Source organism: Populus alba, chromosome 10, assembly GCF_005239225.2.
Source record: "Populus alba chromosome 10, ASM523922v2, whole genome shotgun sequence".
Classification (NCBI taxonomy): Eukaryota; Viridiplantae; Streptophyta; class Magnoliopsida; order Malpighiales; family Salicaceae; genus Populus; species Populus alba.
The window spans coordinates 20,807,249-20,875,974 of NC_133293.1; the positions used below are offsets into that span (position 1 = coordinate 20,807,249).

General features: G+C 34.3%; 9 protein-coding genes across 16 annotated transcripts; 5 read left to right on the plus strand and 4 right to left on the minus strand.

The window, feature by feature from the left end:
- Positions 1–6,167: 6,167 nt before the first annotated feature.
- On the plus strand, positions 6,168–12,115 carry LOC118059861 (3-phosphoinositide-dependent protein kinase 2). 2 transcript variants are annotated; one of them, XM_035072852.2, is made up of 11 exons: positions 6,168–6,898; positions 7,725–7,905; positions 8,046–8,098; positions 8,530–8,631; positions 8,700–8,808; positions 8,895–8,973; positions 9,171–9,336; positions 10,013–10,147; positions 10,265–10,431; positions 11,139–11,361; positions 11,587–11,713. In XM_035072852.2, the coding sequence occupies exons 1-11, from the start codon at positions 6,707–6,709 to the stop codon at positions 11,659–11,661; spliced, it is 1,482 nt and encodes a 493-aa protein (XP_034928743.1). In that variant the 5' UTR covers positions 6,168–6,706; the 3' UTR covers positions 11,662–11,713. The 2 variants fall into 2 exon arrangements, with proteins under 2 accessions (XP_034928743.1, XP_034928742.1); XM_035072851.2 differs by having other exon boundaries at positions 6,171–6,898; positions 11,683–12,115.
- Positions 12,116–13,329: 1,214 nt separating this feature from the next.
- On the minus strand, positions 13,330–15,542 carry LOC118059863 (uncharacterized). Its single transcript, XM_035072854.2, has 4 exons — positions 15,241–15,542; positions 15,033–15,152; positions 14,733–14,963; positions 13,330–14,082 (listed from the first exon to the last, which is right to left on the minus strand). Exons 1-4 carry the CDS (start codon positions 15,436–15,438, stop codon positions 13,684–13,686), a joined length of 948 nt encoding a protein of 315 aa, XP_034928745.1. The 5' UTR covers positions 15,439–15,542; the 3' UTR covers positions 13,330–13,683.
- A 1,518-nt stretch (positions 15,543–17,060) lies between these two features.
- On the plus strand, positions 17,061–21,221 carry LOC118059862 (mRNA cap guanine-N(7) methyltransferase 2). Of its 2 annotated transcripts, none has more exons than XM_035072853.2 (11): positions 17,061–17,213; positions 17,318–17,396; positions 17,489–17,583; positions 17,672–17,743; positions 17,830–17,939; positions 18,575–18,697; positions 18,791–18,883; positions 19,891–19,959; positions 20,057–20,145; positions 20,245–20,342; positions 20,594–21,221. In XM_035072853.2, exons 1-11 carry the CDS (start codon positions 17,112–17,114, stop codon positions 20,771–20,773), a joined length of 1,110 nt encoding a protein of 369 aa, XP_034928744.1. In that variant the 5' UTR covers positions 17,061–17,111; the 3' UTR covers positions 20,774–21,221. The 2 variants fall into 2 exon arrangements, with proteins under 2 accessions (XP_034928744.1, XP_073268179.1); XM_073412078.1 differs by having other exon boundaries at positions 17,495–17,583.
- A 299-nt stretch (positions 21,222–21,520) lies between these two features.
- Positions 21,521–27,666, minus strand: LOC118059864 (pyruvate kinase 1, cytosolic). Its single transcript, XM_035072855.2, has 16 exons — positions 27,413–27,666; positions 26,960–27,056; positions 26,571–26,668; positions 25,928–26,083; positions 25,563–25,640; positions 25,187–25,318; positions 24,786–24,866; positions 24,524–24,595; positions 24,330–24,419; positions 23,677–23,821; positions 23,369–23,457; positions 23,173–23,268; positions 22,958–23,025; positions 22,661–22,760; positions 22,469–22,528; positions 21,521–21,951 (listed from the first exon to the last, which is right to left on the minus strand). Exons 1-16 carry the CDS (start codon positions 27,476–27,478, stop codon positions 21,799–21,801), a joined length of 1,581 nt encoding a protein of 526 aa, XP_034928746.1. The 5' UTR covers positions 27,479–27,666; the 3' UTR covers positions 21,521–21,798.
- Positions 27,667–28,338: 672 nt separating this feature from the next.
- LOC118059865 (uncharacterized) lies at positions 28,339–32,792 on the plus strand. Of its 2 annotated transcripts, none has more exons than XM_073412094.1 (2): positions 28,339–28,789; positions 32,324–32,792. In XM_073412094.1, the coding sequence occupies exons 1-2, from the start codon at positions 28,508–28,510 to the stop codon at positions 32,459–32,461; spliced, it is 420 nt and encodes a 139-aa protein (XP_073268195.1). In that variant the 5' UTR covers positions 28,339–28,507; the 3' UTR covers positions 32,462–32,792. The 2 variants fall into 2 exon arrangements, with proteins under 2 accessions (XP_073268195.1, XP_034928747.1); XM_035072856.2 differs by lacking the exon at positions 28,339–28,789 and adding an exon at positions 30,422–30,820.
- A 778-nt stretch (positions 32,793–33,570) lies between these two features.
- LOC118059868 (uncharacterized) lies at positions 33,571–36,262 on the plus strand. Its single transcript, XM_035072859.2, has 7 exons — positions 33,571–34,327; positions 34,551–34,683; positions 34,774–34,827; positions 34,913–35,004; positions 35,184–35,419; positions 35,518–35,688; positions 35,802–36,262. The coding sequence occupies exons 1-7, from the start codon at positions 33,699–33,701 to the stop codon at positions 35,897–35,899; spliced, it is 1,413 nt and encodes a 470-aa protein (XP_034928750.1). The 5' UTR covers positions 33,571–33,698; the 3' UTR covers positions 35,900–36,262.
- A 73-nt stretch (positions 36,263–36,335) lies between these two features.
- Positions 36,336–47,796, minus strand: LOC118059866 (phosphatidylinositol-3-phosphatase myotubularin-1). 3 transcript variants are annotated; one of them, XM_073412093.1, is made up of 20 exons: positions 47,569–47,796; positions 47,396–47,470; positions 46,941–47,015; positions 46,659–46,733; positions 45,240–45,309; positions 44,647–44,696; positions 44,115–44,404; positions 43,884–43,957; positions 43,742–43,805; positions 43,043–43,108; positions 41,997–42,096; positions 41,783–41,896; positions 40,801–40,970; positions 40,042–40,126; positions 39,612–39,833; positions 39,077–39,136; positions 38,881–38,945; positions 37,577–37,856; positions 36,819–37,334; positions 36,336–36,737 (listed from the first exon to the last, which is right to left on the minus strand). In XM_073412093.1, exons 1-20 carry the CDS (start codon positions 47,674–47,676, stop codon positions 36,720–36,722), a joined length of 2,577 nt encoding a protein of 858 aa, XP_073268194.1. In that variant the 5' UTR covers positions 47,677–47,796; the 3' UTR covers positions 36,336–36,719. The 3 variants fall into 3 exon arrangements, with proteins under 3 accessions (XP_073268194.1, XP_034928748.1, XP_073268193.1); XM_035072857.2 differs by having other exon boundaries at positions 46,659–46,730; positions 47,396–47,476; XM_073412092.1 differs by having other exon boundaries at positions 47,396–47,476.
- Positions 47,797–48,988: 1,192 nt separating this feature from the next.
- On the minus strand, positions 48,989–52,279 carry LOC118059869 (uncharacterized). 3 transcript variants are annotated; one of them, XM_073412030.1, is made up of 3 exons: positions 52,079–52,279; positions 51,449–51,542; positions 48,989–51,226 (listed from the first exon to the last, which is right to left on the minus strand). In XM_073412030.1, the coding sequence occupies exon 3, from the start codon at positions 51,206–51,208 to the stop codon at positions 49,406–49,408; it is 1,803 nt and encodes a 600-aa protein (XP_073268131.1). In that variant the 5' UTR covers positions 51,209–51,226; positions 51,449–51,542; positions 52,079–52,279; the 3' UTR covers positions 48,989–49,405. The 3 variants fall into 3 exon arrangements, with proteins under 3 accessions (XP_073268131.1, XP_034928751.1, XP_034928752.1); XM_035072860.2 differs by having other exon boundaries at positions 51,445–51,542; XM_035072861.2 differs by lacking the exon at positions 51,449–51,542 and having other exon boundaries at positions 52,079–52,278.
- A 10,922-nt stretch (positions 52,280–63,201) lies between these two features.
- Positions 63,202–67,484, plus strand: LOC118059870 (DEAD-box ATP-dependent RNA helicase 20). The gene is made up of 7 exons (XM_035072863.2): positions 63,202–63,486; positions 63,950–64,546; positions 64,790–64,878; positions 64,987–65,086; positions 65,667–65,921; positions 66,227–66,399; positions 66,846–67,484. The coding sequence occupies exons 1-7, from the start codon at positions 63,337–63,339 to the stop codon at positions 67,147–67,149; spliced, it is 1,668 nt and encodes a 555-aa protein (XP_034928754.1). The 5' UTR covers positions 63,202–63,336; the 3' UTR covers positions 67,150–67,484.
- Positions 67,485–68,726: the final 1,242 nt, after the last annotated feature.

Consider the following 68,726-nt stretch of genomic DNA (forward strand, 5'->3'; position numbering starts at 1 on the left):
ATTCATGCTGGTGTCTCGTGTCCACGTGCATGCATGGGCAATATGATTATAATTGACTTGGGAGTCTATCCTGTCCACATTTGGACAAGAAAATGTTATGCATGGTTTGATCAAGGGAATATGTTTCTCATGAAGTGTGGACCACCGGGACAACCATGGGCTCAAGTCTCTATCTGATTTGATTGGTGATTCCACGGGACCAAATTGATTTGCCCCTGCAACCACTCGTTCATTAAACCCATGCCTCCACTCACACGAAAATTGGGCTCTTTGTAGGATAAATTACGCAATTAAGACAATAAATTTAAAAAATTGATGAATTAACATCAATTTTAAAAATTTGATGAAATATTACAGTCTAAGTAGTATTTAACAAGCACGAATTTTTAATAAATATCACTATCCTAAAAAATTAACAAGATAGTTTTTTAAGACATGATCAAACTGTATTATTTTTTACTTGATTAATTTAAAAAATAACAAGAAAAATATTAAAACTATCAAAATTATAGGTTTTAGTGAGATTTTTTTTATATTTAAATATCTTATAGTTCTTATAGTGATGTAGTGGTTATTATAGGAAAAATAATTTTTAAAAATTTTTATAAAAATTTAAGCACAATTTAACAATCGAATAAAAAATTATAGTTATTTTGAGTAGTTTTTTTATATGGTGCAACCAAACATTTTCTTGGACCGAGACTCATCCCACTAATCTATAAATATATCTAATAGATTATTTATATAATTTGTTTACAACATATTTTTATTTAATTATGGCAAACTCATATTATAATCACCAACTATTGTAAGAATAATAATTTTTTTTAAAAAATTAATTAGAATTCATCTTTGAGTTAACAAAATAAATAAAAATATATATTTTAAACTCATAAAATTATTATTTTTGTTTGAAATGTTTGTTTAATTAATATGACTGAATCTAGTACTAGTTTAAATAAAAGACAGCATAGTATAATACTTTGATAATGTTATGTTTTAAAAGCATAATATTTACTAAATATTACTATTTTAAAACACAATAACTATCTTCTCACAGTTAAAATTAATCACATTTAATAAAAGTAATACTTTTAAAATACAATACGATCAAGCTATATATATAATTTACTGTGATAATTTTTCAAAAAAACCCTCTAGGCATGTGTTTTGGGATCTACCATCTTTGTACAGTCTGGCCTTTCTATTTTACAAGCACATCTTTTCCTGTCCTGGTCAAATCATGATGTAAAGGTATGTATCCAGTCAAATGGCTAGCTGGGTGTTCCAGAAGTAGACCAGCTTTATACCAAGTTATCATTGCCTCTAGATTGACTAGTCCCAGATTATCTATCCTCAATGGAACATGACAGCATCTTCTCCCTCTCTCTCCTTTAATCAAAGATTTCCCTGGCCTTTGATTAAAAAAAAAAAAAAACAAAAAAAGAAGATTTCTCAGGGCCAAGCTCGTTGGCAAGTGAAAAGTATATTAATTAATATATCTCTGAAATTTTACTAATTTGAATTTGAATCGATGAAGTTCAGATTTTAATATTAATTGCTCTGCGCACGAACTCGAATAAAGAAATGAAAGAATTTAGCCATGTCCATGCATTATTAGGAATTTGGGGTTTAAGTAAAGATTCAGAAAAAAAAATTGAACATTCGTTTAGAGTAAATCTGCTATTATTATTCCAGTGATGTAGAGTGTCTTTGGTATTGCGGTAGCTATTGTGGTCGTGGTTTAAAAAAAGTTGTTTTATAAAAAGTACTTTTAACTGAGGTTGGTTTGAAAAAATAGGTGTCTTGTTAAAACTGTGGTTGAAATTGAGGTTGAATAAAAAGTAGTTTAATGTGTTTGGTTAAGAATGTTTTTAAAATTGAGGTTATAAATTTTTTTTTAAGAAATATATATTAAAAATTGATGGTTTTAAATTTAAATATTGTAGATTTAATTACTCATATTACATCATGAAATAAATAATACTTTATATAAAATATTTTTTATTATTCCATTAAACTATATATAATTTCATTACGTACAAAATTCATCCGATAAGAGGTACAGTTTTCATAATTTTTTAAGTGTGTAATAAAATTAGATAAAATATTATCAGATATAATATTGATATTATAATGTGAGTGAATTTAATTCACTCTATACTATTCGAGAAAAAAAATATTGTTCACATCACAGTGCGAATGAATTTAATTCACTTTAAACTAATTTTTTTTAAAAAAAAAATTTTAATAAAATTAACTCATCACTTGCACTGGCATATTGTTTAGTGAAAAACGCTAAACTGGAACAGTGCAAGTAATTCTGCACAGTGCATAAAAAACATGAATTTTTTGCTTTTTATTTACTGTGTTTTTAACGCAAAATTTACGTGGGATCCATGTACAGTAAATCAATTTTTTTACATTACCAAACGACTATAAACTGCATTTTAATTAAAACGCAGCGCCGCAGAGCCAAACGGGCTCGTAGATATGTACCTGTAACAGGGAGCCTAACACTAGTCATGTTCTTCATGAATTTTCAAAAATAACGCTCATTTCATGTGTGTGTGTGTGTTAATGGGTTCTATATGCTCGGTGCCTGAGATTTAAAAAAAAAATGATTTCAAGGAAGATTTTAGATGATATTAGAAATAATCAGTTGTAAATCTAGGACGCTTTCATGTCTTAACCAGTGTTTTATAGCTGCAACCTTCTTCTAGGCCTGGTTCTTAAAAAAAATCAACCCGGCAGGTCTACATGATATTTTAGCTACTTGAAATCTGAAATAAAAATTAGGGTCAGACATTTACTTAGTTTAACTTAATAAAATAATTAGATTAACTTCTAATCCAGTCAACTTAAAATAAAATTTGGTCAAAACTCACTGATTATATTTTTTAAAATAAATTATCAAAATAATATTTTTTTAAAGTAAAAACATTAGACAATCCCAAGTCAACCATTAAGTCCCAGACTTTCTCCCATGTAAATCCTTATACTAGGTTTTTGTACCTATAGTTAAATTCTATTTAAGAGTCTTTATCATCGTTATTATTATTATTGTTGTGCATTTAATGTGTATACCTACTTTATCGCTCTTGCAGGCAATGGAGCAGGTTCCCTCATTTTTTTTCTTTTTTTCTTTCCTTTTAACACTGTTAATTTTTTAAAAAAATTATTATTGTTTTTTTAATTGTTGCTGGAATGAAATTAATTTATCATGCCGGGTAAATTATTGCATGATTTAATTATAAACTCAGGTAAATAAAGAGCTTGGTCGAAAAATATTTTATTTTCTCAATTTTATTTTTAATTTTTTTTTACTTGTAATACAGTAAACTCAGGTAATTTTTTTTACTCATTTTCTGTCGTGAATGCTTCCTCTGAAGATTGAATTACCAGAACAAGGAGTGGTAATAACGCTAGGCACATGCTTCAGTTTTTGTCCCTTTTTACATTTACTATATTTCCTGTCACTGGGAATCCAATTTGTTGCTTAACCAATGTTTTCTCGTTAGTTAAGACAACAGTTCACAGATAATTTACTATAAAATAGTTTTTATATCATTGTCATTAAGCTTTACATGATTGGATCAATTTACCTGATCTAAACTAGTTTAATATCTTTGGAATGCAATCCAAAAACATGACTGAATTTACCTGATCAAGTGAATTCCAATGACACTTTTTACTTAATTTACATTAAACTACATTTGAAAATTTATAAATGTATCAGCATGATAGTGTAAATAATTTATCTAAATCTCGATTTTAAAAACTTAACGTCGTTCGAGAGAAAGAAAATATATTAAGTAATATTTTAAATGGCTGGAAAAAACATTATAGTCCCCACACCTTTCACTTATTAATATATTATATTATTATTATATTATATTATAAAACTATTTTTTTTAAAATCTTTTTTTTATTTTTTTTTAATGAATTTTTTTTTGTTTGGTTTAGTTTGTTAAAATTAGATATTTTTTTTATTTAGTTATCAGAATTTCATAATACGGATCCCGAGTTTGATAGGTTAACTTGGTTTGACAAGTTCACTCGTATTTTTTTTCTTTTTAATTAATTTTTTTTTGTTTAGTTTAATTTGTTAGTGTTAAATTTATTTCTATTTAATTATTAGACTTTCATAACATGTATCCTAAACTTGACGGGTTAACTTGGTTTGATGGGTTAACTTAGTTAATTTTGGGTAAACCCGTCAATTTTTTTTTCTATTTAGTTATCAAACTTTCATGATACGAATCTCAGGTTTTACGGGTTAACCTGATCTGAAGGGTTAACCCAGTTAATTCAGATTTTTTTTATTTATCTTCATTAGTTTTTTTCTTCATGATGGTTTTTTTTCTTTGTTTTTTTTAATTAATCTATTTAATTATCACACTTTTATGACATGACCTTATAGCCAGACCCACATCCAATATTCTTGGGTTCGGTGTTGCAGTCAAACTCACTAAAACTTGGGTCATGCAAAATTTAATGTTATTATTAATATTATAAATATTACACTTAAATCAGGCGTTGCAATCAAACCCAATACTCTTTGGTATAGCTTTGCAAAAAAATTAAGGACTTTTATATCTTAGTTTTTTTTATTATATTTTTTATATAAAAAAATAACCCATGACATCACACAGGTAATGTAACTAGTAAGACTTTGTTTGTTTACGTGGTTGCGTCCACGTTTAGCTGCGTTCACAATTAACAATGTGTTTGGTTAACAACGGGCCACACTTTTTGATGCATGGATCCCACATAAATATGCGTTCCAAACGCAGGAATGCAGAAGCAAGTCTGTCTTGCTTTTACCGTGGTTGCTGATTAGGAAACGTGGAAAGTATAGAATGAGAATAAAGAAAGAGAAGCTTGAATGCAGAGATTCCAAATTAGTTCATGTCATTGCTTTTTTATGATATTTTTATATTAAATAAATATATTACTATTTTAGAAAAAATTATGATAGCTTTGGAAAAGAGATATATTTCTCGTATAAAAATTTATTTAAAAAATTAATTTATTTTGTGTATTATTTATAAAAAAATATTTTTTAATTTTTAATTCATCTCCGAAAAAATACATAGAGAATAAATAAATAATTTGTGAGATAAAAAGGTATTAATAATTAATTAATTTTATTATATATATATATATATATAATCGATTTTGGATTATATGTGTGGACCTAACACTTTGATTTATGTTTTGAAATTAGGTGGTAAAATACTTTATATAAAAGTATTATTTATTTCATGATGTAATAGGAATAATTAATTCTACAATATTTAAATTTAAAATCATCAATATTAATATATATTTTTTAAAATTATTTTATAACCTCAATTTCAAAAGCATTATTAACTAAACACATTAAATTACTTTTTCTTTAACCTCAATTTCAACCACAATTTTAACCAAACACCTATTTTTTCAAAACTAACCTCAACTAAAAGTTCTTTTTATAAAATAATTTTTTTTCAAACTAGAACTACAACCGCTACCACAATACCAAACATACTCTAAAAATACAAACAACATTATTCAAAACTGGACTTTAATTTTATAGTACAAAATATTTAAATAATGCTCTAACGGTTAGCCCTTTCTCCTTTTATAAAAATTATATATTTTTTAATTTCATTATGTTTTTCTTAATTCTTTTTTCTCATATTTTTTTTTGAATAGTTATATGAAACTTGTTAGGTTAATTAAATTACCTTGAAACAATATTTTCATAATTTTATTTTAAATTCAAGTTAGATAAAGAATTGGATTGAAGATTTAAAAAAAATATTATTTATTTATTTTTTAGTAATAGCTAAGTTGCTTTTAAATTGATCAAATTAACTGAGTTATATTAATAAGTTTTATATAATTTAATTTTAAAAATAACACCTAGAACAAAATAATTCTTTATATGCTATATATTTTTTATAATATTAAAAACATATTGATTCGAAACATAACGTTGTACGAGCTCGCAAACTAGTTAAAATTGGGAAAACTAAAAAGTTGAACAAATTCAGTACAAGTCATGTCCCAAATTTCTTATCTGACGTGGCGACAAAGTTTTCTGACACCATCAAGCATTACCAAAATTAAAGGGTCTAATCTCTAATCCTAATCCTAATCCTATTCTATCTACTCTAGAGCTCTATAGATAGAAAACCAAGAATGAAAAAGAAAAACAAAACAAATCAAAATAACGAATGATCTCCATCATTCAATCGCATGTGCCCATTCTCTCCTCTCTTCTCTTCAACCCCCACACCCGCATCTCCTCCATCAATTTCCACACACAATCCCCTTAACTTCTCCTCCTTTCTTCAATTGTAACGACATTCACTTTTTAGTGTTTTGAAATTTTGCATCACCAAAACATCCTTGAAGCTCACAACTTTCATGCACATATACCCATGTTGCAAGAAAAAATAAACACATATTTCTTTAATTCCTGTACAAAATACATATACATGGAAAGAATCTTATTCACTTTTCTTTATCAGAGATGAGAGCATAAAGACTCAAACTTTCCCTCTGATTCTGATCCAATAAAGGGTTCTCTTTTGACTTGAAAAACTCACCTCCCAAGATTTGCAGAGAGATAAATTTTGGTTTTTGTTTAGAGAGAAAGTGGGTTTTTGTTAATAATTATTATTATGTGGAGATAATTTGATCGAGAAAGAGAGAAATGTTGGAAATGGAGAGGGAGTTTGATTCAAAGTTAAGAATTCAAAGCGGCGATCATCCTTCTTCGTCATCTAACAACAATAATGGGAGTGTGCAGAAATCTAAAAGCTTTGCATTCAGAGCACCTCAAGAGAATTTCACTATTCATGATTTTGAGCTTGGCAAGATCTACGGTGTTGGGTCTTATTCAAAGGTTTGATTTTTTGTTTTGTTTTTTCTTACGTGGGTTTTGTTGGTCTGTTTTGTTTCTTATTCTAGATTAGTGGTTTGTGTTGCTTGGTTATAATTATGACTAAAGTTTGTATCTTTTATTCATTTTTTCTCTCATGGGAATGTCTTTGATTTATAAGCCTATGCTCGTACTATCATGATCTGATAGCAGCTTGTAAATCTAATTTGTTCCCTGTATAATGGAAGCTTATATTTAGGAGCGACAGATGTATATTTTCGAGTTGCATGAAGAATGTTTTTGGTTCTGGCTCAGGGGAGAAATTTCATTTGAAGGGGATGATGGTTTGGCGAATTTGAATTTCTTTTGCTTGGTTTCCGGGAAAGTTGAATGAAGATGAGCAAACGAAATTTTAAAACTCACCCTTAATTCTGTCTCTACTTCTTAGAAAACGAAGCTCTAGGTTCGTTTTGATGCTGATATCGTTGTCTTTTCTCGGAAGCCAAATGGAACATCAGAAGTCTAAGAGGTTTATTCAATTCCCTCCGGGAGCAACAGTCTTACTCTTACAAGTGTAAGTAGGGCCTTTTAGTTGGTTGGATGGTTGGTTTTGCTCGTGTTATAGGTGACTGGAGAGAGCCTTAGCATGCTGACCCTTTAGTTGCACCATATAATGAGCTACCCCCCCCCCCCTCTCAAATGCCTCACTCTGAGGATTTCTGATGAATGTTCAATGGGAAAATGAATTATTTTGTTGTGGATATTATGTAGCTCTTATATTCCAGCTCCCTTTTTTGCTTTCGAGCTTCTTCTAATGAATGCCGAGTATAAAAACTAATGGACTTATCAGGTAGTGAGAGCAAAGAAGAAGGATACAGGAACAGTATATGCCTTGAAGATCATGGACAAAAAATTCATCACCAAAGAAAATAAAACAGCTTATGTTAAGCTAGAACGCATTGTGCTTGATCAATTGGACCATCCTGGAATTGTGCGGCTCTTTTTTACATTTCAGGACAATTATTCTCTGTGTAGGTATCTTGGTGGCAATTCATCCAAGTTTCCATGTTCTTGGAATTGATTTTTTTTTCTTTAACAACACTGGCTATCATAAGTTTTTTTTAAGTTGGTTTATCATTTGAGGTCAGTCTATTTTGATTCTGTTGGGCAGATATGGCACTTGAATCCTGTGAAGGTGGAGAACTTTTTGACCAAATAACTAGAGTGAGTACCTGTTAAAGAACTTTTCTGCGTTCTTTATTCATTTTGGAAAAGTAAATCCTATAGTTTGTCCTAGCTGTTCCCAATCTTTTCAGAAATCACAGAACCCAATAGCATGGATTTTTGAAACATTTTGTCTTATAAAGTTAGAATTTGTATTTTGCATTGGTGCCTAATGTAATAAATTTTTTCTGTATTCTTGTATTATTTAAGAACTTCACATCATTTTGGATATATATAGAAATTAACTTATGGTTTTCATCTTCCATATAGCTTATATTCAAATAAAGTTGCTCTTGAAACACTTTAGAGTGATTGCATAATGCAATGCACATTTCTTTATTCACATAATATTCAGCAGAATGTCCTTCATTTTTTTTTTTGCAGCATGTGATTTATTTTGTTATGAAATATCTATTTTATTGTTCGTGCAGAAAGGCCGTTTATCAGAGGATGAAGCTTGCTTTTATGCTGCAGAAGTTGTTGATGCTCTTGAATATATACATAGCATGGGATTAATACATCGAGATATAAAGGTAATTTCCTAGTCCATAGCTCTTTTTTCTTTATTTGGAAACTGAGCTAAAGGTCTTTTGAATGGCAGCCAGAGAATTTGCTACTTACTGCAGAAGGACACATTAAAATTGCTGATTTTGGGAGTGTGAAGCCCATGCAAGATAGTTGCATTACTGTCCTTCCAAATGCGGCTTCAGGTAATACTAGAACTTATCATCTACAATTGTTCATTATTATCTTTTTTTTAGCTGCATGTTATTTTTCTTACTTTTCCTCTGTTCAGATGATAAGGCTTGCACATTTGTGGGAACAGCGGCATATGTCCCTCCAGAAGTCCTTAACTCTTCTCCTGCAACTTTTGGGTAAGTGACTCAACATTAATCCAACTAGATAAATTTTATAATTGGAATAAGTTTTAGGTGTGTTATGATTGTTTTTTCCCTTTGTGTTGGGGTGAGGGGGTGTCAATATTGTTTTTCATGGTTGAGCTTATTTCCAATTTAATGAAGTCTTGGGTATGGGGGATAACCTTTTTGCTCTTTTGACCACATTCAAACAGAAATGACCTCTGGGCACTTGGCTGCACTTTGTACCAGATGCTTTCAGGGACTTCTCCTTTCAAAGATGCAAGTGAATGGCTTATATTTCAAAGAATTATTGCCCGGGATATAAGGTTTCCTGATTATTTTTCAGGAGAAGCAAGAGACCTCATTGACCACTTATTAGTAAGCTACAAAGCTTTCGTACATTAGACTTTAGATTTTTTTCAAGCTCACTGTTTTCTGGTGAATGCTCCTTCATTCTCCTTTTTGTTCTCTTCTATATCTATAGATAAAACATCCCTGCTTGGTCAATGGTAAGAGCTTTGCTATTGCAGTACAAGCATTTCCAGATTCAAGTTTTGAGATCATATTACATAACTATAGTTTGGCGTGGCCTTTAACTCATTAAAATTGCACAGTAACAATGGCTAGGAAACCCATGGGGTACAGTCTACTACATCTGATATAGTGGGTTTTTTCAGGATGATCTAGAGGTCTGGGAACAGGTTGGAAGATGTGTGGGCTTACTATCTTTGTTTAGTGCATGGATGGATCCATGGGGGGCTGGGGCTAAGCTATCCTCTGTCCCTACTAAAACATTGTAATTTAGTCCTTTACTTTATGTTCAAGAAATTGTTTTTGGTTGTTTACAGCATCTATTTGTTTGTGTTAACACTGAATGCCTGGATGTTAATGCGATTACACTTTCGAGGCACATGACTAATGACAAAGGACAAGGTCATATCATGGTGGTGCATGGTAGCTGGGTCTCCCTTGGAATAAGATGTGAAATTTATAAGCCTTAACCTTATAAAGTTCGTGATTTAGGCCTTTGATCTTCCATCTTACAATGTTGTAGGATATAGATCCCAGCAGACGACCTGGTGCTGGACGTGGTGGGTATGCTGAGCTCAAGAACCATCCTTTCTTTGAGGGTGTTGACTGGAAGAATTTAAGAGGAGAAACCCCTCCTAAACTTGTTTCGGAGCCAATGGTATGACAACACTGCTTTAAAGTATTATGTGCGAAGGATTTCAAAATTCCTTTGCATATTTCCTCTCCAGGCTAATAATCTTTAGACTTCTAATCTCTCTCCTTACTCATGTACCAGGTGCAATCAGGTGACAGTGACCATGACTCTGGGTCTCCATATAACCCTACACATGCTGGAGACAGTTCTTTGACACAAAAAGATGGAAATGCTGGGGTCTCATCACCTGCTGAAGCAACTGCTCACATAACTAGACTTGCTTCAATAGACTCCTTTGATTCCAAATGGTATTGGCTTAACACCTTTTACTCTATGCACATGTCTTGCCTTTATATATGCCCCTTTTCTGCTTCTCTCTACAAGTCTGATTCTTTGCATGCAAAATATCTTGGCTTAAACATTGTGAGATATATTTTTTGAGACTCTTGTTGTTGCCTAACACGAGTCTTGGAAGTTAAAAGAATGTGCAGAGGATATGGTTCTACTCAACCACCATCCAAGTTGGAACTAATTTTTTTATTTAAGTTCCTTGCATTCCTTGTCTTGTGCACCTAATCAATTCCTTCGATTTATGTAACCTTTGAGTTCATGCTTGGAGTAATTCAAGTCAAGGAAAGATGGACTCTCTTCTGAACTCACAGAGGATATGTCTTGACATACTGGATTGAATTGGATTTTTTTCTGTTTTCACCGTACACTCTTCTTGAACCTAAAGGATGGTTTTGACATAAAAGTTGAAGCAATTTTTTTACTTTGACCTCAAGGAAGTTGACCATTTAACATCACCAAAAAGCTGGTACAGCTTGTTTCTTGGAAGAAATTTAAATGACTCTTGTGTTGGTTGATTTGCTTCCATCTTCTCAAAGCTTCAAAAGAATGCCGCAATGAAGTTATTTTAATTGATAAATCTTAAGTGGTGGTTTTTCCTTTCCCTCTTCTTTGTTTCCAGACTACTTGGAAGTATATCTAACATGTAGGATATCCATGTTACCAGGCAACAGTTTTTGGATCCAGGGGAATCTGTTCTTATGATTGCAATGGTGAAGAAATTACAGAAACTGACGAGCAAGAAGGTGCAGCTTATCCTTACCAACAAGCCAAAGTTGATTTACGTGGACCCTTCAAAGTTAGTGGTGAAGGGAAATATAATTTGGTCTGACAATTCTGATGACCTGAGCGTCCAGGTTACAAGTCCTTCACATTTCAAGATCTGTACGGTATGCCTCTTTTTTACCATGTCATTTCACTGATTAAATCGTAGGCAGTTTTTTCATTATAAATCAGTGCCATATCCAAACCTGGGTGCCATTTCATGGAATCTCGGGCTCTCAAAATGATGAAAATGCATAAATAATTTGATTTTAGGAGTTCAGACCTCTGCTGCATGGCTTTTTGACCCTCATCCTATACAGTGATGGTTTGATTAAAAATTCTAACTACAGGGGATCATTCACCAGTTTATATCCCTTCATTCTCCCCACCCCTCACCCCCTCTGCATTTTCCCATCATTTTCTGACGTAGTTATGTGCTCATTCAGCCGAAGAAGGTAAGGTCATTTGAAGACGCTAAGCAGAGAGCTTGGCAGTGGAAAAAGGCAATCGAGAGTCTTCAAAACCAGTGAAAATCTGTTTGTGGATGTGACAAACATTCTGTTGTTTTGATATAGCAGAGGAACTTCGGGATTCTTAAAACAGTCGACACCCCAAACGATTATTTATTTTGTGGAAGAGATTCGAGTAACAAGTTTGGCTTCTTCAAGGTGCAAAGCTGCCCCGTCAAGCTCTCCCCATCCCACTTGCTTAGAACTAGCTTTGCAATGGGGGCTTCTCTGTGTTTTGTGCTTTTAATGGAAGAAATGTACAACGCAAGTCTTGATTGCTGGGTTTGTAGGGGAGGGCTAGGGTTCACAACTTAATGGATTTAAAGTTCCAAGCCACTAATGAAAAGTATGAGATTTTTACAGGTGAAAATTTATCCTCACCATGCCTTGTGTGCAGATTACGAGGTCTACCATGGCTGGATTTCTTTATGGAAACATGTCCAGAAAATTAAGAATAAATAAAAAAAATAAAAATACTGATGTAATCTGAGCACATAAACATTTTGATAGCTACTGTTGGAGAACCCAACAGGTACATATTAGCAAATTTGCCATCAGTAAAATAGGACAAGGACATATGCTTGGTATGTAAGGGTCGGGTTCCCAGGAGGTAGCAGCCGCAAATCACGTTTCTCTTCAAAAATTCAGAAACCATAACTTAAAATTCTTTTAATCTCTTCATCCTAAACGCCTGCAGGTATGATGATTATATAGCTTTTCAAACGAGGAGTTGCCATTTTAATTCTTTGTAACATGTCTTTAATTTCTCTATTCTTTTTTCACAAATTTAAATTATTATTATTTGACTATATATATATATATATATATATATATATATATATATCGCTTGATTTTACACGTTAATCCTTGTTTGTATTAGCTTTAAATTTAAGAGCGATCCCATCTCTCACTCAATTAAGGATATCCCCTCCCAGGTGTTTCGCATTTAATAATGAAAGTTTTGAATGAAGCAATCTTGGTAATTGATTTAGTTAATTTAAAACTATATTGTTTTAATAATTTTTTTTAAAAATTAAAATAACATCCCTTAGAAAAAAGAAAAAAACACCAGACCAATTAGATCTTAACTCCTGATAAAACCTAGCCTGGGCAGTTCTATTATATCTGTTTAGAAATAGAGTAAAAGTTAAAAAATAATTTTTGCTTGAAAAAGTATTAAAAAATATTTTTAAAAATTTATTTTAAACATCAACATATCAAAACAATTTAAAAATACATAAAAAATATTTTAAAACTAAAAAAAATTTAAAAATACAATGCCAAACATCATCTAAGTAAAAAAAAAAAAAAAAAAGGCTTGCCTCCTCTCAAATGTATCATTTGCTCGTTTTCCGCCCTAAGATACGTCGAGCCTTGTTCCTTTGGCCAAAGAATTTTGCTGCCAAGTTGACTTCTTTGCAATATCTAAAAACTAGATGCCGGGAGGTCGATGAAACCGTTGGAAACTACAAAATCCACATGAAAAATTGGAGACCACGGGGGCCGGAATGGATCATTGATGAATCTAGTACCCCTTTTTTAATCATCTCCCTCGCATTTAACCTCCACCTCCAGCAACAATGAGAACATGCCAAATGAATATTTAGAGGCCACAGAGGATAATTTTAGGCTTCAGTGCCATCCACTCAGCCTTAAGTTAAAATGGCTAAACGAATGGACTAATCATGGGAAAAGGTCAATCCAGGGGAATTCAAAGACAACCTGGGCCAGGTGAAGGCCGTGGCAAATTTTGGGAGTCTCTTACAACCTCGTTGGAGGTTGTATACATAAAAAGCGTTCATGTCTGTTCCCAAATCCCAAGTCTACCTTTAATCCCACATCAGGGTCAGGGCACATGAGACTTGAAATACGTGTTTACTGCAGTACAAAGGAATTTCTGGAAACAGAATCACTATCCTCGGAACATTGCTCAGTGAATTAAATACCAGGATTAGCATTCTGGACCTCTTTGACAGCTAGAGGTTCATACCATTGAGGACCAAATCCAGCAGCTTTCCTTGCTTCCTCGTTAAAGGGAGGCTTCAATGGTCCTCTGAAGCGAGTTCTCACTATAGCATGAAATTTCTGAATCACCTCTTCATCCCCCCCCGTAGAAATTTCAGTTTCCTCGTCTCCATTTTCTTCAGATGACAAGTTGTCTCTACTTAAAGCTGGAGTTTTAGACCTCAAGCATAGATACTTAAACCACTTCACTCCAGCTGCACAATGGGTTATCTCTTCTGGATAAACTACTGTCTCCAATAAATCTGCTGTTTCGTTGTCACCTCCGTTGCGGAATCGAGATATGGTTGTTGGCAGCACATCAAGTCCCCTGGCCTGCATGTTAACCGAAATCAATAAATCAAGCAGCATACATGAAAGGAATATTTGGATTATATAAGGCTAAAGTCAACTACAGGTTTTGCATAAGATTTTGAATATATGTTTTCCTTTGTCCATATGATCCATAAGTTTTGTCATGTAGACCACTTCAATAAAATTGTCGAGTCTACTTCAGCTAAAAGATTCTTTTTCAAAAAACAAAAGGAGTTTCTTTATCAGAAATACAAATCTGTGCGTTTATACACACATAAAAAAACAATAAAATGGAAGCGATTTCAACTTTTGATGTTGATGCTACTTGCATTCCATTAAAACGAGTTTTTGTTTTTTTTAGCTCACATTACCAAAATAACCCAGCTAGAAACTTATTTATGAAAATAGAAAACTTCATTGATACGCGCATGTGTCACATGCACATGCTTAAAATTGCAATGGCCCTAGATTAAGCAGATAATAACATGCACAACCTTTAAATTTGAGTTGGACGCACATCTAACACATGCACGTCTCAATGAACTTTGCTATTTTCACAGACAAATTTCTGAGTGTGCTATTTTGCAAAATTGTTTTGGCCACTGTGCTAATTAAAAAAAAAAGTCTTCAAATAAGGCAGAGAGTAAGTGAAAAAACAAGCATGCATGCACCTCGTGAACACAATGCTCTATTGCCAAACGAGCTAAGAGGTCCTTTGAAGTAGCGATGGCTGAGTCCCACAAGCCATCATGAGCTGGTAAAGCCCCATAAGAAGAACCCAATTCTTCAAGCCGTTTTGCTAGAAGAGTAAAGTGTCTGCCCTCATCTTGCGCAACCTTCACAAAATCCGTGAAGAACTCTCTTGGCATTCCCTCTTGCTTACCAAACCGAGCAATTATATCCTACAACAATCTCCTTCATAAATACATTAACAACACCAAATTATGAAGCCAGGGAGAGAGAGAGAGTACCCAAGACAAGTCAATAGCCCAACTTTCAGTATGCACAAGACTATGCACAATAGCCTGCCTGCTCTGCAAGCTACCAGCTTTCCCAAGCTTTGGCATCAAACTTGGTGAAACCAACCTTACCTGCACCACATTTCTTTTCCACTTAGTCATATCATCGAACATTTAATAAGCATCCAGAAACACCAAGTATAAAAAAGAAGTGCTATACATTAGCGAGCCTGGCGGGGCGATCGGGCACGGGGAAGTCGAGGGAAGGGTTGTAAGCCTGAAAAATGGACCCTTGTTGCCATTTAGAAGCCACTAAATCGCCTAGCTTTGCCTTCTCGAATGGGTCCCCTGTGTTAAGTACCCTTAGCGCCGCTTCCACTAGCGTCTCGCTCTCTAATTCTGGCTGTCGCCTCATCATCACTGTCTCTCGCTCACTCTATTTACTCCTCCTATTATTATTGTTTTATTAGATAGTAATAAGAGAATAGTGATTAAACTTGTACCGGGTTAACCCGGCTAAGAGCCCGAGTTGACCCAGCTAAAAGACCAGGTCTTAAGTTATACAGCTTCACCTGGTTTAACTTAAAAAAATAATTTTTTTTTTGAAATTTTAATATTTTACATAAAAAAATTAAAAAATAATTCATATAGATGTAAATTATATATGCTATGAAAAAGTAAATTTTAAAATATTATTTAATTAATATTGAAAATATATTATCTTCTCCTTTGAGATTTAAATATTTACATTATAAAAATTTATTATCTCATGTTAATTTTTTTTAATATAAAATATATGTAATAACAAATTTTTAATCATATATTAAAAAATTAAAATATTTTTTTTGATGTTTATATAATAAACTTTGAAATGAATTGGTAATAATAATAATAAAATGATAGACCCACGCATATAATATTAAACCAAACAAGAAAAAAACCTCTTATTAACCCCTTGTACAACACTTATGCTTCCGAACCTGTTGTTTTTTACCCTTAAACTGGAACACCATTTTAGCTTCTCCACTAAAACTCTATTGGATACTACTTTGTTACGTGGAACACCCACCCAGAAAAAAAATAAGAGTATTCATAGGGGAATAACTAAAATAAAATACTTATAGATCATCATAAAATAAAAAAAGAAAAAAAAAAAGAAAAACATCTTAGAGAATAGTTAAATTATCACTTTAAAAAATAAAAATATTTCCTTTAAGTATTATCACCACTTTTCAAATAGGGTAGACAAATAAAACAAGACCAAACTTTTGCTAAAAACATTAGAAATAGAATAAAACACTTGGAAAAAAAAATTATTTGAAAAAAATTAAGGCGCCTGAGAGAAATTATTAGTTGATTTTTCACAAGTAAAAAAATAAAATAAAAAAATAAAAAATTATTTGAAATGCATTTAAAAAACTAAAAAAACAAAATAAAAAACTCAAGAGTAACTATTAGTTGAAATATTTATAAAATAATAAACACAGGATATTTGAATAATATTTAGGAGCTGGAATATTTTTTACCAAACAAAAGGAATTATTAGTGAAATATACTGGTCTATTTATATAATTTTTTTCATTGTTTATTTTATTGAACATGAACAAATTTATCTGCTGCATAATAATAATAATAATATTATTATTATTAACATGTAGGATAAATCAATGGACTTTTATGATCAATATTTATTTGAGCAGCGAATTAGGTTAGTCTAATAGGTTTGAATTGGGTTAATTAGATTTTATCGACTCTATTTAACTTGAAATCAAACCGAAATTATATTTCAAATCACAGTTTTTTTAAGTAAAATTATTATGAACCAAACTATATCCTAAACAGTGAATACCTTCATTAAAAAAACAAAAACAAAAACAATACAGAAAACAAGTCCTGTTCCAACGACACGACGTCCTATATCACACCGACTCTGCGTCTTCGATTGACTCTTATGGGCTTCAAGTCGGGCCCAACCTTAAACCCCGAGGGAAAAGATAAATAAATAATAAAAAAGAAGAAATTAATTAAACCCTGCTCCATTTCGTGAATTTTCATCGGAAAATTGAGAAAGCTCAAAAGAAATCGAAGGGGATGAGCGGGTTTCCGATACCGAGAACTGAGTCAACTCACCATCGACTCTACGAGTTCGCTAAATCTGCCATCATTAAAATCTTTGCCCACCCCTATGCCACTGTCAGTAATACTAACCCCTATCTCTCTCCACACACACACACACACACACACACACACATATTTGTCTGATTTGGATTTTCTGTTTTCTGGTGTTACACGTGAAGGTATGTGATTTGTATTGTGGAGGAGGAGTGGACATAGAGAAATGGGACGCTGCTCAAATCACTCACTACATTGGAATCGGTCTGTTTTTCTTTTTTCTTTCATATACAGATTAATTAATGTATTATTTTTTTGGTATTTTATTAACGATAATGTTAATGTTAATGGCGTAGATGTAGCATCATCAGGAATAAGTGAAGTAAAAGAAACATGGGAGAGTCTGAAGAAAAATTACACTGCTGATTTCTTTCAAGCCGACCCTTGTTCTGTATGTCCTTCTTTTTATATACTATTTTTTACATTATTTTGCACATTGTTTTTCACCGGCTTGACTTCAAAATGTTTTTGTTTGACAGGAAAATTTTGAAACCCAGTTGCAGGAAAAGGCCAATCAAGCTGATTTAGTTTGCTGTTTGCAGAATTTGCAGGTTTGAAGTTGCTAAGAATGTTAATGATTTTTTTCTTACGAGGGATATTTAAGTGAGAAATGTTTTGTTATAATTGTTTTTTGCAGTTGTGTTTCGAGACCGAGGAGAGTGCAAGGAAACTTCTACATAATGTGGCGTCGTTGCTTAAACCGGGGGGTTATTTTTTTGGTATTACTCCTGACTCATCTACCATATGGTATGAATAAATGATCATTGAAGAAATGATGTCTTTCTCTCTGTGTGTTTGTGCTTCTGCATGTGCGAATCTGTGTGTTACAAATTTGCTTCTTTTTAGTTTGTTGATTATCATATCCGGATGGATTATTTAAATCTAGATATTTCTTTCAGGTATTGATAACAATTTTGAATAAATCTCTGCTGGATGATTTACTTACACATCATTCTTTCTACCTAGAACAAGGTTCATGCTATAACCAATGGAAAACTTTTAGTGGGATTTGGTTTTCTCCATGTCAATTGCCTTTATTTAATATTAGTTTGACTAATGAAATTGCACAGGTGAATCATTGAATAGCTTAAAGTTGAAATTCTTTTTTAGCTTCTTCCATACAGAACAGAAGTAGCTTAACGACTATTACTGTGGTCGTTGGTGGTGTTTCTTCCTCCAGAATGTACATATTAAAAAATTCCAAGCTTTTTTCCTTGATTTAAATGGCTTCTTGATCTCCGATTCATTCCATCTCAAACTTTTTTTGTGCCTGGACTGTGAACTTTTCTATATCTGGGCTGCAGTTTCCATCTTTATACTAATCACAAGTTTGAAACTCCGAGGGAATTGTAGATGGTGTTTTTAACGTTCCATCCATGCAGGGCAAAGTACCAGAAGAATGTTGAAGCATACCACAACAGAAGCAGCAGCATGAAGCCAAACATTGTTCCCAATTGCATTCGATCTGAAAGCTACATGATCACTTTCGAAGTAGAGGAAGAGAAGTATATACATGTTTAAGAAATGAACATATTCCCTCATTTTTTTCTTGGATAGCTTTGCTCTGATTTGCCTCCCCCCTCTTATATTAAAACCAGGTTTCCATTATTCGGGAAGAAGTACCAGTTAAAATTTGCCCACGACATCTCTGCAGAAACCCACTGCTTGGTACATTTTCCAAGCTTGATAAGGTTGGCTCCTTTCTTCATAACCTGTCATGAGTTCACCTTCGTTATAAATTGCTTTAATTAGTGTAATCTCTATATTGCCTCATGAGTTTCTGATGCAACTCCATGTTTGTGTTTTATGTGGACCCATTCTATGGCCAGCACAGATGACTTACTCGATATCGTTATGCAAAGCAGTTTTTATGGAATGTAGTTTTTTTAAGAGATAAAAGAGTTGGGTTTAAGAACTCACCCAACCCCATTACACATTCTTTTCCTACCCCCTTCTGTTTCTTTCTTTGTTCTATCTTGAGCAATCCATTGCGCTGCTTCTGAGTGTCTTCATCTCAATCAGCTGGTGTTCCAGTCTGCTTAAATCTAAAGCTAATACTGGAGGATTCTAGTATGTCTCTCATGAGAAGTAGGATGTGTGAAAGGAATGGAATACTGATTCCAGTAATTGTTAATTGCCTAAATAAGTTTTGTAAAATACATCCAAGTCATCTATATGTCCATTGTTGATGTTATTGCCTGAAATCTATTTCATTCTCACCATTTATAGTCTTAATCTCACTCCATATCGTAGGAACTAGTTGACTCATACGGAGAAGATAACTTAAGAGAGAGAAGACAAAAAAGGGGCATTGAAGATGGTTGAGTAGAGAGAAGTAAACATAGGGAAGGATTAGGATGCATGTAATATGATGGCTGATTCTTTTATCAACATATATAACCTTTTTGTTTGAAAAAGCGTCAGACCCCAATTTCTCCAAGTATATCAATTGGGTCATACATGCTGGGCTGCTGGCATTGGGACCATTCTGTTTAATTGAAAACTCAATGTTCTCTAAAGCTGAAGTTTTGGATCTCCTACAATGTTTCTCTTGAGTAATTGGCCATACATTATTTATTCTGAAGCATGGATGGATTGCTATGAATTGTTTTTTTCTGGCTGAATTTTTGTGGGTGTTTTTGCTATTCTATCCTAATCGTATACCTTTTTATGCTAAAGAGTCTCTGTGTGCATCTAGGTTGGCCAGGGAAGCTGGTCTGGAGTATGTGGAAATTCAGAACTTGACAGAATTTTATGATGATAATAGGTATTTGACTCTGCATTATTGTGTTTTTTTTATTGTTTGTACTTTCTAGTGCCTTTTTATATATGCACTGCTGATTTCTGCTTTTTCCTCTTCAAAGAACTCAATTTGCAGGTATGATAATGAATGCTGGTCTGAACCTGGTGGATCCTAGAGGGAGACTTCTTCCTCGATCATATGATGTTTTAGGTGTGGCATTTACCTTATTTTCTCAGAAATTATGACTTAATTTCCTATGTTATCACTTTATTCACACATTCTCACCCTTTTGGCATTTCCATTATGCAGGCCTATATACTACATTTATATTTCAGAAGCCTGATCCAGATGTTGCTCCCCCTCTTACCACCCCACTATTACAGCATGATGGTTACACTATTGATGAGGCAAGTATTTATGATTTTAGCGAAGGCTACATTGAGCGCATCTTCATGCAATGCAGCATAAATGATATTTTTCATGTCATCTAATCAAGGGGAATTCTTAGCGTGTTCTATTACCAAGGATGTCCACACGTAAACTCCTTCAATTATGGCCTCATCTCCGCCCATGAATAAAAATTCTAATCTTTGTCGCTGTGTTTTGGCTCTCCGATGTCTTATCCTTGTTATTCACTTGGGTTGCTTTTGATGTTCAGAGCGAGTGGCAAGCACCTGAGTGGCAAGGAACCCTATGGAGAGACGATGAAAAGAATGCACATCCAGAGCAGCAGCCTCCTCCTCCTCCTCCTCCACCTCTTGGACTTGGAAAGATTAGTGAACAGAAGGGGATATTGGGTCCTGGGCCGGCAGATTTACGTTTCTCAGAGGCACTTTGACCTGTTGGTGGTTAGAAGCAAGCTAGAGGGATGTTGCATGCGATGTGAGAGGGGAGCTTCGTGGAGTGTATTCGTATAACTGTAACCCGACTGTGAACAGGACAAAGCCATGCAAACCTGTAATGTGTTCCTAGTACACTTTGACATTACTGGCGGATCAGCAAAGGAAATAGAAGGATAAGATTCAAGCACTTGGAATGACGTTTTAGGAATTCGATCAGTAAAAGAAATAGAAGGATAAGATTCAACAACTTGGCATGGCTTTTTAGGAATATGATCATTTGCAGAATGTCGCATGAGAGTTGCTGGACGGTGTCCCCTTGTGTACTAGGTGATTATTTATCGAAAATTCCTGATGTGAAAAAATACATCTACCATCTAGTAGATGGTAGATGTAAAAAAATACATTTATCTATCCATCTATTATATTATAGTATGATTATGAAAATATTTGCATTGTCAAATACAAAATTCGGTACATGATTTTTTTGGAGCCCCCAACAAAATTTGGTATCTTTCCAAATTATTATTATTATTTGAAATTTTGTTAAAATTTCATGTTCAAGAAAAATTTAAAAAAAATGCTTCTTTTATCTCAAAAAACTTTGACAGTGGACGTGGATTTGAGTTTTTATTGCCAAATGAAAAATCTCAACTTAAAATACTAAAAACTGATTTTTTATTTCATTGTATCAAAACTAGGATTTTTTATGAATGATAATGAGCAGATTAAACGGAGAGATAATATTTATTCAAAACATAATACTTCAAAAATGAAAATAGTACATGTTTTAACGTTGCACAACCCCTACTACTAGTTGAGGGGCAAGAAATGCCATCAAACCATAAATAATTGGTTCAAAGCTGGACCAAGCACTATCTTTAGGTGCTCCTCCATTTGGCGAGTTACCTTGTACATACTAAATACTCGGTTACACGTGTCTGTGTTTTCTTATTTTATAGCATATAGATGGGAGTCTGCCAAAAACTAAGATTTCAAGCCAAATGAGATGCGCACATTGGCTTTAATCTTCAAGCTCAAGGATCTTCACCACATATGAATCTCCGAGCTTTTGGCAAACAACAACTCGGTCATGCGGCTTTATAAAACCAGCTGCCTTGCCATGATCTAGAGCAACCTTCAGAACTGATTCATTTGTTGCATTTGTAGGCTCAGCCTGCAAAACCATCCATGTTCCCATTTGTTAAAAAATAAGCTTAAGTTCATGATGATATCTCTAGTTGAAAATCCCTGTGAAGCAGGGGGAGTAAAAACTCTAGTGACCCGAGTTCTGTGTGAAAGAGCTACAACCTGTAATGCATTGATTATATTTTTGTATACCTTCTACCTATTTTCCCTGTAATAGTCAGTGTGTAACCACAGACATAGAATGATGGTGCGCACACCTACATCTAGACCCCATATTTGCCCCTCGTCCTTTGAAATGCATGCAAAGGCACTTTGCTGGAATGCCAAGAGAATTAAAATCTATATCTGAAAATTATGGTGTCATGATATGACCTTTAACCTTCATCTCAAATATCAATTATTGGAAAAATTCAAAGAAATAGCATATTAGATCACTAAAATTCATTCCACCAGACCTTTCTTATCTTGTCATTCTGAAGAAGAAAAGAAAAGTGGGAACTGATAAAAACATAAACTTGCAATCATGTAATGTAATGCATGCTTACTTGGTGTCGAGGATCGGCAAGCATAGGAAAAACTCCCCTGACAATGAGTGACTGCCTTGCCTGCCAGAAAAGTTTTAGAGGATAAGCTTCAAATTCAATGAGAGAGGGTGTTGAAACAATGGAGGACCAAATTCAACAGAAAATTATCCCCTGCACTGGAAGAAGATATAACCAATCTAAGCAATAACATACCTCAAAAGCACCAGTAAAGGTCCAACGCAGTTGATCAGTCTTTACCCGAGGGACAACAACAGATATAACAGGCGTTATGGGTTTGTACTTTGCAATCAACCTGTATTAATACATGAAGATTAGAAAGTCTCAAGTTTCCGAAGAAATTGGCGTGTCATCTAAACAACAGTTCATTTGCCCGATTTAATATATCTTTCAAAATAGACTTCCAAGATACCTAATCACTTGCATTTGTATTCAAATAAACATAGCGCCAGAAAAAGAAATTAAGAGGAAAAAAGATGAAGAAAGAAAAACCTTGCAGCTCTTCCAGTAGAAGTGAAGCACAAAATTACAGAAGCTTTAACCTTGATAGCTGCACGGACCTTGATAACCAAAAAAGGGCAAGGATAAAAATAAGTAAAGAAGGAAGGAATACCACAGTGGAAGTAATAAACAATTTGTAAGGAAGGAATGCAAACAATGTTCAGCTAAATAAGCAAAAAAACTAAATTGAAACATTATGAAAATACCGCAGTGGAAGTAATAGACTCCAAATGGCTCATGGAATCTCCTGCATATTTGACAGTTCTTTTGTAATACAAATCATAATTGAAAACCTTCTCTGCCTGCAGATGGGAATTTAATTAATCAGGGGGGTAGGTTTGGAAATATCAAGAGAAAATGGAGGCAGGGAGGGATACTCGAGGAAAACAAGAGAGAACTTACCTCAGCACAAATTTTCCCAACGGTAGAGATGGTCTCAACTGGATACAATCCTCTCAGAGTTTCTGCACCTAGAAGAATTGCATCACTCCCTGAAGAAACAGAAAAACACATTAAAATACTTGTGTTAGCCTGTGGTTTGCATAATATATGATACTCTCAGCTTACTTAGCAAGGCTAGAAAAATGAGGTACCAAGACTGCTATATTCTCGTGTAAGAAGTTAGTACATCATTGTCCAGAACAGTATAATTACATGCAACAAAATTTACTACCGGGAAACACAATCCACGCAAGAATTTTGAAAATTACCATCCAATACTGCGTTGGCAACATCAGTTGCTTCTGCACGAGTAGGTCTCAAATTCTCTGTCATACTGTCCACAACACGAGTGACCACAACAGGTTTTCCAGCCATATTGCACTTAAAAACAGCAGTTTTTTGAAACATAAACACCTGTAAAATGCAGATAGCAAGACAGTCTTGGTTGGATTATGTGTAGTAGAATTTCCATTTCAGGACTCAATTAGCCCTAAATGCAAATGCATGTTTACTGATGGTGTCAAACTAGATAGGAACAACATGCTAATTGCCTACAGTCGGTTTTTATATCTATCCTCATTGGCAGGATTGGCATCACAGGAAATAGTACCTTTTAATGGCCTCCAAAAGCTACTTAGATGTCCCACGTGAAAAAATATAATATGAAAAGTAAACCCGTAAAACAAAAGATTGATACAGCATGTTGTACAGTTGTGACAACTTAAACTTAAAGTATGTTGTAGTGTAGCACTCTCCATTTCCCATTTATCTTCTATATATTGCTATTATGCAATCCTTACAGACTGTTGTGTTACAATATCACATGCTAACAAGAAATCCTAACAGACTAGTATATTTTGATGACAGGTGCATGTGATAGCTTGCACATATTGAAAGTTCATCGATAAGATTTCACAGCTACCTTCTCTGGTGGGAGATCTATCCCCAAATTTCCACGAGAAAGGATGATGCCGTCTGCTTCTTCAAGGATCTCATCAAAATGAGCTAATCCCTGCAGGAAATACATTAGAAATATGGCTGTTGGAACCTAAAATGGAATTTAAGCACAGTACGCTAAGGAATGGCATATGATAGCAGACAAATTACACAGCTCACCTCCACATTTTCAATTTTCGCAAAAATTTGAGTCTGATAGAGGTCGCCCAGTTTAGAAAGAAATTCACGTGCCTGTATAAAAGCATTACCAGCTTAATTTTATACTATAAAGGGGACAATGAGGAAAATATAGATGCAGCAAACCTCGATAACCACAAAGAGAAAAAAATGATAAGGAAAAAATGATAGGAAGAGGTCAAAGTAATTTAGTTTACAATGAAAAGAGACAGTAGACAATAACTCTCAGCAGGAAAATCCTTACATGACGAACATCTTCAGCATGCCTGGTGTATGAAAGTGAGAGGATGTCTATGCTGTTTCGAACACCCCATGTGCTTATAACCTGATATTGATCATGAAAATCTCATCAAAGCACTTAATGATATCACAATAGCAGTAAGCACTGAATTTTCGAGGGAGCATGTTACCAATCTTTCATATATTTGGCACCAAAATTACTCATTAATAAAAACAATAATATGATTCTGAAGCGTTAGTTCCCTAGGATAACATATGAGGTAAGAGGAATGAGGCTTTATTCCAGTATAAATGATGGAAGCCAGCACTGATCAGTGTTAAGAAATGGGAATAGGTTAACACCAAACACAGTATCAGTATACCCTTTTAAAACAACAAATTATTTCATCAAGCAGAAAGAATTACCTCCTTATCTTTGTCAGTCAGAGTAGGCAGATCAATATGGATTTGAGAGACATGCAAAGTATATAGTGGCCCACTTAAGGTAGTAGAATTCTTTACCAAGCAAACCACATCTTCGCCATTTACTTCAGTGACCTGCATCATCATGAAATTGAATTAAGAAAATGTTCTTTTTTGGAAGTTGAATCACGCCATTATCTTTCGAGTACGAGTCTGCTGGCTTTTTTGTTCAAAGAAAAGTTTTAATTGAAACGGGTTGGCAGCTAGCAAGAAAATTAATTGCTTTCTCATCCTACAGAAGTGATATGATTATGATCTGTGAAAGGCATGCTTGGCGTGAAAAGTAGGTGACATGACATGCCTCAATGAAGTTACTTACCTCTAGCCACACAGAAGTAGTTTCACTTCCTGTAAAGAGGTATTGACCAATAAAAATTGTGTCTCCCGTCTTCACTGCCTGCAAAGACCATACCAAACTCCAGCTACAGAAATTGTACAAAGGTACTGACAGATGACATGAACCATGTCATAAAAGGGAAAAAAAAATGACTTACAAAAATTTCAAAAGAATCAAAGGATGACTTAGGAAACGTAGAGTTAACAAAAATACTTGACACGCACGCAGACATGCACAAGACACATATAGCTATGTTTTAAAGAAACTGTACAAACATTTCCAAACATAGATGCAAATGCCAAATGAAACCGGAATTAGTCTATACAGCATGTAAAACAGTTACTCACCGACGACAACCCAGTAAAATTTATGGGTAGCAGACTTGAAGTGGCTTCTTTGCCCTGATCTGGTGTTAGGACAACAAAGCTATCTTCCTGGAGGGAAATCGGGCGCTCAGTTTTATTGATCACCTGTAACTCTGGACCCACAGTATCAAGCATTACCTGAGATTAAAACCAAAAAAATTAGACAGTAAAGAAAGTCATAAGATTTGGCTATTAAATAAAGTGAAAAGCCAGCAAGAGGAGAATAAAAATCTCATTATCTCAAGTGCATTGGTGAAAGACTTGAAGGACGTTAAAGATGGAGCTATCAAAGTTGAGGTCACTTCAGTAAGAGAGCTGTATTTGTGTCAAGTGCCAAAACCACTTGAATACATTTCAACATACATCATGTACTTCTTCAACACATCCAAACTTCAAACTTTTGGAGACGCATTAGATGGTTCTGCATACTTTTTTTGGATATAAAAGACACAGAAATTGACCTTTTTTTAAACACACAAAAATTAAGTAAAGATGCGGAACACATATCTAGTTATCATTCAGCCACGGTAAGATGCGAATTTCCATCCATGCCTTTGCATCAACTTTAGGTAGTTAAATTAGGTAGTAATATAGCTTAAACTGAATCTAATAAAGATAAGTTTACCCCGCAGAGTTTCTTGGTACTCTTGACAGCTGCTTTCAGATTATCCAATGTCTCTTGATGGTATTCAGTATCACCCCATGAAAAATCAAACTGTGCCACTAAAAAAACGGAAAAGCATTTTAGATCAACCCCCAAGAATAAGCATATTATAATTATAGCCTGCTTGGTCTCAAAGAAAATCAAAGACTAAAGATTGGCAAAATGTTTGTCTACTTTCAATATTTGACTCTTAGTGTGAAGTGAAACCTGCATTTCCCCTAAGCCAGATATAAATTTTGGAACTAATGAGTTCAATTTTCTATAACCAAAAAAAAAAAAAAGGGATCCAAAAGAGGGGGGGGGGAGCTTTCAATATTAAGATGTTAAAAAAGATCAGATGGGGGCAATACCAGACATTCCTGCCTTCAGACAATTAGTTATTATCTCCACAGTTCGAGATTGCGGACCAAGTGTGCCAACAATCTTTGTCCTTGCAGGGAAGAAACTCTGCAAAATCCAAAATCAGAAGAATATAAGAAATCATAGCTCATATTCTCTCTAAAAGCTAAGCCCCGCTGCTTTTTTTAATCTTTTGCCTTTTGATCTCCACAGTAAAGATGAATACAACGAATCCAAACACGTCTCAGTTCCTAACATTTTCTCAGCAATGAAACAAATCAATGAAGATTAAGAAACCCCAAACACTATTTGTCTTCTATACTATTTTTGACAGGTTAAATAAACCAAGAAACAAGAAATGACATCAACAAAACAAGCAAAGAGAGCTTTCTTGAGCTATTAGAAAGAAAATAGCGAGAGCTCAAAAGTCAAGGCAAAAGCAAGTAAGCTTGAGTACAACTTACTGGTTTTGATGGCTCAAGAACTGAAGCCAACCTCATGTTCTCTTCAAGATTCAAGTGCGGATTCATTTTCTGAGAAAATACGAAGAATCTCAAAAAAGAAGAAGAAGAAGAAGAAGAAGAGAGAGAGCAGGGTTCTCTAGAGAGAGAGGGAGAAGTGGGTTGACGGTAGTGAAATGAACAGAGAGATTGCGTGCTTATTGTGGTACTTTCCCTTGCTGGTTTGCTCTGTTTATTTATAGTTTTCTTTCGCGTCGTCGAAAATGGTATGGAACGAACGTTGTTTTTTTAAGCTGGCACGTGGTATTTCCATACAGCATGTGACATGTTACCACGGATTATGATTCATGGGTAATTAGTTGACTTCATGGGTAAGCAATTCATTTTTCTTTTTTGCCAAAAAGTAAAAAATTATCTAACACTTTAAATATAATACAATAAATTAAACTTAATACTCTTATTCAGATTTTAAATTAAATTATATTTAATTTATTTCAACATAATTTCTTTTATTTGACAAGCTAAAAAAACAGTTTAGATTAACCATAATTAATTTGAATAGACCCGTGATTCGATCTATAAACTCTACTGATTTCAATTAATTATTTTATTTTATTAACTAATAAAAAATAAAAAAGACCCTTCTTTTTATTAATTTAATAAAAAACACGATGAAATGAAAACAAAGATTAAAATATAAAAAAGCGCGGGTCCAAGTGGCACTGCAACCTGAGCCAGTTACCATGAGAAAACACAAGTCTTTTAAAACTCAGGAATTAATTTTTTATACCATCTCTCTCTCTCTCTCTCTCTCTCTCTCTCTAATGGAAAAGATTTTAATCCTACTAGTAAAACTCATAAAAACATGAAAAAATAATAATTAAAAGTGTAGCCGACAAGAGAGATGAAAATGAAATGCAAAGATCGTACTAGAAGCAAAGGAATGCTCAACACTCTCCAGAGACGCGGGCCTAGTATCTTCAGGAAACCAAGCCAAAACCTACCGCTCTGATTACTGAAGTCCTGAACTTGTTTTCTCTACGCAAACAGAGCCAGAGAAACAAAGAAATTGCACCAAATCATTCTGTGCTAACAACCATGGCTGAGAACAACAAGGCTAGGAGCAAGAAAGATGGCCAAGAAAAAGATCCCAGGAGCTTGTTTCTGGTGTTTCCAAGATTTGAGTTCAAGTTTCCTCCAATATTTAACCTATCACCCAAAGCTGATGTTGATGCTATTAAGTTGGAAGAGAAAGAAAAGATTGCAGGTAATAAGCCAGCTGATGTTGTAAAGTTCAGTGATCCTAAACCATTAGCCCCTCCTCCATTGAAGGTTGAAGTTGAAGAACCTGGAATTAAGCATCCCTTAATCCTTTTACCAGTGAGTACTTCCCTTATTGTTTCAAGTAAAACTCTGCTAATAATAATAATAATAATTTATTGTTGTTGTTGTTGTTATTCAAAATTGCTTTATTATTATTAAAGTTCGGTGTTTAGTTGTCGAGAGTACAAAATTGCAAAGTGAATTTAATCTTAGAGGTTATGTATTTACTTTGCTTTGACAAAACTATTCTCTTCATTAGATTTCATTTCATTCTAGATGTCGAGTATAAACACTCATCCTCCCTCTTAAATCAACAAGAGGTACAATTTACTGAATTTAAAATGCATAAAAAAAATTAACGGGTGAAAAACGTTGTAATTAAAAAAATATATCATTTAAGTTTTTTATTAAAAAAAATATTATTAGAAACAACATTGCTTTGACTTGACCGAAGATGCTGACATTATATTTCACAAAATATAAGAATTGTGGAAGAAAAAGAAAAGAAGAGGCACATCTAATGCACAAGTTAATGTAGACCATGTTTGTTTTCCGGAAAGTAGTTTTCGGGAAATTATTTTTCAAACTTTCCTGTGTTTGTTTGTCATTAGGAAAGTTGGTCAACGGAAAACACTTTTCAGTCAACAGAAAACACTTTCCCGTCAATTTCAGTCAAAAAAAAATTTGACTTGGTTTTCAGGAAAGTGTTTTCCCTTTAGCTGTGTTTGTTTTCTGGAAAGTAGTTTTCGGGAAATCACTTTCCAAACTTTCTTGTGTTTGTTTGTCAGTAGGAAAGTTGGTCAATGGAAAACACTTTCTAGTAAAAGGAAAATTTGGCTTGGTTTTCAGGAAAATGTTTTCCTGAAAAATTTGGGGGGAAAACACTTTCCGGAAGTTGTGAAAAAATTAGAAATGTTATTATTTGCTGATTATATTAAATTTAATCCTCAAACTTTTGATTGGTATATATATTTTGTTTTTAAATATTTATTTTTCAATTTCATCTCTTAAAATTTTATTTTTATATTAACTTTGGTCCTTATTTTTATAATTGCTATTTGTTTTTTCCTTATCATATTTTTATTAAAAAATTTTATCTATCAAATTTGGTCCTCATTCTTTTGATTGTTACTTATTTTATTTGAAATAATTTATGAAATGTTGATTATTATTATTTTAATTTCTTCATCTTTCATTTTTTAAATTTTTTTTAGATTTGATCTCTATTATTTTGATTATTATTTATTTTATTTGAGATAATTTATAAAATTATATATTTTTTTTCAATTTCATTCTCATTCAACTTTTTAATTTGTAAGATTTGTTCCTCATTATTTTAATAAGCTATGTATGAATATAGAATATAATAAAAAAAATTCATCATTATAAATACTTTTTAGATTTTATTTTTTTTTATTGTAAGTGATTAAATATTTTATATATATTAGATAAACTTGAAAAAAAAATTAATTCATTAATAAATTATTTTCCAGTTCATTTTTCATAACACAACCAAACACTGGAAAGTATTTTCCAGTTTATTTTTTATAACACTACCAAACATAAAAAAATATTTTTCCAAAATTTACTTTTCAGGGAATTTACTTTAAAAAAAAAATTAATTTCCAGTAAACAAACAGAATTATCATATATTTGTTTCTACCATTTATTAAAATAGTACCTCTTTCCCATCACTCATCACGTGCTCTACTCTGCTTTCTCCGCTCAACTACAAAACCCCAAAAACCCTGAACAATCCTTCCACGCCCCAAATCCTCTCAAAAAACAATGGCGGAAACTGAAAACAGCAAAATCGTGACCCAAAAAGACAGCTCTCAAAAACCCAGAAATCTGTTTTCAATTTTTCCAAAGTTTGATCTCAAAGTTCCTTTCTTTAACAAGCCAGTCCCTCTGGCTAAGGAGGAACCGAAAATAGCAGTAGTTACTGAAGGAGGAGAAAACGAGAGTGGAATTCAGAAACCCAATATTGTCAGCTTCCCAAATACTCGTTCTTTAGTTCCTTCATCGATTGAGGTTGAGGTTGAGGAGGGCAGTGGAAGGACTCATAATCCTGTGATCATTTGGCAGGTCTGTTGATGTTTCTGTGTTTTGTCTCGGGGTGTTATAAAAAGTGGAAAAAATCGTATAGCATTTAAAAATGAGGTTTAGGGCTTTTGTTTTGATGTAAAAAATTATTATTTTTTGTGAAAATTAGGGATCCTTTTATTTCCAATGATAGTGGCATGCATGTAGTTTTATGGGAAATCATATGCTAAGATGAGTAAGAAAGGAATTCTGATTATTATTGTTTTTGCAGTGTAAGGGCATAGATTGTTAGAAATGTAGGAAACAAGAGTGGTCAAGTATCACAGAAGACGAGGGAGTTTGTAAAGTTTATTTTCAAGATATTTTGTTTCTGAATCATGGTCTTCTTGCTAGATGCTAAGCATTTACCATTCAAAAGTGGAAACTATTTGATAGCGAGCTCTTATGCTGGGCAATGTAAATGTTGGCATTTGAAAAGTGTTTGCTTTGATAAATAGTGAAGGATTAAAGTGTTTATGGATTGCTTGAGATTTGGGTAATGAAACCTTGGGTTTATATGACAAAATCTGAATGGATTTATGATTTTTGCTGGGAGAGAATATGGTAGCTTAATTCAAACAGGTAGTGAAGTAAACGTGATTGTGAAATTAGGTTAGAGAATGTATGAAAGGAAGGGAATTTCTGAATGCAGGCTATGGTATTCTCATCTAACCCGTGAGCTTCTGTAGATAGGAAAAAAGTGGTGGTGTACATCTCTCTTCCACTCAGGCTATGGAAATTATGGAGTACTTGAAGCTTATATAGTCATTTATGCGAAGCCAGTGGTCCTCAATTAGTTGAGCTTTTGACTGACCTGTTCTTTGGGCATGTTGTTAGTGACTTGATGAATTTCCTTTCTAAGTTTTCACTTCTGTACTATAGCTTGTTGAGTTTCTCATGTCCACCATCTTCAACCTTCTCTAGCTACTATTAATCAATGATGTTGATTTTCTGTCATTGATTCTTGCGGCAAATCATCTTCTTCTTCTTTTCTTTTTTAACATAGACACCTTTGGATGCTGGTTTGTATGCTAGCATGCATATATACTTATGATGCTGTTGAATTTCCTGTCACCACTCCCTCTCCATCCTCCTTAAATCTTTCTTGCTTTGAAAACTCCAGTTCCCTTTACATCTGTACAAGATCCCACCTAATTGTGCCGTGTAAATAATCTTGAAGACACTTGTGATTTAATTTTGTGATGTGGCTCTGTAATCCTTATAATCTTCATATATATTCTTCTGTTGGAATTTTAACTCAAAAATCTCAAGCAACTAATAGAATGACCCGTTGCTTGTCTTTTCAAGAGGAATAGAATGCTAAGGTTTTAGTTTTGTTTTGTCCGTATCCCTTGTAATGGGAGCAGCCAGTGCTGCTCATAGCTCCTTTGCCAGGAGACCAGTTCTCTTCACCTTTCACTCTACTGTGAACCAAGACAGCAGATGCAGTAATTTTATTTTTATTTTTATTTTCTCAATTAATTGCATGAGCTAATCTGCTTTCAGGTGTATGCACTTGGAGGGTTCATTGTTTTGAAGTGGATATGGGCAAGGTGGCAGGAAAGAAACGAGAGAGCCAAGAAGGCATCATCTGATGACGATCAGTCAAATGACGGGTATCAATCTCCAGCAGACGAAGAATGATTCCGAAGAAGCGTGGAAATAGAACATGCAATTTTTCCTTTCTTTTCTCAAATCCTGCCCCTTCTCCTACCTTTAATGTGCAGTTGAACATCGAACCAGCTGTGTAATTTGCTTATCTGATTTCCATATACTCAATGACTGGATGCTAGGTGTCCTGTCACTTTACTTATTGTGCTTTCTTCACATACCCTAACAAGGGAAACACTATCCTATCTCCTCCAACTGGTATTTCAAGTTTGTGTTGAGAGGGCGTTGGGGGAACTGTTTATATTGGTTTCTTGGTGAGAAGTAAAGCACTCACCAAGCCACTATAATATATAACCTTTCATTCTGCAGTGTTCAAAACCCTCTTCTATGAGGTAATTTTGGAGTTTTGAAGGCCTAATATGCCAAAAATGAAATTGGTTGAAATTGTTAATTTTATTTATTTTCTTAACTCAGTTGTGAATGATTTGTGGTTAGATTTAAGACTTGTTCTCGTCGCAGTCATCTCAAGCTTATATAAATGAATTTCGAATCGAAGATCTAATAATATTGCCATGCCTCTCAAGAACCCGTCGGTTGCACGTGTCCACGGCAATGCTATGTTCCTGGTTAGGAATTTGATACCAATTCCTTGTAAATACTTTGAGATTCTTTCGCGTTTTGGTCATGTGTTTTAAATCTAAATAATTAAATTTAAGTTGAATTGACATGATTTAATGAATGGTAAGAAATAATAATAACTTGATTTATTTTTATTTATCTAACCTAATATAGATAAATAAAATTAAAAATCACATCAAACTTGGCTTAGGTAATCAGATTTTCGGATTAATCAACGAATAATTGATTTTTTAATCATAAAGCTAGAATAATAGAAACCATAGTACCAAACAATCTTTTCAAGTTAGCAAGTAGACCAGTCAATAACTATGCTTATGTAAGGATCTTCTAATATTTAAAACAGAAAAATAAAAACAGCATTTTAACTATTTTCAGTTTTTACATTTTAACTGCTGTAACGTTTTTTCTTTTTGATTTTTAAAGTTTTAACACCCTAATAATCAAATTTTACCTCTTTACTAACCGAACGCGTTACTCCCCTCTCTTGTTTTAAACGGATCCGTTACACCAACTGCGACTCAAATACCTTTTATAAAACCTAACCGCCTAATCCCCTCACTCCGTCACCCATCCCTCTAACGTCGTCTCCCCCACCCCCGAATCGAAATCTTAACACTAACCCTATTTTCCGATGTCCACCGACGATTTCCCCCTCCTCGACGCGCCGCCTCCTCACCCAACAACGCGCCACCCAGATGCCGCCTCCGTCACGACAACCGGCGATTACTACTACTCCGATCACGACAAATCGTCCGCCACACCCTCCTCGAAACGCAACCACCAAAACCACTACTACAACAATAAGAGATCGAAATCAAACAGTAACACAGAGTTAGAATCCAGCGATTACCGAGATTACAGGAAGGATAGGGAGGAATGGAGCGATACGGCGATATCGTGTTTGCTGGAGGCGTACACGGAGAAATTCAATCAGCTGAATAGAGGGAATTTGAGAGGGAGAGATTGGGAGGAAGTAGCGGAAGCTGTGAGTGAGAGAGGAGGGAGTAATAATAAGAAGAGTGTGGAGCAGTGTAAGAATAAGATTGATAATTTGAAGAAGAGGTATAAAGTGGAGTTACAGAGGATTGGTGGGAGTGGGAGTAGCTGGCATTGGTTTAAACATATCGAGGTGATCATGGGGAATGCGTGCAATGGGAAGAGTATTAGTGGTGGTGCTGGTGCTGGGGGAGATAGTGAGGGTGGTGCTGGTGGTGGAGGGAGTTGTGGGAATGCTAATGTGGTGGTTAAGCAAGTTAAAAGGTAGTGTTTTTGGATGAGTGAGGGTTTGGATTTTTATTGATGTTTTTGGTTGGTTTTTTGTTTTGATTTTCTGTGATTATGCTAATTTGATGCAAATTTGAAATTGATTATTGGATTTTGGTTAAACGGAAGAATTGTCAGGTGGTTGTGGAATGGTTTGAGATGGCTAATTTGATGATTTTGCTATGTGTGACTGATTGCTTATCCCAACGTCTATGTGCAGGTATACATCTGGCAGTGCTGCCTTTGCTAATAGTCTCAAAACTAAACCGGTGACGAATTTAAAATGGCGGAGAGTAGTGTTTAAAATCAGCGGTTCTGCATTGGCTGGGAATTGCCAGAATATTGACCCCAAGGTGCAAGATTCAGTATTTGGATGATTCTTTTATCTTTGGAATGATGATACATGAAAAAATGCAAGCTAAGCTGCTTTCTTCTGTTTCTAGGTAGCTATGCAGATTGCTCAGGAAGTAGCAACAGCTAGCCGTGTTGGACTGGAGGTATTTGCCCAAATCCTTGTTCTTTCTGGTGTCCTGCAATGCAGACTCAAATTAAAAGATGCTTACTCGTGTGTGCTTTTTATAGATAGCGATTGTTCTTGGAGGTCGTAATTTCTTTTGTGGAGAATCATGGATTTCTGCTACTGGCTTAGAGAGGCCCACTGCATACCAGATTGGGTGAGGCACCGTCCTCTTAGAATTTGCATTGAAGTATCTATTTCAGTCATCGAATCCTGAATGTTGTCCTGTTAACTATGTTTGCCTTTCCCACTAGCATCTCTTTGTACTGTCCTAATCCTAAACTTGCCTGTTGCTAGTTTGTGATGATGTGCTAACTTGTGATGTAATGATGTCAGCATGATGGCAACAGTTATGAATTCAGTTTTGCTTCAATCAGCCTTGGAGAAGCACGGTGTTCAAGCTCGTGTGCAAAGTGCATTTGCAATGCCAGAGTTAGCTGAACCCTATAGCAGGCAACGGGCCATCCGACATCTCGAGAAAGGAAGGGTTGTCATATTTGGTGGCATTGGTGCTGGTGCTGGGAATCCTCTATTTACTACTGACACAGCAGCTGCTCTGAGAGCTTCTGAGAGTATTGCCCTCTCTGCCTGCTTTGTCTTTATTTTCTGCCCTTGCCTTTGTTTGGGATGAAATCTTGATGCCTGTTTTTTATTATTATTATTTTATTAGTCAATGCAGAGGCACTCCTTAAAGGTACCATTGTTAATGGCGTCTATGATCGCCATGCTGGGAGCAGCAATATAACACTGGATCACATATCATTCAGAGATGTGGTTTCGAGGGGGGCTACCTCAATGGACATGATGGCAATTACGTACTGTGAAGAGAATGGGATTCCTGGTTAGTAATGATTTTCTTTTACTCATTTGCTCTTCCTGTATCAACAACTCCGCTCTCATCCTCCCAAACCCGCTTACGTTGCTAATGCTTTATGTGCTCGCTGTCGTGTGTAGTGGTGGTCTTTAATCTGCTCGAGCCTGGGAACATCTCAAGAGCATTATGTGGAGACCAAGTTGGCACCTTAATTGATCAAGCAGGAAGGATTGGTTAACGCGTATGGCAGCAAACCGATGCATTATTACTATTTGGACCGTAATCTAATTATCGGCACCAGCCCGCGAGCATTTGGCATTCGAATTTAGAGCAGCTGCCTGCAATACATGGGAGGTAGGCAGGAGTTGCTTTTACTCTTACGGTCATACCCGTGAATGATCATGCTGGCAGGTGGTGATTGGTGAATAAATTCTGAGAGATGTGGGATTCCCCAATGCAACTCCTGCCGTGTAAAATGATCTCTGTTATCCTAAAGTTACATATACAGCAGGTGAGGTGGCATCGATGTAACCCATGATGTACATAATGATTCTTCATTTTATAGTGAATATAAAAAAAGGGAAGAGATGTTTCAGCAAAATAGCCATTGAAGCGTGACAGTCCATTTCGGTTCTCTTTCTATGCCCAAAGGAAAGGAAGAAACGGAACATGGATAAAACATAAAATTGTGGGATCTTTATTACGAACGAAAAAAATCCCATGTTATGAATATTGCTCTGTACATTTATGGTGATAGAAAAAATGAATGGGAATGTTTAAATTGTTTGAAATCTGTACAGCAAACTGTTATTGAGGGAGAAGACGAAGCTACCGTGATGATTAAAGGATGAAAAGCTGACCCCTTTGATATGCATCTGCCCTTCACTGCATCACCTCAAGCTTGCTTGTCGTTTCTTCTGTGAGGGAAACAAGCTTGCTTGTTTTGTTCCCAAAGAAGTACTACGCTAAATGATGGTGTGGTACTAACTCTATGTTCTCTGTATGAACAGTCCCGATTTCACGCTTGAGAGCTATAATCTCAGACTTCTCTTTAAACTCTATTTCCCTTCTTCTCTCTATGAAAAAAACTCAACTAATTATTACTGAGAATTTAAGTCTAAATCAATGCATGGATAATAGAGTTATAAGGTACTCACTGTGTCAAAATAAGTTTCGTATATAGAGAGACTATCAATTGCGTCGTAGTTTGCCTTCACCCCAATAAACTGACTACATAATTGAGCACAACCAGCCTCTGGCCACCGGCAGCCTCCATCTCTTGAGCGTGAAGGGCATATAGCATCACACACTCGATCGAGTGGATTGTTGGAAACAACATCATCTGTCACTGCTGAAATGGAAATTGATAGATCTGAACTGTATTGATGCTGGACAATACCATCAGATTCTCTTTTTGAGTGAGAAAACACAGATTCCTGTGTGATTCCCATAGGGTTGGTCTCGATATCAACAGTAGTGTCACCACCACCAGCAAAATGAACTTTGCATCCCAATGACTGTATGGCTCGCTTTATGGCTGCACTTTCCTTGCTCGCCCTCTTAGCCAATGCCATAGCAGAGCTACTGAGTCGCTTCTCATTCTGTAATTCTGCAGATAATGATTCCATGGCATTTGTGGTTTCTTTAGCTTTCTTCTCTGCTCCTTCTTTTGCCTGGTCAGTTAAGTGACAGAGTCAATGAAAAAGCAGACTAAGCTGCAAACCAAATAGAAGAAAGAAAGAAGAAGAAGAAGAAGAAGAAGAAAAAGAATAGAAAAGAAACAAAAAAATTGAAAAAATATACTATACCCTGATCAGTCAGACAGGGGCAAACTAAATAGGACTACATGACTCCAAAGGATCGTATTTTTATGAGAACATTGTATTGGTTCAGTAGCAAGAAAGTGGTTCATTACCTTCTGTAGTTCAGAGAATTTTAAAGACATAATCCGGCATTGAGCTTCAAGCTCCCCAGCTTCGGCTTCTGAAGGACAAGCCCACCGAAGATGGAACTGGGGCCATAGAGTCGGGGCTAAAGCTGCTGCTGGAGGTAACAATGGGCCATTATGTTTAAGAGGACTATAAAAAAGGTTATAGTGCACATGAGACCTTCCCTCTGAAGAACGCAAATCAGCCAAATAAGCCCACAAGCATCCACAAGATTCAGAGACACCAACTAGCTGCCTTTCCTTCTCACTGAAAATTTAGACTAACACTAAGAAAGAGAAATTTTGATGTTTCCACAATAATTGGAGTTGACAGGACAGGTCCCATTATGTGCTAGAGTGATTAGAGTAAACAGGACATGGTGAGGGTTCTCTGCACGCAATACCCTAATGTTCAGCATTTATGCATAAAGTTGCCCCTTGGTCTGTCTTCAACAGGAACCAAGTTTTAGTCCAACCTAAGAGGTAGTCAATAAGTAAAATGAACGGGCTGACAAGAAAACATGCATGATCAAAAAGATCATAAATTTGGGGGTAATCACTTTTTACACTGAGGAACTGCTACTTTTATGAGAAGGAGAAGAATTGACTGCTTTAACTTCACTTAGGAAAGAAGAAACTGCATGCTCTAATGAAATGTTCTAAAACCAAATGCCACAAATAAGACAAATTCCTACACAGATGCACTACCATGCTTCAGACAAAGCTACATGATTGTCTCTATTTCTAGGAAGATGAAGGGATTTCTATCAGAAATCATCCAACGGATGACACTGCATTGCCACAAATATGCAACAAACAGATGTCATATATGCATCTGAGAAGATGCAACAATGTCATTAATCATTTTGGTAGAATAAATCAGCATGGTGCCACTATGGGAATTATATTTGCTGTAACCCATTTCAGGACATTGATACCACTTTCATTTTTTAAATTTATCAAGCTTCTCTATATCCAAAGAACATGATCAAAGTACAGATGATCTGTTAGACTTTAAGATTAAAGGAAATGAAGTAGCTCTTCTTTATTCTAGTTTCTGGTTCATGCAAAGATTTGCTGAATCCATGTTTGTCTTGAGATATTCTGAATTTTCAGCTTCCAATCCAGTATGGAGATTGAAATTAAAATTTCTTGTATCTAAATTAATTATATCACCTTCTAATCCATGTAGTACGGACAAATCAAGTAAAGGCATGCCAGAAGCCACAGGCCTTAATCTATTTAAGATATCCCTATCCAGAAGTTAAAAGTAATAAGAGAAAAGGAATCACCTATTGCAGAAGAAGTTACCAAAACGACATGAAAGCACAGAGTCCAATAAGTCCACCAGGAAAGCCTAAGCCATCAAACAATACACTAGTCAGAAAAAAGTGAGATGAAGCCAGTTTCTTCAACTCATTTGATCTCAACAGCTAACTTCTAATGCACGCAAGGATGAGTATCATAAGAGAAGAAAATCACACATACCGAGGAGAACTCAAAAGCAAAGGGATACATCCGCAATAATTGTGAAACACAATCAATCCACTGCAGAACACATTAACTATTTTTAGAACTTAGCAAAGACCATCTTACACAAAAGATTCTCAAGTTCACTTGGATTGAAATATAATATTGGACATTCAAACAAATAGGGTGTTGTCACTATTATCACTATTATTTAGGCTTTTTTAAGTGGACTTCCTTAACAATACTCCTGCCTTCACATCTCTAGCTTACAACACCAGTATAAGGTAAAAAAAAAATTGAACACATTTGGCACATAAATGCAGCGTTAAACCTAAGTATCTAAAATTTCTCTCTTCTTTATCACAAACACAGAGACTATCTATTCATGCATCTAGATCTTCAAAACAATCTCAATATGCGTCAGGCTCAATGCAAATCATATGGTAATCCCCAATCCCCTATGATTTTGGGTTGCCAAAAATAATCATGATAACCAGTTGGTACCTAATTCCTAAAATCCAGTGTATTAGGGCATGCATAAAATAACAGTAACCTGCAAAAATATAGGAGAATATTGGTTCTGTGCATGAGAAGAACTAGGAGCTTGAGGTGCGAATGATCCTGATGACTGTCGCATGGGTGATGATGGAAAACTCCCAACTGAAGATTGCCTGGATAAATCAAGAGGCTTATCACTACATCCAGATACAGTTGGCATTCCCATTCGCTCTTCAAATGGATGACCAAATGCTAGCCAGTCTTTTTCAATGAGCGCCTGCATTGAATTAAGATATTCCAGAAAGTAAAATTTCACATCCAGGGATAAAGAAAGCTATTTTATCTGGAGGGGCATAAAAATCCTTTTCATATTATAGTAACAGTAACATGAGAGAAATATGTGTACACTCGTAAGCACAACAGCTTAAGCATATACAAAGAACAATACACAACCAACAAAGGAGTCTTACAGTGGAAGAAAATACCTGAAACCCAGTGAATGTCCGATAGTAAGGGTCAAGCAACAAATTAGCAAGTGAAATCAGCTGACTAGTTCTATCCCATCCATCGCTAGACAAAAGAATGAAAGACAAGAACTCAGCTCATGCAGAAGCTCAGAAAGAAAGCACGAAATTGAAAACAGAAAAGAAAGGTAGCTTTTTTCTGATAGCAAATTTTGCTAATTAATGAAAATATGTATAATGACAAATTATTCAACTGAAATGCTTGCTAGATGATTCAGCTATGCAATTTTTTCTGCTCTGTTGAAAAGCAGAACAAATGTGGGCCAGGAGTCTGGTAGTAGGCAGATGACTCGCCAAGTTCACAAATAAAACCAAGATCTGCTGGGCAATGAGACCCAGGCTTTTCTGCTAATCAGTATGTGAAGCTCAATCCATGTGATTACACAAAGAAGAAAGGTAGATGTAAGATCTATTGGTAGAGCACCTGATTCAGATTTGAAGTTGATGTATGGAATTAACAAGTAAGAAAGCTTGATTTAGATTTGAAGTCCATGTATGGAAATAATAAGCACTTTTCTTTTAGATTATGCATAATGAATAGAAACTAAAATAGATTGACAGAATATGAAATAGAATTTACAAACCAAAAGGACAAAAAGAGGGTATGTAGAATGCAGAACATTAAAAATCTTCAGATTTCATCGCTGTGGCAACAGAAAAGAAAAGATTCTGCCAGTTGTTACAAAGATTAATACAACGTATAAAGTCAAGATATCTGACCTGCAATGTACAAGTACTGATGCTGATTCCAAAGCAACACGAGCAGCAATCCAAGCTGAACCAGCCAAAACACTTTGGACATGTATTAACCAACCACTGTCACCAAGGGTTGCCACAGAAGCAGACATACTGCTGAGATTGCCTCCACCCCAGGTCCAGCCACCATGTCTCTGTAAATGAAAAATGGCATGAACAAATAGAGATATTAACACCTACTACAAACACTGCTTTTTTGCTGAAGTTCAGTAAGAAAGCATAGGAAACATAACAAATGCAAAGCTTGTGAACCCATATTGTGAAAATATCTTTACTTAGCCTTCAAAGTGTTTTAGAACTATTAGGCTTCAAAGTGAATTAATTGAAAAAATCCCAACTAAAGATGAGGAGCATATTTAAGTACCTTTTTTACTATAGATAAAATCATTGATGCACCAATGTCAAGATAAAGGTTTACATTGGCTCATGCGCATCATTAGACAAGCACACAAGGCATGAGGATGCCAGCGCATTGAATAAGGTGAACAGGATGGTGTCTCCAATATATGTTGCCATATAGATAGATGGATACAATCGATGCTTTTCCAATTGAGGATGCATTCACAATAGCACAGGAAATGAACATGAAAACTCTAGTCTTTAACCCAGAGCCTCAAACAACAGCCCATTCACAAGGGTTGTTCCAATCATTTGGTAATGGTAAAATAGGGAACTGTACTGCACAGTCATGCATTTCATCTGATTATTTGTTTATATATCTGATGTTATTCAAGGACAGGTTACTTGATTATGTTTACATGTAACTCGAAAAATGGAGAGATGCACGTTTCACTCGCACAAAATAATACATCATCATTTTCTTAAATTGTATTTAATAGAAAAAAAAAAAAGAAAAAAAGAACTGCTTATTACTACTGATGTTAATTTACTAGTTTTCCACAGGTAAAGGTGCCTGATTTTAAATTCTTGATGTTTACAAACTAACCAAGAGTGATAATTTTCCGTCTGATGAAGTGGAGCCGTGAGTATCCAAGTAGTCCCTAAGCCGAGAAAGACTCTCACGCATAGCATGTATGTTGTCTATCCCAAAGAAAACTACCTGACACCAGATTAAAAATAAAAAAGGAAAGGAATATGACATCAATGAAAATGAGGTATCAAAGCTGATGACTACTAGAGATACATAAAACAGCTCAAACCTCGGATTGAAAATAGTGAGATGGTGATTCTGAGCCACCTCCCATAGCCACATTTGCTAAAGCATTTTTTCTAGGTCTTGCGTCAGCAATATATAACTTCCTGAAAAGAAAACACAAGATTTGGCATTTTCTATAGGCCTTGATTCAGCAATATATAACTTCCTGAAATGAGGGGAAAGCAAAAGCAGGAAGAGGACAAGTAGGAAAAAAAAATTATATATATATTTTACGAACATTCATTTACAAAAGCCACAGCGCGATAAAGAATAAGCAAATAAAAGAAATGCAAACATCAAATCTAAAGAAATAATGGGTTTAATTCTTAGCATAACTTGTATGTCACAATGTCAAGCAATGAACATAGGTGTATCATTGTGGATTAACAAAATTACAGTTCTCATTTTTATCAACAGAGAAATTAGAATTACAGGACAACAAAGACCCCAGAGAAAAATGCTCATTCATCCAGACATGCAGTGTGGAAATTCTGCACCATTGACAACAAATAATGAATAAAAGTATTTCCCATCTCAAGAAGGAAATGTATATCCCAACATACCCGACAGCAAGTAACGAGTGGTCAAAGTTTAAACACTAGGCTGGATAGTCACCTGCTTTAACCATCTAAGCTATGGGGCCCAAATCTATTCTAGTGAGTACCTTAAAAGAAAACTTTTTTTTTCTCCAGACATTTTCAGATAAGACACGAACTGGAACCTTGCAACTGTGTGGACAGTGCATTTCAAGATGTACAACAAAAGAGAAGCAATTTCATGATTCAGGTTGTGGAAAAGACGACTTTTTCTTTTTTCATGTTGAAAAAGTAATGAAAAAGGATTTAGTTAATAGCTGAGAATGAGTTTTATTGCTTCAAAACTAGGTAGACTGATACATAATTACATTTCAAACTAAGGTATAATACAAGGTATAAAGAATAATACAAGTCAAGTTAATGCATAAAATAAGGAAACAGCACACACATGAAATATCCAAAACAATGAGACAACTTGACCAAAACAAAAGGGAAATGATTTGAATAACCCTACCTCCGCCCCTTTTTATCACCACCAAGTTGAGAGCAAAGTGCTGCGACAAGCTTTTCATCTGTGTTGCTGCAGACAAATATATTGATGTGAATCTGACATTATATTGAGCAAAAGATGGCAAACAAAAAATTTAGTTCACATTCCAAAACCTCAACAGATAAGATATCAATGGATCCCAGTAACAGAAAAAAATAACAGGTGTAACATAAAAGAATCAAAATGGACTGGAACTTTTTTGGAATTATTGGGGCCATGATTCAATAATCATGCCAGTGATGGATTCTATGACAGTAATTGCAGCCATCATGGCAGTTGCACTTCAAAAAAAACTTTGTTTTAGCTTGGCAAAACTTTGTTAAGCATCAAGTTTAGGAAGTTAAATGCTAAAATTTTGACCATCTAAGAGGATAACAAGACATATCTTTCATGAAGCTTAAATATCTCTATTCATGTTAAATATTAGAAATTCCATCTGTACTGAAATTATTTGGAATTTCACTGAATAAAAACACATTGCTAAAATTGTCATCAATTGTGCATGTGTTGGCCGTCACTGTTTCTTAATACCAGTGAAGGCATGCATGCAACACAGGTAGATTTCAGACCATAATCCTGGCATGTGTCTACAATGAGTATAATTTTTGTGGAGCAACGTGTTTGAGTTCATTGAAGGGAAATTAAGCAGGTAGATCAACCTACCTCCTCATATTCATCATTAGACCAACTAAGGGTTGAGATGAACGTGCAAGGACTGCTCCAGTTCCTATAATGCCACATATGTAGAGGCATCAGAATGGAAATCAAGATAGACAAAATAACTAAAATTTCACCTTTTTCATACCAGGATGACACCAAGAAACTACAGGCAAGCGACCCTTGGAACGAAAGCTGGATGCATGGACCACTTCTTCATCACTAGCAACCAGACAGTTACTAGTTTTAGAGTTCAGGCAAGAGTAAGCCCAAACAAAAATTATTTTCGAGTCAAACTAGAAGGATTTCAACATGTTTTCATCCCCCTCAGCCCCCCCTTTTCCACTTTAAAGTGCAGTAAGAATCTAAATGTTTTTACCTGATGGATTTTGGAACAATTAAGGCAAAAGGGTAGCTCGGGCACATTATGTAGTTGGAATTTACATTACTGATTCTCCACAACTCATTAGACAGTGTATATGACCCTTTGTCGATCATATCTATTGATGCACTACAAAAGCCTTTTCCAAGAAGACGGAAGCACTCATTCAACAAGCGCACTTTTGGGTTAGCATTAGTAAATTTGGACGGTCCACAGCTAAAAGCATAAAGATCCCAGGGTCTTGATGGTTTTGTGCACCTTAATAACCCATCATATATAGCCCGTCTCTGCATAATAAAAAAAAAAGTTAAGACAAATATCAGCTCATGGCAGGTGTGATGACCCAGTTCACCATTTTGAGCTCATTCAATCAACAAAAGCTATATCTTTCCTCGGTTAATTTATAATTTAAACCCTCAAAATCATAAACTTCATATTTTTTTACAACATATATCTTACAAGTGAAAGAAATTTCAATTTGTAAGTGATCATAGTTAGCAAATAAAGAGCTAAAGAAAGAAGAGTTAACCTGCTTTGTTTTGGGCCGGAAACCAAAAACAATAATTCTCATATCTCTCCCTGCAAAATATAAGAACCAATAATTCCATGAGAATTCTAAAGAGAGTATCATCAAAATAACAGTCAGCAACAATATACAAGAGGAAGAAAGCAAAAGCAACCAATAGCAGATAGCAAAACTCCGTGACATTGTTCCTGTAATTATGCATAACTTCAAAAAAATCTACCTGTTCAGAAATAAAGAGATTGCAAACCTCGTGCCTTAATGCAATCCATATGCTCAAAGTTAATCTATCAAACTAGACAACATCTATAAACTTCCTTTCTGGCAACTACCATCACCTTAACAGCTAAGTTACCCTTGCTCCAGAATCTACCATCATCTCCCGAGTATTATTATCATAAATGCAATTTATTACTTGAATTTGAATCATCAAAGCCAAAGAAGAGTAATTTTATAACTCAACACGAATGTCAAATCTGTTCCGAAGTTCTATCTTTTCAAACACAAACTACAAATTGATTGTAAATCCCACAAAAAGAGTAAGCTGGTGAAGAAGTTAAGAGATGGTAAAACAAACACATCGAAGGTGTTACGCGTACCAATGACTTGGAGAAGACGCTGCGATGGGGTCTTCTCAGCTTGACGAGGGGCTGATTGATTTTTTACAACCTGCATACATTCCATAGGGCAACAAATAAAAACATGCAAAAACTTCATTACCAGTAAACATGTATTATGGGTGGGCAAGCCAAAACAATCTCATATCCATTAACCTAACCAAATGCTAATCAAAACAAAAGAATAATAATAGAGAAAATTTTATGGCACAGAGAAAGTTTAGCGCATGATAAAACAGAATGGTGTAATGGATCCATGTTGCTGACTCCAAGTAGTTTGGGGTTAAGGCTTAAATTGAATTATAAAAGATAAGAGTTGAGACAGGTTGTCATTTCAGATAATTTGTGTACAATCTGTCAATCTATATGATTCCTGCACAAAATGAAACAAGGTAGCAGACAACCTATTATCCTAGCATTGTTTTGCCCCCATTTTCTGTTTGCATGCCATTGCATGGTCTGCATATAACAGATAAAGAATATCTTTCAGAGGCATCCTGTCAAGGATCAGATCACCTTTGCATATAAAGTGAAGCACGTGACATGTATATATGCAAATTGATCTGACCAAGAGCATTGTTCTGGCATTCCCATATGACTGTAGCATGACATATTGACATGTGATCGACATCAGCTGAATATAAACAAACAAGAACTCAGAAATACGATTTAGAAATTAGTCAGCCTCCCATTCACCTGTTCTTGATCTCAACTCCACAAGTCCACATGCCTAGCTGTTCTCTTTCGCCCCCCCCCCCCGCCCCGCCCCGCCCCGCCCCGCCCCGCCCCGCCCCGCCCAATCATTGTGTTACTTTACCAATCACAGCAAAATGGAAAAAACTTTTATTGGAACAGGTTTTCTATGCCTAAACTTAACAAAACTTGACAAAACATTATTGCCTCAGTGCAAACATGAAAATCAGGAATAAAACACATTTATTAAGAGATGAATAGCTAAAGAAAATATGCTGCAAAATCAGAAACAGGAATTCTGCATTCCATTTGGGACAGGACAGCATTCAATTGCAAGGGTGAAGAAGTTGAAATACATGCATGAATTGATGGAGCAGTTCCACTCGGTTAATAGAGGAGAATGACAGCAGAGAATTTGAATAATTTCACCAAATAACATAGTTTGTATGACACACAAACAGTAACAAAATCTGTATCGACCCAGAATTTTAGATAAAAGAAATTTTTTGTAGCAACAATTAAGATCCCACATACACCAACAAGAATGAACTATCATCCAAGAAATTACATGCATCAACAACAAGAATTTTCCATACATAAATGTATCTTACAGGCTACAGAAATAAACAACTTTCTCACCAACAGTTACCATAAATAAGTGGAAGGAGTAGGAAAAAAAAATCCATAAGTTCAAGAAAAATAATTTACCATTTTGCTGAATTTCTCAATTGTTGCTAGCGGAATCGTTCCGAGTGCAATGATATTTTCTGTTCCCTCGCTCTTCTACAACAGAAGAACACATAAAGTGAGTATAATATTTGTGCATACACAACATCATTTTCAGTGAAGCAATAACAATTCCTTAGCTCGTCAAACATGCTTAAATAAACTGGGGCACGTTACCAAACTATGAATACAACACAAATTGAATACAGTACCATTCCATCATCTTACCATAGAATAAAGAAAAGGAGAGAACACTTCACTCACCAAGAAAATAAGACGCAAATTAGTCACTATCAAGGTACCTGCCTCATCAGTGTTAATAAGAACAACACCATGTCCCTGAAATCAAGATTCAATCCATTTAACAATAAGCAGGAAACGAAAGAGCTAAACAGTTAGAGCCTGAGCAGAAAGATTCACGTAAATAACCCTAGCCACTTACATTGTTCTAGTTTTATTTTTTTTATCCAATAGTAGTAATTTAACTATCACGAAAATCAATTGCAATCAAATTAGGGTTAGCTATAACGAATCAAATTCCTCGATTCCTCTCCTATACGCGTAATTTACATTCTATTCCTCAAAAAAATTGACTCTAAACAAGAATTAGGAATCAAGACTTTAAAGAAATAAAAAAAAGAAATCAAGGTTATAAAGAAGTCACAAGAAAAGAAAATCAAGATTTAATGAAATCGCAAAGAATAAAGAAGGAAACTTACCTCGACTACAGCACGCTCTGCCTCAAGCAAGCACTTATAATTAGCATGATGCGAAACCGAGCGTGACGCTGGATGCTGCACCTAAAAAAGATAGAACATAGTGAGTAATTTAAATCAAGAAAACAAATTTTAAGTTATCTGTATTGAAATTTGAGAGCGAGAAAATTTTGGACCTCAAGTTTGAACCAGTCGAGAGCGTCGTCCCAGCTACCGGTGCTTTCCATCCGCTCGATCTCGGCGGAGGAGTCACTCAGCGACGTTGATCGCCGTGACGCGGACATGCGGTGGGCCGTTAAGAAAGCGAGAATGCGTGTTGTGGAGAGAGTTGTTGAAAGAGACGTGGAAGTTTGGGCGTACTTACTGTTCAAAGTGAAATGTATTATCTCTGTTTGTTTTAGGTTTTTGGCTTTCTTGTAAAAAAAAAAAGAATTAATATATATGTAAGAAACATATACTTTACACTTTTTCTTTGGTTTATTTGAGAAATTATTAAAAAACATTTAGCGTTTTAGTTGTGAGGTGATGAAAATGATTGGGGTTTTTTTAGTAACTTTTTGTTATTTTCTAATGATATATTTTTAATTTTTTAAAAGCACTAAAATTCACTTAAAGATTATTATTTATTTTCTTATAAGTAAATAAAAAAGGCAGCTCCAATTTTTGTTAATCGTTTTTAAGCAATACCTTAACCCCCCCCCCCCCCGACATAAAGAAAAGCATAATTTTTCTTTTATTTTCTTAATGTTTACATGGATATTTCAAAGATTAAGAATATATTTACAAACATAATTTTTATTTAAAATTATTGTTTTAGTATTCTTAGATATTTTAATTCGTTTTATCAAAAATAAATTTTTATAAATAAAAAATATATATTATTTTAATATATAAAAAAAACATTTTAAGAAACAATTTTTACTATTCTAAACCTATCATCTTACATGGTTACATCACAAAAATATTTTTTTTTAAAAAAAAAGTGTTAATCTCTTTAATACTATTTGCACCAACTTTCTTTTATTTTTCAACTACTAAATAATAAAATTCATATTTATTATGGTATGATATATTGACTTGAAACTTGTACCCAGTTTCAAAACGTTTTAATAGTCAAATCTAAGTTTCCAGCTTAATTTATATAATCTATAACTTATGATGGGTTAACCAAACCTCTATAACACTCGATTATGTCAACAGGATTATTTTTTCTTTGTTTTTCTTCAAAATGGCGTTATTCTTGCCGTGTACTAACTCAACAAACCCACAATCTAGCCGAGTTAGATAACCATATAAACTCCCCCCACCCCCGATGGACTAGTGATCGGTATTTGAATTAAAAAAAATATATTAATTTAAAGTAAGAAAAATAAAAAAGAAATTAATTTTTTTAAAAAAACATTTTTAAACATGTTTTAAATCCAATACATTAGCATGCGTTGAGGTGAAAAATTAATCAGAAATTGCTTTTTGGAAAGGTGATTTACTCATCAACCTCGGAAGGCACGATATAGTTACATCCAGTGCAGTACTCCAGTCCAAGAAAAATGTGCTCAACCATCAATCCATTTACGATCCAAAACCTTGCGTGGTAAGTTTACAACTAATAAAGGTAGGTATTGCTGACAAGTATACACAAATTACAAATCATTCAATAGCAGCCTGATTAGTAAGGCTGAACTAGCTCTACGAGGGCGAGGATACAGGAACCACCACTTTCAATGGCTAACAGATGAAAACCTCCATTCACAAAAGAAAGAATAGAACTTGTATATTCAAGCTCCAACTACCTATTACCTTCAACTCACTAACCATACAATTTCGGCATTTTGGATGTCCAGGCATTTGGGATGTCCAGAGAGAATGCACGACGTTAATGTCCTCAGCAGAAAGAAAACGAATGATGTTACTAATATGCCCCATGGACATGCCGGGATCTTCATCCACGTCAAATCCTGTCAAACATGAGGTAACTGGATTGCACGGGTGATTGCCACAGCCTGGAAGAAAAGGTCACCTCTCCACCTCCAAGTATTCATCAAACATTATACTGCTAGCATCCTCCTGCAAGGCTTGTGCATTGAGTCCTCGCCCAAACCTCCAAATGTAATTCAGACCAACCAGAAGCTCAGTTATTGCTGCTTCTGTCTTTTCTTGATTGGCAAAGTAAAGGGTCTGTACCAGAAGCACGTTTGTCCTAGAAACGAAGGTTTGTTGCTCATAACTTCGCTCCGATTGCCATCTTATCATATTATGAGCAAGTGGAGCCAACCATTCTAATATTGATGCCATTGCCTCAGTCCACTCTCCTGCAAGCACGGTATCATAAACTGATGAACACAAGCTCTTGGAGTATGGCTTTAGCCTTTCCCTCAGAGCAGTTCTCACGCTTGCAGGCAACATATTGTACAGGTCATCTCTCGCATCATGGCCAATCAAGTGAGGAGATGCAGCTAGCTTCTCGATTACAACAATAACATTAGCATAGTGCAATGCTAAAGCAGCACCGCCAAGGGTTCCGGGGAGAGCTTGCAACAACTTACGCTGTGAACTGAAGATTGATGGACCGGTATGACTTGCACTTCCAGGAGGAAGATTGTCAGCATTACTTTCCTTGGCTCCGTTGAGGGTTCTGGAATGAACATCAGATGAATTTAAGTAGCAATTGGCGACAGGAGAAGTGTTTGAAGCTACCATGCATCCTTTAAAGGGTCCCACTTGAGTCAACCGATTTGGCTTCGAAGGCGGTTTCCTTCCCAGAAAGGCAGGTGATTGAGGAGCTCGCCAAAACTTCTTGCCAGCTTTAGCTATTCCAGAAATTGGGCCCGACTTAGTCGTTGCCCCCCCAAGTGGACCTGAGAAAAAGTTCACGTTCCTGTTCTTTCCAGAAATAGGGCCTGACTTTGTGATTGAGCAACCAAGAGGACCTGAATATGAATTATTTTTGTTCGATTTTGAAATTGGGCCAGAATTTGCAGTGAACTTACCAAGGGGGCCAGAAGAAAATCTAGGAAGAGTACTATCCTCAGATGGATGAACAGAAGACTGCAGCGATGCAGAAACTGACTGGCTTTGGTAAATATAGTCAGAATTCAGAGCTTTTGATTGCCCAGAGTATGCTGTTTGATTAATTCCAAACACATGACTGATTCTACTATATATAGTGAACAATGATCTTACTAAGAGGCGAACTGTATAATCATAAGTTCTATTCCAGAGTGAGATCTCCCTCAGATTTTTCACTTCCTGCTGCTTCCATACAAGCTTCTTCTGATAGTCAAGTAAATTATCTGGCTGAGGATTGCTGCCCTTCATTCTCCTCACAGTCTGTTCGAGATCAGCGAGCATTTCAATCTCTTGATACAAAGTAGCATTAACTGAAATAAAACGCTCCATCTTTTTAACTTTTTTGTCCATCTTCTTACAAGTAAATCCCCACCCATATGGGTCAGCGTGAATCTTGATCATTTCATCAAAGAGATGCTCAAAGCCCTTCAAACTAGGATCACTACATTTACTACCTAGTCTGGCCACAGGTTTTGCAACATGTACCATACTTTCCATCATCTCTAAACAAATCAAACGACCAATGAAATCATCATCCTCAGCTATAAGCTTTTTTATACCCTCAGAATTTGCGATCTCTTCTCTCAACCTAGCAACCTGCTTATCACTCAAAGACTGCCAAAGATGAACCAGCTTTGACATCAAGCTTGTAACTTCAAAGGCCAAAACTCCAACAACTGCCTTCTGAGGACCGGGTTCATGCTTCTGTGAAATCTTCCACAGACCACGAAACCACGTTTCAGCAACCATCTCTTTACCCCAGCAAGCCTGCAAGAAAAAAAAAATCAATAAGAATAAGGGACAAAAGCCAAAACTCACACCAAATCAATTGGTTTTATAGATAATATCTACCGATAAATCCTGATGGATCAATTCAATTAGTAGCTGGTAACAAAAACAAATTAACTTTTAGCAAACACTAACTCAAAAATTAATTGAAAACACTATTTTCTACGGACAAAAAAACAAAGAATTGAATCACTTACTCACTCAATGGCTTCTCGGAATTTTTTCTTCTTTCTCTAATCATGAATCTGAAAATTCCATTTTCTCTGAAACTAGTAAGCTTTAAACTTTATGCAAGCTGAAAGAAAAAAGGCAAATTAAACAACTTTTATCTTCTACAACTCTCCTTTAAATTTTATAGAATCCTCCTAACTCCTATTAATGAATCTCTCTCAAATTGGAAAATCTATAAATCATAAAAATTGAATTCAAGACCAGTAATTTAGTAGTGATCAGCAAAAAGAGGGTGGCAAAACTCACAAGAGCATCAAGCACTTCCACCGGGGGAAAAAAACGAACAAAAAATAGAAGCTTTTGCAAATTAAAAATACAAAAATCATAAACAAATATGACAATCTTAGCACAGAGCTACACCAAAGAAAAGAAACGAACTTTACAGCATCAACCTCAGCTTAAAACAAAAGAAAAGGAAAAACCCATCATCCAGACCAACCAAAATCTCAAAATTCAACAAGTCCACACTATAAAACTTAAAGAACTTAAATTTACACTCAAACACAAACATATCTACACTTTCTCCATCTGGGCCGATCAGAAAACACAAAACAAGAAATGCAAAGCATGCAGTACAATCAATTACAAAAAATGACTTACTGGTCACATGAAAAGAAGGACGTGGAGGAGAACTGGAGAAATAATATTGTAGAAGAAGAGAAAAAAGTGAGAGGAGGCAGCTAGGAGAGGGTAGTGAAATAAGGCTAGTTTAGAGATCACATGGAGCGGAAGAAAGAAAAGGAAAATAAAATTATAGAGTAGAGAGAGGGAGGGAGAGAGCAGAAAACGAGTGAAATTAAAAATTAAAAGCTCCCACTACAGATAATTATTATAATTTAGTGCTTCTTATCTTGACTATCTAATCCCTTGTCTATGTGTTATTTTCCTGTCTGCCCCTTGATTCTGGGTCTATTGCTGTTACTCCTGTCCTTGTGTCCGAAATAGGATTTCTTGAATACATGATTTTTTAGTAGTTTTATGTCTTAGGTTGACAATGACCTGGTTAATTTAGAATCTTTTTTTTTTTATTTGTTGTTCATGATTTTTTATTTATTTCGTTGGTTTTAGTTAGTTATATTAATATTAAATGTGATTATTCTGAAAATATAATTGTTTAGTAGGACAAATAATTAGCTAGTTTAGTGTTTTTTTATGTTGAGTACCATTTTTGTGTACAAAAGTAAATTGTTAAAATCCTCCCCGGTTGGATTTAAAGTGGGACTATCTCTATATTGATCGATACGTGGTTGATTTTTTAAGATTTTTTAAAAAAAAATTTAAAAAGTTAATATTAATGGTATTTCTATCGCTCTGTCAAACATTATGTAATAAAAGACAAGCTGTTTTTATTTTTTTAAGAAAATAGGTACAGGCAACAAAAAAAATATTGGCCCATAACCGCGAGCTTCCGTTGGTTATACCTGTATAGGCTTTGTTGGAACAAACATTTTGGGTTTTTTACCCTTTTTTTAATATAAAGTATTTATTTTATTTTATTTTATTTTTTAATATTGAACTAATGTTAAATTAATTTTAGTATTTTTTATCATATAATAAAATTTGAAATAATAATTTGAACGCAATGAAATTCATGACCGAATCGTAAGTTTGACGGGTTAGTTGTGTTTAACCTAGCATTTTTTTATATATATATGTGTGTGTTTTTTCTTTTGACATGCCCAATCAACAAGATGATACTAGAACAACCCATGTATGATTTAATTTGAAACTTGGGTTATGTAAAGAATTAGATCAAAAAAATCAAATTTAAACCATTATATTAAATGAATTTTCTATGATATTTTAACAAATTCTAGTCCAAACCCGCAACTATAGCGCAACAATAAAATAGTTAATTACTAATTTGTCAAGAATGTGATTTTTTATATTTTTTTTGTATTTTAAAAATATTTTTTGTTTTAAATTAATATTTATATTTTAAAATTATTTTAATGTGATGATATTAAAAATAAAATTTTTAAAAATAACTATGATAAAAATACTAGACGAACAGTTATAAAAAGTACCTGCTGTGAGATTTTTTTATTCAGTATCAATAAACCATCATCACCGGTACAATTCCTTTGCTATTATCTTTTGTCGATAATACGATATATTTATGAGATTTTTCTCCTTGCAGTTTTCATTTGGATTTAACTTCGAGATAGCGATATGGAAAGCTAACTTGTTTATCATCAAGATCAAAAACACCTTTAAAAAACGTGTTGGTGTGAACACAGCTAAGCAAGTTGCTTTATCCAATCTTCTACTTTAGAAAAAAAAATGCCGCGTGTTGTTGAGGATACGCTGTCTTTAACAGAGAAGTTGCAATCTGCGCATCAGAAAACAAATCCAACCTCCAAAATTTATATTTATAATTGATAAAAAGAGCTATAATTCGTGATAAAATTAGGCTTGCAAGAATCATGGATGGATCCTAAACTAAGAATTTAACTTGGCAATCACTGCAAGCAGTTTTCCAAACCTTATTTCTGCATAATTTCTTCACAAGAAAACAAATCCAGCCTCCAAAATTTATTTTTTATGATGAATTTTGAATAATTTTTAGCTTTCATACACCATGATTAACAAATCTTGAAGGTGATAAGGTGATGTTAGTTGTTTATGTAAAAATATATTTTTATTAAAAATTAAAAATATATCAAAATAATATTTTTTATTATTAGCATATAAAAACATTAAAAAATAATTTTTAAAAACTTGTCAAGTCCCGAAAATAAACATGACTAAAAACCACAGCCACAACTTGAAGCCAAATTCTGAAATGGAAACTAAAGTTATCTCCTTTTTTATCGGTGGTGTGTAATAAACTGGTTGCAACTTGCAAGGTCTTGTTTGCAAAAATCACAAAAAAAAAAGAAGAAGAAGAAGAGGGGGCTAGATTCATCACACATTAATGGCAAGCACGCGGAAAGTGTCTTTTGACAGATTTAACCTCCAGGTCCAAGTAGCCGCACACGGCACACGGGCCGACTCCATCAATACGAAGAGTCCAGTACCAGACGCAAGATGGCAAAAATTGGTCCAACCGAGGACCCGGGAACTATGCAACACCTCGTAGCTGACTCATTTTTTGTTTTTTGCTTTTGATCATTAGAGTATTAGCTTTAACACGTGCAGATTTTATCGAAAGAATAAATGTTTTTTTTCTTTCTCCTTTATCTTATTTATTAAATGTTTGTTATATATTAATTTTGAGGGTTGTAGTTTAACTGGTTAAATTTTAAATTTATTTTTTAAAAATTATTAGTTTAAATTTCACAAATTTTAGGATCACATGATCATTAACTTCAGAGCTCGTGGATTAATTGAGGTACATATAAGGAGGTCTGAACATCTATATTAATCATAAAAAAAATATTTCTTAGAGATTTGACTATACAACGAGGCAACTTTTTTTGATATACATTAATCAAATAAATTAAATTTTATTGAGGAAAGTTGTTGGATATATAATAATTAGAATATAATGTTTTGTGAATAAATTTTTAAAATATTTATTTTCAAATTCAAATTTTAAAATTAAGAAATAAAATAAAATTCAATGAAAAAATAATGCTCTCCTTAACAAGTAGTATTATTATATGTATTGTCGCTCGCTTGAGAAAAAAAAATCCATTTATTTCTCATAAGGTGTGCGGTTGGCGTCGCTGACGCATGGGAAAATAATATTATTTTTTTTCATTTATTTCTCATAAGGTGTGCCATTTGCGTCACTTGAGATGAGATTCTTCAATCACATTAATCTCCTTGTGGACCATTGACTAAAAGAAGACGCTACCTGTACCTTCTTGTATGACTTGTCGGCTAATTGAGAACGATATAATTATAGATTTTGAAAACGTATCTTAAGGATAAATTTTCAAAGATTAAAAATTTACTAGTTTAAATAAAATTACCTCTCCTAATTGACTTAATTGAATCGAGAAAATGACATTGGTTTCGAAGTATACAAGTAAAAGAATAAACTAAAACGAAAAGGAATTGGAACTAGTGGATTCACAGTAGTGCAAGACATGTGAATTTTAAAATTATTATTTTGCTTTTTATTTAAATAGTAAATGGCCTATTCTAGGAGGGTACTGGGGTCCTTTTGTTTTAAATGAATAATAAAAATATTAGACTATCATTAAAGATAAAAAATTAAATGAATTTAGTCCAGGTGTTATCATTTTTTTATATTTGATTATACAGTAAAATTACTTAAATGTTATGCTCTCGGTTAAAAGGTATTTGCATATTTTTAATTTTCTCTTGTCAAGAATATCTTTGCATTTTTTCATAATTAAATAATATTAATTTTTTGAAAGTTGTTGATACATGTAAGGTGCTTATGTATCTAGGACATAAGGTGCTTACATCATCATGTTTTTTTTCTTCTGGTGTAGCACGTGTAATCAATGGTCGGGTAGTTTGTTGTATATGAGCTTTTCTTTTTCTTCTTTTCTCCTGAAATACTCGATGAATCTATTTCATGTGTTGGTGGCTGCAGTCTGATTTCCATTGATAATAACGTGGCCCTTTTGCACATGTTCAGTGTTTGTGACATTACTACATATACCATGACCAGAAACCGTGTGCTTGTTTTTATTTTATTTTTCGGTCAAAGGATAGTCGTGGGGTTTACCTCAACCCCTTTTTTATTAAAAAAATAATAATCTTTGAATCAGTTTATAACTTTATATATTAACCAATATCAATTTTTATTTTAAAACAGAAAAGAAATTTATTATTAGCAATTAGATTTGGAGCTCCCTTGTTATTGAAAAAAATTATTATTTGTACAAAGGCATTGTTTGGGACCGCGTTCCATAAAAAAATAATTTTTTTTATATATTTTGGATTGTTTTAATATAATAATTTTAAAAATAATTTTTAAAAAATAAAAAAACATATCATTTTAATTCATTTCAACACAAAAAAATTTTAAAAAAACAATTATAATCACACTTCTAAAAGCAAAAAAATCATCGTTTTAACCGGAGATGTAAACAGATTTTTTTAAAAAAAAATAACATGCGAGGTTAATTTTTATATGATACCTGAATATTAATTGATGTAATTCATTAATAATAGTTAATTAATTGATAAATTTAAATTGGGTAGATTTTTTTTATTATTATTATTTATTTTCGGGTCGATTTTGGTCACTCTAAGAACCTGAAAAAAATTTCACTCTGACATAAAAGTGATGAATTAAAATAAAGATTGATGCCTCGCGTAACCAAAAACCTCATTGGATCCTGCAATGGCAAAGAAGAAAAAAAGCTATGTAACTATGATCACTCGTCAGCTCTAGTTGCAAGAATGATTTCCTAATGACTTTTGCTGAAATAAATAAATATATTTTTCATATTATTTCCAGGTTTGTCCTAGATAGAAATAAACAAGTTTGATAGTGTAATTCAATAGCTAATATAGACTTAGGATTTTATAAAAAATAAGAAAGTGAATCTGGTATTACTTGATTTAAAAATTAAATTAATTGATTTAAAATCTATTATTTAAAAAAAAATATTACATTGATTTAAAAAAAATTAACCGATCAAATTTAATATCCAAATCCCGCACAAAATCAAACTATGTTAAAAAATAAAACTACGAGAAAGTGGTTTTCATTGATGCAATAATTCAAATGTGAATGGGCATCGTTAAATAAATAAAAAAAACTTAGTTGAATCCGATATTCAAAAAGATGTTACTGAGAAGGATAATAGTGGGCCCTTCGTCAATGTGAAACCATGATTCCACTCACGGACACGATGTTACTTTCTCTGCTTTCGATATATGAGGACGACCTTGCTCTCTTTTATACTTCCAAGAAAGTTAAGAAGCCTTTCACATTGATTATATCTTTTTAACTATTTCTTCAGCTCGTCACGTGATTCTTAAGCTATAGCGACAACGCACAAAGTTGTGTTTTTTTATAAAGTTATTGTAGCTGAGATGTCTGTGAATTAAATATGAACGCACCGAGGTCTTATTAAGAAACAATTTTGTATTTGAATTTCTATCCCTGCATTTCAGCTTTAAATTTACTTTTTTATTTTTATTAATATAGATATTCAGGTTAATTTACATGTATCTCGCTAATTCTATAGATTTTAAAGTTAATAATCATATAAGATTTCAATAATTATGAGATTTGTTGGATTCGAATTAGTAATTTTTAAAAAATAAATTTATAACATGATCAATTAAGTTACATCCCTTAAAATTATTTCTTTACATCACTTTATTTGGGTGGTTGGCTGTATATTCATGGCTAACTAATTGGAAAAAATATCAGTTTATTTCATTGATTGATTTAAAAAATCAACGAGACAAAATTTGATATGGGGTAGATTTTCAGTAGAGATGAAAAGAATATTAATTTGATGAAAATCAATTGACTGGATTAGATTAAATTGTAATTCAATTGACTGATTAAAATTAATTTAAATCTAATTGAATAAATATCAATAATTTTTCTTTTAAAATGAAATATTACATTTTGAATGAAAATAATTGACCGGTGACTCCATACCAGTTCTGGTATCAAATTTGACACCTATGAATCAAATGGTTTTGACACTTTGATTTTTGAAAAAGAAAATATTAGCAAACAACAATACCATTGGTGCTTGGAGTAATCTTGCGCCAATGACTATAAAAACTTTTACAGATATTATAAAATATAGAGCACATTAAAAAAAAAAAAAAAAACTAAAACCCATGGTGAAATTACCGTAGACGGTACCATAGGCATATGGACTTTAATAGAACAGTAATTGTTTTGCTCTCAAATTACTAGAAGACTCGGTAGCGTTAGGAGGGGTTTTTTGGGTTCTTTCTTTAGGCTATTTAGGCTTTTCCACTCCTTTTCTTTTTGGACACCAATAATTGTTCTTTTGTTTTTTTTACACGAGAAAAAAGAAACGAAAAGGAAAAGGAGGGCTCGGGGAGCCTGTTCGGAGAGAAAAAAGAGCAACTGGGATTGCTTTTTACCTACATGAACATCAGTATAGTAGTTTTGTTTTTCTACTTGAGTTTTGGGTTTTATTTGGGGCTGTAAACATTAATTTTTTACTATATTTTTTTATTTTTTATTCGGGTTTTTTTTAGTTCCTTTTACTATTTTAAAGGCAAATCTAATGTATGAGTTTCAATATTGGGTGTCAAATAACCATTTCAATTCAAAAACTGTAAGTTATTAAATAAGGTTTCAGGATATGATTTATATTATTTTTTAACACACCCTTTTAAATGAAAGTTCTTTGAACTTGAAACTTGCACAGGCTCACATTACTATGTGTTTAATTTTATCAAATAAATAGAGATGATAAGATTCAAAGTCGTAACCACTAGGTCATTAAAACTCTAATACCATATCAAATAAGCATTTTAATTTAAAAGCTTAAGTTACTAGATGAAGTTTCAGGATATGATTTATATTATTTTTTAATATTGAGATTGATTTTAGCGGGTTTTGATGATTTTTGGAGGTGATTAGTTTGGTTTTGCATGTTATTTATTTTCTATAAAAAAATATGTAAGTTATTGAAGTCGATACGTTCTTGGTTTGTTCTTGCGGACTAGGATGATGGAAGAGAGAAGATGAAAGCTTGCAGTTTGGATTTTTTTTATTTTAATATATTTTTAAACCAAAAAAAACTTAAAACCACCCGCTGCTGTTATAATCCTCAACACATGTAAATCTTTGATTATGATACAATTTTTAAAATTTACAAAAAGGTTGGCCTTTGTTATTTTGTCTTATATTACATGTACGGCATGCCCTATGGAGCGGTTTGGGATTGAGATGTGACCTGCTTTTCGAAAAAATTCAAACTTTTTTTTTTTTTCACTTTCTGGATCGTTTTGATGTGCTGATATCAAAAATAATTTTTAAAAAATAAAAAAACATTATTGGCATGCTTTTCGGCACGAAAAGCTATTTGAAAAGCAACAGCTACCACACTCCCAAACACCCTCATAACTTCAAGGCACAATGCTCAGAGGTCATTGCTTTTATTTGTTAATTTTTACTCTACAATTCTTGACGGAGGAGGTCAAAATTAACCAGCCATAACATACTGTGAAGGTTGTCAGACGAGGGCATTTATCCAGTGCATAATAAGTAAGTTTTTTTTTTTGAAATATATGGGCAATGGAAGGAAGGCAACACGTTCACATAGAATTCATGTGAACCTATTGGCTTAGGTGGCGAAAAGAAAATCTAATGTACAACTTTCAAAGCATGGAATTTCTTTCACGACTCCGACAATTATATAAAATATCTATTTGAAAGTATAAAAATATCCTTAAATAAATACTAAGTTCATGTTTTGTCTTTTTCAATATTAAAAATGTATTTGCATTGAACAGTAAAATCTAAAAACCCTAAAATACTTTTATCCAACAATACATTATTTTTTTTTGACTCCGTGAATAAATTTGTATTTTTATTATTAAAAAGCTCATGCAAAATAAAAAAAAACCTTGGTCAGGATGTTTGTGAAGACTTGAGATAAGTTGCCAACCGGTTTGCTTTGTTCGGATTTGAGAGAAAAAAAAAGATAAATGGACAGGATAAATGTACACGTTCTCCTTGGTACCAAATCAAAGAGATGGATTCAAGAAAAGTTGGCTGAATAGCAGCCTCTGTTTTTTTTTTTTTTTTAATACTTAAAATTAAAAAGACGTGATTAAGAAAAAAAAATCACAACTCTACCCTATAGGCCCAATCCACTTATCAGATATTGTGGTCAGCTATACTGAGGTGGGCTTGGACCCTTGGCGGGTTTGGAGTCTGGACCCTTGGTGAGCAGTAAAGACTGTTTTTTTAGCGTTGAATATGATATAAAAGAGCAGGTGAGACCGTTTTGAAATGAACTCGAAGTATTGAAATAATAGTTTTAGGACTGGTTCAAGGCTTGTAATCCAGATTTTGATTGAATTATCAAGTTGACTGAGTTAATTTTTAATTTTTAAATTAAAACGACGTTGTTTTAGTACAAAAAAAAATAAAAATCAATGGTTTTGCAGCTGGGTCTTGATCAGGTCACACCAGGTTTTTTTTTCTTATTTTTTCTTCAACCCGGCCCGGTTCTAGCTCTGGATCGGCCGGGTCGACCCTTCAAACCAAGTCGGGTTTCAAAACTATGATTGAAAGACATGTGCCTTTATTTCTGATATTTTGTATCTTTCATTTTAAGACATTAACCAAATATTTCCTTAAAGAACCAACGAACGTGAACATTGTAGATTACTAATTCTTGACATTTATGCCATGTATTTGTAAATCCCTCTTTAGTAGTTGGATGCTAAGACCTTATGGCTTACAACACAACATTCATGGAAGCATCCAACAATTTGACTAAACATATTTCCTTCAATGGGACATCCTTCGAGACTTTATTTCGATGAGAAACAGATTTGTTTCTTACATTATCATTATCATTTCAATTTCAAATTCAAGGAAAGGGTTTTTGAAAGGTGAATTTCATGTAAATACATCGATTCGAATGATTAATCTAAAACTTAACTGGGAAGGGATTTGGCCCCCGAACTCCAGGGTATTAAAGAAAAGCAGCTAACCTTGTGTTTCTTATAATAACTAGCATGGTGATTACAGGATGTGTAAACTTACGTTATTAGTGATATGTTTCTGTTTTTTTCCCCTTCTGGTTACAAATAAGAGGTGATAGGGAAAGAGGAAGTACTACAATGATGGCAGCCAATTGCATAAGAGTGAAGAAGTTGGACAACAGAAGGCAGAAGTGGCTTGCCATCACCCATGAAATTGGTAAGAATTGTTGGCGGAGCCGGATTACCAAATGCCCAATAACCCCAAATGCCTAAACTAAAATAGGTACTAACTATGACAGCATAGTATACACACATGCCTTTGAACATCTTGCCCTTGACTGGAGGAGCTATAGTTGCCTGCAAAACGTAGGAAGCTGGACTACTTGATCCTTGTGCTATATAAGAGATGAAGACTCTCGTCTCCTATCCTATATGGAATAATGATAGTTTTGATAACCATTATAAGTTAGCAATAATTTAGGTTCTAATACTAAAATAAAGATCGATATGATCAGATATAAAAAAATATCTAGTAATTTTGATAATTAAAATTTTTAAAGTAAATTACAAAAATTAGATGTTAGGATATTGTTATTATTGTGACAAATATCCTACTTCCACTTTATACAAGTAGAACAACTCATCACCCACTTGGTACAAAGTGGAAGCACATTGTGGCATTTTTGATGCTATGTTTTATAGCTTTCTTATCCCCCTCCATGTTGATAAATGTGCCAGAGAATATTACTATTGATGCCTATAAATAAAGGTATTATTGAAGAGTAAAGGTTGAGAGAGAGAGAGAGTGCATAATGTGAGAGACCAAGAAAAAAAGTGAAGGGCTGCCAATGGCAGCAGCTTAAGAGCTGGGAGTTGAGTAAAGTGTATGTAATTATCTTCTTTCACATATTTGTATTGTATTCTTCTTCCATGAATATATGTAATTTATCGAATCATGTTAAATATTGTATTAGCATGTTAAGTCTCCAATGAACAACGATCAGAATATCATTGGTTGGAATCCCCAACACTAGATAGAGGCTGCTGGCTGCTGTTATCATTACAAGTAAGCAAATAGACTACAAGTGTTTGGCCAAGTACTATCTGCCTAATTGAAGATATTGCACCTAACACTCCTAATGCTGAAAATATGGTGGCAATCAAGGTGTTAATCCCGAACATTAGGCCCAGCTTGGAGGACTTGAAGGTTACATTATACAAGACCATTAGCAAAGTGATGTCCAGGGGTATGCATCCAAATGCTCCAATCACTGCGTCGATATCACCAAAGAAAGGAAACATTGCTGCGGCCTGCGAGGGTCGTGGCTATGGCAATGGATAATGATCGGAAAACCAACCTTGGTAGAACATTACGAATAGAAAATTCTCCACGTTTTGGATCTGCAAACTTCCGCTCCAGCACATCACTTGTGGGTTGTAAGTTAACCTGCATATAAATTTGCAGTCTAGTAAAATATGATGCGTAAGTTAACCTGCATATAAATAACCAAGCACATGCTAGACCGAAAGAATAAACTTACGCAACAATCAAGAAAGACCATTTAATGCACAGTTCATCTAACCTTCACATAACAGATAGACAAAGCGAAGTGCAAGAAGAAATCTTGCAGTAACTTTTGATCTGTGTTCACATTTTACTAGGACTAGATCGGTTTTTCACCATCAGCCAAGGTTGAAAAGGCCTTAAATTAAGCTCAAAAGATATCATTTTTTTTTTATTTTCAATTATTTTCGGTCGTATTTTTAGATTTTTTTTCTTATATAACTTAGATCCATTTTTACTATTATATAAACATTTAGCGGGTAAATTTTACTCCACAATTTAGAGCTATAATTTTATTTTAGAACTTTTGACAAATATTTTCCACTGTATGCGGAGCAGTTTCAAGATTCTCATGGGATAGCAACTAAAGTAGTCACCGACAGACTTCGAGATCATAAGAGGAGTTTGAACCATAGGATGTGTAAAGGGTTGCATAAAAACATGGCTTGATAAGGCCCAATTCGTTTTCTCAATGGGTTGGCCCTTCAAGGTATTTAGTAATTTACTATTTCACCCATACTCTTCTTCTAAAATATCAAAACCAGACATCACCTCACAATAAACCCCATGATAAACCTGCCGTCTTGTGTTCATAGAAAGCAGCTTCACATAGTAGCCGCTCTCTCTATCTCTCTGTTAATATACATACACAGCAAAATAATTTCGAAGCATAAATAAATAAACTTATTGATAAATTGGAAAAATGGCAAAAGGTGATGATGCTGTGGCGAAAAAGAAGAACAAAGAAAGAAGAAAGAAGATGCAAAAAGAGGGTTCAAGTGTGTCAGCTCGTGTTGCTTCCATTATAGCTGCCAAAAAGCGCCGTTTATCTGGAAAACGCCGGATGTGCCAGGTAAGTTAAAGAAGAGAACTTGTTCATTTTTTTTGAAGGATAGTTTGTTATTGGTGATTAGTTTTCGGAACTAAAGTTGAGTTTTTTTTTTTTTTTTTAATGTTTTGAATGGTTTAGAATGAGAAAGATGAGAAATTGTGAAGTGGGTTATGCTTGTTTTTGTTGGTTTTGGCGGTTTCTGTTGTTTTTTTCTCCCGGAGATATATGAATTAGACCCAGAATCAGGAATTGTTAGGAGTTTTTTTTTGTTTTTTTTTATTGATTGATATGTGCGTTATGTAGCATTGACAAGCACATGCAGTTACTATTGCTGTTTGATTGAGATATCAAATGTTGTGCTTATGAAAACCTAGACTTGTTTTCGAGCAAAATCTAAGCTTGTTGGGTGTTTTTGGAAATAAAATTATGGGTATATTATATTGATTAGTGTGTGTAACTGATCATGTGTTACAATGATGGACAGGGAATGTGTTTTAGCCTTCCTACACTAGATGATCCATTCAATGACAGGAAAGGTAAACTGGAGTTCCAAAAAAAGGAAACGAAAAAGAAGCCTTCGGCCCGAAAGAATGAGAAGGCATTTGTCAAGGGAAAGATGAAGGGTATAGAAAATGATAAGGCTATGAGTATGGGCTCAGAGATTAGAAAGTCACTTATTTCTAATAACAATTTAGGGTTCGACCAGGAAAAAGCAAAAGTGCAGATGAATGGAAAAGTCGGACGTGGACGTCAAAGACAGGCCTGGGAGAACATGGATTGCCCATCAAAATTTCTTATGTATAGCTTGAATGAAATAGAGAAAGCCTTGCGACATGAGGGAACCTATAATGATGATGAGGACGAGTCATTGTTTGTTAGCCCTTGGGGAGTTGAGTTTTTGAAATGTTATTCGACTGGAAAAGATATTTTGGAGACAAGTGGATCTTCATGCACTACTGAGCAAATTGCATGGGTAGTTTCCATGGCTGCCGATATTATTGTAAGAAGGGAGGAAGAAGATTTATCAGTACCTAGTCCATCTTTTCTATTTCTTGTACCATCCCAAGAAGAAGCTGTCAAGGTTTGTTATCTCTTCTTATCACATTGTTCAAATTGAGTTTTACATTGTTTGTACTGTTATTTGGCAAGAAAACTCAAAAAAATTCTCGTGTTTTTGAAATGTGAATCAGTAGTCAATTGTTTAGGAGTTCTGGTTTACTTTTTAGAAACGAAAAGAAATATCATTTTAGATGTCTATGGATGCAGAGGGTTTCATCAAATCATTAATTTGGTGCCTGGTTTTTCCCTCTTAAAATTATACTAGGTACGTATGGTGTGCAAACCTCTGAAAGCTCTTGGCATACATACAGTGAGCGTACATCCTGGTTCCTCCATAGATCACCAGATACATGGGTAAAGAAAAACTCTCTCTCTCTCTCATGCGTGTGCATGAAAGCTCTTGTAAATGTAATAAAATCACTGCTTTTCTCTTCTCACTAAAAGTTTTTGCCTCTTGTATAGTTTGGCGAGTTGTGAACCTGAATTTCTTGTGTCCACACCTGATAGACTTTTGGAGCTTGTTTCCCTGAAGGCTATTGATATATCAGGGGTCTCCTTTTTGGTAATGTTTTAACCTTTCATGTAATCGGATCTGGTGTTCCCAGATTATCCTCACACTTTCCCATCTCTAGCTATTATTGTTTTAGGTATTCTGTAAAAGAATTACGGATTAAAACATCTCATTTTTTACACACATTATAATATCAATTTTCATTTTTTTTTCAGTGGTACCTTTCAATGCCCTCTTGGAAGCCTGTGCTGCATTGTATTGATATACTATTTTTTTTTATTGACTTGAGGTGTCTGAGAAGTTGTTTGCTGGTGGTCATCTATATAATAGTTGCGAGGCATTTTCTTGTGTCACCTTATTTTCATCAACTTTGAACCTGGATAGTCAGGATTCACAAAATACAATAGCATAGCAGTCTTGTATGGACTATGTAATATGGTGGCCCTATGCATATCTAGTGTGTTGGGTGGATGCTTTGTGAAGCATGTTCTGCCTTTTGAACTGTTATTATGATCAGCTCTTCAGAATATGATGCTTTTTTCTATCTTCTATGCTCTAGTAAATCTCTCAAAAAAAGATGTTTTGAGATCTATCCTTTATTCCTGATTTTTTTTCTTTTGTAATTGGATAGGTTGTTGATGGAGTGGAATCTCTTTATAATGGTGGTTGCCTTAACGCCCTTAAATCCATTAGGCAATCTATTTCTGGAAGTCTTCGTACCGTGGTTTTCAACAATTTTTTTAGTGGTGCTTGTGTTCCGGTTCTACAGAATCTTCTCCTGGGATCAATTTGTAGATTATCGATCGATCAATCTATCCCCAGTCAAAGTGCATGCATTGTTCAGACAATAAATCTGTGCACTTCCGAGGATGAAAGACTTCTAAAGGTATTCACATCTCAATATCTAGATAACTGCTTTCTACTTGTAAAATTTCGAAACGCAAATTATTACACCTGCAACCAGATTCTCACTTAATATGGTTCAAAAATCATTACCATGAGTTGTAGCATTTCCAAGATTTCTAGTTGTCACTACTCCATCACCAGTACACTGTGCTATAGTCCGTACTGTATAAGATGTAGTGAATTAATATGGTGTTATAATGTATTTTTGTTCATTTAACTATGTATTCTCCGGCTTGATGGGTTTTGCTGTCAGTTTCCTTGATTCTCATGGCTTTTTTTTCACAGAGTATACAAGTTTTGAATGATGCTTGTGACAGCCAACTCTGCTCCCAACCTTTGAAGGTGCTATATGTAGTTGGAAATGATAACAGCTCTTCCAATTTAGTCAAGATGCTTGAAATCAATGGTTATACTGTTTCTGTGGAATCAAATCGCAGTATTTCAAATGATGATAACAGGTCAGCAGTTTATGTATTTCTACTGACTATTCGTTTCTCCAGTAATGTTGTTTCCGCAAGCCTTTTCATTTCATGTTGTTTTCTCATCTTTAACTGAAAATGTTGGTGCTGACACATTTCTTATTTTGAGATGCTAGCAGCAATTAGGATGTCTGGGGATAGAAGGTAAACAAGAGTTTGAATGGTACTAAAGGATAGGAATGTTGGAAAATCAGGCTGTTATAGCATAATGACAATGATGAAACATGTTATAGATACCATTTTATAAAACCAAGTTGATCTGGAGACTCCATTCTTGGTAATAGACTTAAACTTAAAATTTGGGTCGTGGAACAGAGATGGGCTGGTAGAGTTATCCTGCGTGTTGCTACTTTTAAGTTTGTCTCTCAGCACAAAGTACTTATAGTCTTTGGCACGTTTAACTCATTTTTGTTTGCTTTCTTCAGCCTGGATACGAATATCAGAATGAAACCTGTGGTCTCTGTGATCAATGTGGAGCGCATTTCTACCTCCAATTTAGCTTTCTATGAAACTGTAATCTTACCCAACTTCGTGCCATCAATTGATAATTATGTTCAAATCCTCACGAGAATGGCTAGGCACAGTATCAAAGGCAACTTCCATAGCTTTTTGACCACAGAAGATGCACTGATAGCTAGACCACTTATGGGAATTCTGGAGCAATGTGGGCAGGCGGTGCCTGAGGCCTTAAGAAACTTGCATCTCACATCATCCGTGCCAGAATCATGAAGCTTGGATATTCACTCATCATTACATCATTCCCATTCTCAAGATTCTAGAATGTCGTTGCCAGAAGCATATGGTGCATCAGTACCATGTTTCTATTACTCGATGGCAATATGCCTGGTTTTACAACGTGCAACATTCTCACACATTGGGTGTAGCAAGCCATACATGGTGGAGCAAGCCACAATGGTTGTGTTGGTGAAAATTTGTGGACATGTTTTAGTTTCTTTTGAGTTGGCTCAGTCTCCTGGTGGTTACCTAACAGAATGATGTCCCAATCTTTGCTCCTGAATATGCACTCCCCATCATTTTTCACACTCAATATTTTTTATTTGCCCTCTCCCCTTCCAACATTATTTTGGTATGCCAATCATGCTTTTTCCAGATTTCAACTGTAAATTATTAATGGTGGGTTTGGAATTCGGTAGGTTTTTTTTTTGTTTTTTTTGTCATTTGTCACTTGCAAAAGGCTAGGTTTAAGCTATTCCATTCAACCACACGCAGCTGCAAACAGTTAAACACTAACCATAGTTTTTGTTGCAATTTTGGAACAGTCATGCTAGGTCAAGTCAGTCAATAACAGGCCCTCGTCACCCAGTCACTAGTCATGTAAAACACAAGCAATTTTTATGACATTTCAGGATGACATGGATAACTTGTAAGTTGTAACACCTCCACATAAGTTTTCTCATACAGAAGGGCAGAAAGCAGATGCCAATGCTTTGAGCTGTTATCTTCATTTTCACGTTTGTTGTCCTGTGCCTAGGCAGGAGGATCACTTCTTACCTCTCTTTCTTTAAGTTGCCAGCCAGAGGCCTGCCTACGCAGTTCCCCAGTTGCCCTTCTATTAAGGAAATTTCCTAGTTATACTACATGTCTTTTTGCCCTAATATTGTTCTATTCTATTCTATAGAGTGTTGTGTTTGACCGCATGCAAGTTATGCAATTCGATAGTTTTATCATTAAAAAAAAGAGAAAGAAAAAAAGTAAGATTTTGTTTGATAAAGATTTCGGTTGTTATTGACTTGAATTCCTTGTTTCGTTACTTGATGGTTGGTAAAATGTGCACAAATAAGCTAATCATATATTAGGCAAGAGATGTCGTGTCCACATTGCACTCGTATCAAAATTAAAATTCATGGAGTTTTTATTGAGTGAGGCTAATCAATAAGCTAGTAACCTAACTCGAACTTAGGACAATAAATTATTTTTTTCATTATGAATAGCTTAAAGAGGAAACAAAGTTTGACGTGTGCACCAGATTCGGATCGTTGGGCGTGGTTTTTTATTTACTAACTTGGAAAAAGACCAATTCTTCATTTGTATCCGGTTTTTGACTAGTTGAATTTAATCTAATTTAATATAAAATCCCGAATTAATAAATCATTAGAATATATAAAGTTGAATGATTAATAATATAATCAAAACAAGAATACTCATGATTAAATAGTATCAGCTGCTTCGTGGTTAATTCGTAGATTTTAAATTGAGAAGAACTGTAAATATATAAAATGAAAAATAATAAATGAATTGACGGTTTGCAAAGGAACAAACAAGTGATTTTATTTATTTATTTATTT

Coding starts and splice junctions, on each gene's coding strand:
- LOC118059870 (XM_035072863.2), top strand. CDS start 63,337: ATGGCAAAAGGTGATGATGCTGTGGCGAAAAAGAAGAACAAAGAAAGA. Junction 63,487..63,949: donor GAAAACGCCGGATGTGCCAG/GTAAGTTAAAGA, acceptor AATGATGGACAG/GGAATGTGTTTTAGCCTTCC. Junction 66,400..66,845: donor ATTTCAAATGATGATAACAG/GTCAGCAGTTTA, acceptor TGCTTTCTTCAG/CCTGGATACGAATATCAGAA.
- LOC118059865 (XM_035072856.2), top strand. CDS start 30,521: ATGGCGGAAACTGAAAACAGCAAAATCGTGACCCAAAAAGACAGCTCT. Junction 30,821..32,323: donor ATCCTGTGATCATTTGGCAG/GTCTGTTGATGT, acceptor ATCTGCTTTCAG/GTGTATGCACTTGGAGGGTT.
- LOC118059862 (XM_035072853.2), top strand. CDS start 17,112: ATGAGCGGGTTTCCGATACCGAGAACTGAGTCAACTCACCATCGACTC. Junction 17,584..17,671: donor TTCAAGCCGACCCTTGTTCT/GTATGTCCTTCT, acceptor TTTGTTTGACAG/GAAAATTTTGAAACCCAGTT. Junction 19,960..20,056: donor GAATTTTATGATGATAATAG/GTATTTGACTCT, acceptor TCCTCTTCAAAG/AACTCAATTTGCAGGTATGA.
- LOC118059863 (XM_035072854.2), bottom strand. CDS start 15,438: ATGATGAGGCGACAGCCAGAATTAGAGAGCGAGACGCTAGTGGAAGCG. Junction 14,964..15,032: donor GGGCTATTGACTTGTCTTGG/GTACTCTCTCTC, acceptor AGATTGTTGTAG/GATATAATTGCTCGGTTTGG. Junction 14,083..14,732: donor TAGAGCATTGTGTTCACGAG/GTGCATGCATGC, acceptor GTTAACATGCAG/GCCAGGGGACTTGATGTGCT.
- LOC118059866 (XM_073412092.1), bottom strand. CDS start 47,676: ATGTCCGCGTCACGGCGATCAACGTCGCTGAGTGACTCCTCCGCCGAG. Junction 44,405..44,646: donor TCCGGCCCAAAACAAAGCAG/GTTAACTCTTCT, acceptor TTTATTATGCAG/AGACGGGCTATATATGATGG. Junction 43,806..43,883: donor AGTTTCTTGGTGTCATCCTG/GTATGAAAAAGG, acceptor GTGGCATTATAG/GAACTGGAGCAGTCCTTGCA.
- LOC118059864 (XM_035072855.2), bottom strand. CDS start 27,478: ATGAATCCGCACTTGAATCTTGAAGAGAACATGAGGTTGGCTTCAGTT. Junction 27,057..27,412: donor TTCTTGAGCCATCAAAACCA/GTAAGTTGTACT, acceptor TGGATTTTGCAG/AGTTTCTTCCCTGCAAGGAC. Junction 23,458..23,676: donor TGCCAACGCAGTATTGGATG/GTAATTTTCAAA, acceptor CTGTTTCTTCAG/GGAGTGATGCAATTCTTCTA.
- LOC118059868 (XM_035072859.2), top strand. CDS start 33,699: ATGTCCACCGACGATTTCCCCCTCCTCGACGCGCCGCCTCCTCACCCA. Junction 34,328..34,550: donor GTGGTTAAGCAAGTTAAAAG/GTAGTGTTTTTG, acceptor GTCTATGTGCAG/GTATACATCTGGCAGTGCTG. Junction 34,684..34,773: donor GCCAGAATATTGACCCCAAG/GTGCAAGATTCA, acceptor TTCTGTTTCTAG/GTAGCTATGCAGATTGCTCA.
- LOC118059869 (XM_073412030.1), bottom strand. CDS start 51,208: ATGGTTGCTGAAACGTGGTTTCGTGGTCTGTGGAAGATTTCACAGAAG.
- LOC118059861 (XM_035072851.2), top strand. CDS start 6,707: ATGTTGGAAATGGAGAGGGAGTTTGATTCAAAGTTAAGAATTCAAAGC. Junction 7,906..8,045: donor TCAGGACAATTATTCTCTGT/GTAGGTATCTTG, acceptor TCTGTTGGGCAG/ATATGGCACTTGAATCCTGT. Junction 8,099..8,529: donor TTTTTGACCAAATAACTAGA/GTGAGTACCTGT, acceptor TTGTTCGTGCAG/AAAGGCCGTTTATCAGAGGA.